Source organism: Haemorhous mexicanus, chromosome 30 (assembly GCF_027477595.1).
Source record: "Haemorhous mexicanus isolate bHaeMex1 chromosome 30, bHaeMex1.pri, whole genome shotgun sequence".
In the NCBI taxonomy this organism is placed as follows: Eukaryota; Metazoa; Chordata; class Aves; order Passeriformes; family Fringillidae; genus Haemorhous; species Haemorhous mexicanus.
In genome coordinates, this window is record NC_082370.1 from 1,057,650 (window position 1) to 1,128,541 (window position 70,892).

Sequence of the window (70,892 nt, forward strand, 5' to 3'; positions counted from 1 at the left end):
TGGGACATGGGTCAGGGGGAGAGGAGCCCAAGTCCTCCTTGCGGGCACTCCAAGGTGAATCCTGGGGAGCTGAGGCTGGGGTGGAGCTCCCAGGTTCCAGGTGAGTGACCTGAATGTGCTGGGGGGTGGGAAATGCTGGGTTCCTGTGCAGATCCAGCCCTCGCTGGCAGCTGCCAGGAATGGGAGCTCTGGAAGGTGAGAGTCAGCCCCTCCCCTGGAAAAGGGATTGTGGCCCTGGGATCTGGCTCCAGGAGCAATGTCCCTTGGGCAGGGGGGATTTCCTGCTGTTCCCAGGAGTATTCACTCATACCAAAAATACCTATCAACAAATGGCTTTTGGGGGGGCTTTTATGTGTGTTTGGGGAGGGAAGGTGTCCTGAAGGGCCTGAACCGTGTCCTGAAGGGCGCAAATTGTGCCCTGAAGGAAATGGGGTCCTGAAGGGAATGGTGTCCTGAAGGGAATGGTGTCATGAAGGGAATGGTGTCATGAAAGGAATGGTGTCCTGAAGGGAATCATGTCCTGAAAGGAATTGTGTCCTGAAGGGAATGGTGTCCTGAAGGGAATGGTGTCCTGAAGGGAATGGTGTCATGAAGGGAATGGTGTCATGAAGGGAATCATGTCCTGAAGGGAATCATGTCCTGAAGGGAATCGTGTCATGAAGGGAATCATGTTCTGAAGGGAATCATGTCCTGAAAGGAATTGTGTCCTGAAGGGAATGGTGTCATGAAGGGAATCATGTTCTGAAGGGAATCATGTCCTGAAGGGAATGGTGTCCTGGAGGAAATCATGTCCTGGAGGGAATGGTGTCCTGGAGGGAATGGTGTCATGAAGGGAATGGTGTCATGAAGGGAATCATGTCCTGAAGGGAATCATGTCCTGAAGGGAATCGTGTCATGAAGGGAATCATGTTCTGAAGGGAATCATGTCCTGAAAGGAATTGTGTCCTGAAGGGAATGGTGTCATGAAGGGAATCATGTTCTGAAGGGAATCATGTCCTGAAGGGAATGGTGTCCTGGAGGAAATCATGTCCTGGAGGGAATTGTGTCCTGGAGGGAATTGTGTCCTGGAGGGAATGGTGTCCTGAAGAGAATCATGTCCTGAAGAGAACCATGTCCTGGAGGGAATGGTGTCCTGAAGGGAATCATGTTCTGAAGGGAATTGTGTCCTACAGGGAATCGTGTCCTGAAGGGAATGGTGTCCCAGAGGGGATCGTGTCCTGTCCCAGTACTGCACTGGGAGACCCCACCCCGGAGTTTTTTAGTTCTCTGTCAAATCATCTCGTACTCTGAAGCCCCATCACGCTCTGGAGCTGGGCAGGAGGGATTTTTGGGGTGACCTAATTTAGGAGCACATTCAGGAATCCTCAGCAGCTCTTTGCCGTGCCTTTCCCACCACTGGGATCCTGGGATTTTCCTCTCCATGATGGCTGCAAAATGGAACATGGAAAACACATTACTGCAGTGCACTCCAGGACAGGCAAAAATAGAGCCTGGCTGTGGAGCAGCTCATCCCTGTCTCCGTGTAAGAACAGCTGTGAAAGGGATGTTTGGTGAGGCTGCAGCCCCAAGCAGACACACCTGAGCTCTGTCCTCACGTGTTCTGGCTGGAGAGCTCCTCCAGGCTTTCCCAGCACTTCTTTCCTGCTGGAGGAGCCGTTTTGTGCCTCCATTTCTAAATTCCTGCTGAAATTGTGTGGGGTTTGTAATTTCTCCTGTTACCTGGGGCTGGACACTCGGATGTGTTCTGTCAGGGTGTGACCCAGGGTGCTCCCTCCCCCCAGGGCTGCAGCTCAGCCCAGCCCCATGGAACCACTTTCCCTTCCCTAATGGCTCCTGCAGACACATCCATCAATATTTCAGCCTCTGCTGTTTTGCCCTGAGACCTTCCAAAGGCTGGGGCCACGCTTTTTGTGGCATTATTTATGGACCTCGTGTCAGGAGCAGCCTGTTAATCTCTGCCACTTTCCTGAGGGTGGCTTCAGAGGGATGCAGGGACCTGGAGGGACGCTGGGGCCTCCTGCTTGCTCAGCCCCAGAGCAGGGTTGGAAGCATCCAGCAACGCCATACTTGGGAAATTAGCATTAAAGGGGTGATTAATGGCACTTCTCAGCTGTTATTAAAGAAATTGAAGTGGCTGAGGTTCACATTTCAGCACAGGGTGGGTTCTTGGGGTGTCTGTGCTGGGCCAGGAGTTGGTTGATGATCCTGGTGGGTCCTTTCCAGCCCAGGATATTCCACGATTCTCTGGTTACTGACATTATTATTACTGATATTGTTATTTCTGATATCATTACTGATGTCACCAGCCAGTGGCACCGGCTGGCATGGCTAGAACCCTTTTTTGGCAGCACTGGGGACCACGAAGCCCAGTTTGGTGGCAGACAACCAGCAAGGTGTGAGCTCAGGGACCAGCAGCTGGGAAACCTTCCCTGTGAATTTTCCCCACGAGTTTTCACCTCAGTGGGCTCATCCTGCAGCCTTTATCTCCTCCTTTGTGCAGGAGGTGATGATTTATGCATTGCTACGAGGCTACAGAAAATCTGCTGGCACAGGGAAGCAAAATCCTGAATTTCACGTTTCCAGTGACATGAATTATTCACCTGGACAAGGGCTGCTAGGAAAAGGCGTTGGGTAAAACCTGACTCAGTCAGAACTGGCTCTTGCTGAGAGGAGCTCTGAGCCTGGCCTGGAGTGGAGTCACGTTTGGAGGAGGTTGGGATCAGTTTATTCCCTGTCTGGTGCCTCTGTGTCTGCAGCTCCGACGTTCCCTGGACACAGCCCAAGGTCAGGAGGTGCTGGCAGCGCAGAATTGATCCCTCAGCTTCTCCTTCCCCACATCCCATTGCCCTCTAACGGCCAGCACGGAATGTGCACAGCAGAAGGGGCCAAGCCCTCAGAAACCATCGAATGAGCAACAAAAGAGAGAGGAAACCCCACCAGAGTGGCTGGAAAGGCTGAGGGAAAACACGAGGCAATATTCAAGAAAGACTGAGGGAAAATGTGAGGCAATATTCAAGAAAGACTGAGGAAAAACACGAGGCAATATTCAAGAAAGATTGAGGAAAAATTTAAGGCAATATTCAAGAAAGATTGAGGAAAAACATGAGGCAATATTCAAGAAAGATTGAGGAAAAATTTGAGGCAATATTCAAGAAAGGCTGAGGGAAAACACAAGGCAATATTCAAGAAAGGCTGAGGGAAAACACAAGGCAATATTCAAGAAAGGCTGAGGAAAAACATGAGGCAATATTCAAGAAAGATTGAGGAAAAATTTGAGGCAATATTCAAGAAAGGATGAGGAAAAGCATGAGGCAATATTCAAGTATCAACCCTGAAACAGCAGCCGGACAAATCTCACTAAAAACAAATTTTGTCACCCAGGTGTGGCCAGATATACAGAGAAAATTGGAGAAATGAGACAAGTGGCAAGAAAGGGGATTGGAGGATTTCTTCAGAGAAGCACAGAAATTATACACCAGAGGGATGAAGAGAAAGCAAAGGAAAAGGCCAGAGTAATGTTAACTGCCATTAGAGAAGGACAAATTTGGGTTTTTTGTAAGAAAAATGGACACTGCAAGAGAAATTGCCCCCGAAGGGAAGGGGACCTGACAGGTTTTAAGAACAATCAAAGAGGGGAGGTAGGAGAGTAAAGATGTCAAGGGCTCTGCCTCCTGGGGACAGAATACCATCAAAAACCCTTTATAAAATAAGTGCCCAGGAAGGAGAATTTAAAAAGTGAGCAATTCTGAGGGAGGGAGAGGAATTCCAGAGGAATTCGCTCTGTTGGGATGCTCTGAATTTCCAGAACTCCCTAAAAACCTTCCCAGAGAAGCTTGGGATTGGGTGCAAGGAGAAAAGGTGCTGGCAGCACCATCCTCAGGGGCAGGTGGAGGGAAAAGTGGGGTGAAGGAGGGTGGGAAATTGGGATGGGTTATCCCAGAGAGGCTGGGGATTCCCCATCCTGGAAGTGCCCAAGGCCAGGCTGGACAGGACTTGGAGCACCCTGGGATAGTGGGAGGTCTTGGGCTTGGAACTGGATCCTTCAGGGCCCTTCCAACCCAAACCATTCCAGGATTCTGGGGTTCTGGGAATTCAGAGGTTGAAAAGAAACAGGAAAAAAGACATTTTTGATATTTTTGTTTTCCCGTGGAGTGAGGGAGGAGGAGGAGGAGTGGAATATTCACTCATACCAAAATACCTATCAAAAAATGGCTTTTTTGGGGCTGAGAGCAGGGAAAGGTGCAGCCCTCGGCTCCTGCCCAGCAAATTCCAGGTGATTTGGGGATTTTTCCTCCTGCAGTGGAGGCTTTTGAGCAGCAGATGTCACATTTGTACAACACATCGAGAGGTTGTGGCTACCCACGGAGCAACCACGGGTGTCCCGGGGCAGGAGGGGCTGCAAATCAGAACCTGCTCTTGGGGGGGGGGGGGGGAATAAATCAGATATAAAATGATAGAGAAATTACAGAGAAATAGAATATTTTTCTAAAGTTTCTACTCCTGGCCACTCTGAAGGAGGATTTTTGATCTCAGTCCAGGGCTCACCCTCTGCTCAGGGCTGGGAATGGAGGAGTTCAGGTATGAGCAGGTCAGGACTTGGTTTTCTGCAGGAAAAGGCAGCCCAGGCTCCCAGTTTGGAGCTGAATCTCAGAAGATAAACGAGAAAAAACAATTCTCTAGGTTTGCTTCAAATCTCACTATTCTTGGAAAACTCTGGCATGCTCCCAAAGGTTGGAAATCAGGAAGAAATAGATTTGAAAGTGGCAGAAAAGCTGTGATGGAATATCCTGTCAAGCCTCATTGTAAATGGAATTCAGCTTTCCTGGCTGACTTGGCAGGGCTGACAACACCTGGGAATGCTCTTTTTGCTGCAAATTGGGAGTTTTAGGGCTCTGGCAATGTCAGAAGTGACCCCACTTCACCCTGGATTTCCTGTGCTTCATGAAGGGCTCGAAAGAACACAACAATTACTTCCTGTTCAGACAGAACTTTAATACAGAAATCTCTGTAAATACATTAATTACAGCTCATAAAAAATAACTTCTGGATTTTTACACCCCAGTTAAACTCAGGTGGAGACTCCAATCTGTTCCTGGCTCAAATAAAGCAGCAGTTATCCAAAGAGGAAGGAAGCTCTGCTCTCCAGTAACATCCATCCTCATCCAGCACAACCTCAAAGGAAGGACTGAAATTCCATCACATCCATGTTTTGCAGGGAATGGCATCCTCAGCGGGGAATTTAGGGATTGTGGAGAGAATCCAGTGCCAAGGATCTTCCCAGAGCCATTCCCAGTGTGTCTCATTCCTTATTCCATGTCCAGCTCAGACCCTGAGGACACAACTTCTCTCCCCAGGGCACGAAGGGTTTGTTTTTCTCCATGTCTTGCACATGAAGGAGAAATCTTTGTATTGCTGAGGGCAGAGAGGGCTGGAAAAGATCCAGAAATGGAGCCAAAAAAAAAAAGTTTGCAATTCCCAAACCTGCAGCAGCCACAGTGTCCCTGCTGCCCTCAGCTCTGGTGCCAGAGGAGCAGAGGAGGAGCAGCCTCACCCCGCAGTGCTGGGGGTGATCAGCAGCTTGTGTAACTTACTCCCACCTTACACCTCAGTGCAAGTGGTGACTCTGCTCTGCTTCCCTTGGACAGCAGCTCCATGTCACCACCAGAGCTCCTCACTGCCTGGAATCCCAAATCCTTCCAGGCAGCTCTCAGTCAGCTCTTGAGGAGAAGAGGGAGATGGTCCAGAATGCCTTTGCCAAAAGGGGAGGAATCGAGGGATGAATTGTCCCTGGAAACTTCAGGTGGCCCACCCAGCTCTGCTTGGGAAGCCTCAGACTCTGGGATTCATGGGGGGCTTTAAAGCCTGCAGGGAAAAGGAGCAGTTACATCCCAGCAGTTTCAGGGAATTCCATCCCCAGAGAACTGAGGGGAATTCCATCCCCAGAGAATCGATGGGAATTCCATGCCCAGAGAACTGAGGGGAATTCCATCCCCAGAGAACTGATAGGAATTCCATGCCCAGAGAACTGATGGGAATTCCATGCCCAGAGAACTGATGGGAATTCCATCTCCAGAGAACTGAGGGAATTCCATCCCCAGAGAATCGATGGGAATTCCATGCCCAGAGAACTGATGGGAATTTCATGCCCAGAGAACTGATGGGAATTCCATCCCCAGAGAACTGAGGGGAATTCCATCTCCAAAGAACTGATGGGAATTCCATCCCCAGAGAACTGATAGGAATTCCATCCCCAGAGAACTGAGGGGAATTCCATCTCCAGAGAACTGATGGGAATTCCATCTCCAGAGAACTGAGGGGAATTCCATGCCCAGAGAACTGAGGGGAATTCCATCTCCAAAGAACTGATGGGAATTCCATCCCCAGAGAACTGATAGGAATTCCATCCCCAGAGAACTGAGGGGAATTCCATCTACAGAGAATCGATGGGAATTCCATCCCCAGAGAAGTGAGGGGAATTCCATCCCCAGAGAATCGATGGGAATTCCATGCCCAGAGAACTGAGGGGAATTCTATGCCCAGAGAATCGATGGGAATTCCATCTCCAGAGAACTGATGGGAATTCTATCTCCAGAGAATCGATGGGAATTCCATGCCCAGAGAACTGATGGGAATTCCATGCTCAGAGAATCAATGGGAATTCCATCTCCAGAGAACTGGGGGGAATCCCATGCCCAGAGAATTGTTATTCCCACCTGAATTACCTGGGGTGGAGGAGGGGGTTTGCCTTGGGGAACGGGAACAGGAAGGGCTTTTCTCTCTGGAGCCTGGAACAAAATGGGGTTTAAATGTCACTGGGGTTGTCTGAGCAGCTGCAGACCCTCCCCAGCCCCAGCCACCCCCATCCTGCAGCATTCTCCTGCTGCAAAATCCCAGGAATTCCCATCTGTCCATGTGCAAGGGGGCAACAAAATACTGATACAAGGGGGCCAGGTCTTAAATATTGGAATCCAAGATCACACAGTGGGATTTACATGTGGTTTATAATTGATACATGGGGATATTTTATATCTTATACTTTATATTTGACATTTTATATTGTCCTGACCCGGTGTTTGTGCAGGCAGCACCCCCCAGCTGTGCCACAGAGTGAAGATGGATTTTACACCCTCCTGCCAGGGGGGCAGCGGCCTCAAATGCTGAGATGGTGAACATTGGAGGCAGGTATTTCCTTGTAATTAGGATGGTTTGGGTTTATTAATGAGAAATAGAACCATTCCTCTGGGTTCTTACACATGTAAGGCCCAGCACGTCTCTGCCACACAGGCACCTGCAGGAGCAAAGTTACTCATCATTTACATTGTGTTTACACCTGAAATCCTCTTGGTTTAAACTCCAGCTACTGAGCTGTGCTTCTGATGCCTTGGAGGACTCCCTGGCTGAGGAGGGATATCTGTGCACTTTAGGATTACACAGCCAAAAAGGTGAATCCTACCCCAAAAAACTGTGCTTTGAATAGCTGTGATTTTAAATTGTTACTTTAAATCAGAAACTGCAAATATGAATAGGGATCTGATGGGGATGTGGGAAGGGGCAGGGTTGTACTCACAAACTTCTCCTCGGGGTGGGAAGAGCCAGGTTTGGGGGCAGGAACGGGGGGTGGGGGACCCTTGGGCCTCAGGGCAGGCTGGAAAAAACAGAACAAAAACCCCTGTAACCCTCTGTGTGCATCCACGTGTTCCTTGGGAATGTGCAGCCTGGAGCTGGATAGAAACATGCTTCAGGGGGCTGGGGGGGTGCAGGGATGCTGCCTGAGGAAACAGAGCCTGCTCTGGAGCTCAGGGATGTCCCTTTGGGACCACACTGTCCCCAGGGCTCTCCAGGGGTTTGTGACGCTCCCAAATCCCGCAGGAAAGCAGGGACACTCCCAGGAATACTCACACTCTGACGCTGGGGTTTGCTCTCCTGAGGTGGAGGCACGGGAAGAACTTTCTTATCAATCACCTGCCAACGGGAACGGTCACAAATGGGGTGGAGCCCTTATCTCACCTCCTGCCTTATCTCCTGCCTCATCTCCGGCTGTCGGCTGTCCCTGCCCTGCCCCGGCTCACTGGGGACCCAGAGCCCTCCCCGTGCCGGCATTCCCAGCGCTGTCCCTCCCCTCAGCATTTTGGGAATCTCATGCTGGGAGCCCCAGCCTTGTCCCCTCAGTATTTTGGGAATCTCGTGCTGGTGTTCCTCCCCTCTGCATTTTGGGAATCTCATGCTGGGATTCCCAGCACTGTTCCTCCCCTAAGCATTTTGGGAATCTTGTGCTGGGATTCCTCCCCTCTGCATTTTGGGAATCTCGTGCTGTCATTCCCAGCACTGTTCCTCCCCTAAGCATTTTGGGAATCTTGTGCTGGGATTCCTCCCCTCAGCATTTTGGGAATCTTGTGCTGTCATTCCCAGCACTGTCCCTCCCCTCAGCATTTTGGGAATTCGTGCTGGGATTCTCAGCACTGTCCCCTCATAATTTCGGGAATCTCATGCTGGGATCCCCAGCCTTGTCCCCTCAGTATTTTGGGAATCTCATGCTAGAGTTCCCAGTGCTGTACCTCCCCCTCATAATTTTGGGAATCTCATGCTGGGTTACCCAGCCTTGCCCCCTCAGCATTTTGGGAATCTCGTGCCAGAATTCCCAGCACTGTCCCCTCAGCATTTTGGGAACCCCATGAAGTGCAGTCCCTTGGGCTGATGGTTTGAGCCCTGGGGACAGTCCCCAGCTGTCCCTGCTCTCACCTTCTGGGCAGGTGGCACCAGCACAGGCTGTTCTCTGCAGCTCTGCTCCTGATCCACAAACACCTGGTTGGTGGCTCCAGGCCCCCTCCTGGTCTGGTGGCTGTCAAAGATTTCAAATCATGCTCAATTTTAGGTAACTGAAGAAAAAAACCCAGTTGAAGCCCTGCCTTACTCCTGCTGGTGTTTCGTACCCATGTCCTTGATTTCTTTCTTCCCTTTATTCATTTGGGATTGTTGAGGATTTATCAAGAGCTCCATTTCAACTCTTCCATCCCCTCCCAACCATGGGATTTCTGATGGACCATCTTCCTTCCCTCCCAGAGTCTAATTCCCCCCAGCCCCACTGCAACCTCTGCAGGGATTGCCTGGCTCTGGTTCGAGGGCTGTAGGTGGATGTGGGAAGGATTTACCTCTTGTGGAAGCCTCGGAAGCGGGTGAGCAGCACGGCTGCAACTGCAGTGACAGCCAGGACAGCCAGCACCCCAGCAGCCACAGCAATGCCTGGCAGGGACAGAAACAGTTCCTAAAACACCAGGGATCACAGAGGGCAGGGACAGGAACAGCCCTTAAACACCAGGGATCACAGAGGGCAGGGACAGGAACAGCCCTTAAACACCAGGGATCACTGAGGGCAGGGACAGAAACTGTTCCTAAACACCAGCAGGGACAGAAGCAGTTCTTAGAACATTCCAGAACCACTGGGGGTGGCAGACACCCAACAAGATCCACCATTATTAAGAAGTTTCCCATCACCACTGATGAAGGAATTTTATTATCTCTGTTCTCATTTTATGGCTTCTTCTCCTGCCACAAATGGTGATGGAAAGGGGTGAACTCGTGCTGGTTTTGCCATGTTTGAAGTCAGTTGTTGTTGCCTGAGCTGTCCTTGGGCTAAACAAACCCTGAACAAACCTTAAACCATCCCTGCCCTTTCCATGGACCCTCCAAGATCCTTCCCTGTCCTTCCTCTGTTACCCAGAGAGGGGTGCAGACCTTCAAAGTGCCCTCAAGTAAAGTTTCTTTCACAATTTTCAACAAAACTCCTCCAAAGCCTCAAGCAAGGCAGAGCTTCAGAGCCAACAGTGCTCTGGAGAGGGTGAAGAGAGGACAAAAATATTCCATATTAGAAATTAAATAAAGACTTTTTTTCCCCCTAACATGTGAAAATCTGGACATAAATGATTTTCCCTCAGAGGTGGATCAGTTAAGGACCATCAGATGATAAATGAACTTGTCCAGCTCCCTCACAGCAAAGCCTCTGGGATCCTGGCCCCACTCTGAAGGGACAGAGAACTCGTTATTCCAAGAATGAACAGGAGAAGCCCATTGCTCTCATCTCCAGGGGGAATCACTTGTCAGCTTAGAGAGAAAAACACCTTCTCTACTCCTCCCTGCAGGACTGAGGGGTGCTCAGAAATCAGCTCCCTGGGGATACAGTGCTGGGATTCAGGTTGGATAAGAAGAGAGATTTCTTCATGGAAGGGGTTGCCCAGCTCTGGGACAGGCTGGAGTTCCCAGCCCTGGAACTGTTCAAACCCGTGCCTGTGGCAGCTGAGGACAGGACTCAGTGCTGCTGGTCAGTGGCTGGGTTTGATGAGCTTAATGATTCCAATTAACAATTGTATGAGCCACTCTGGTGCTGGGCTGCTCCCCTGGAGCCCCCCAGCTCCTTCTGATGCCTTTTGGGGCAGATTCCCAGAATTCACAGAATCACTGGGTTGGAGAGACCTTAAAGATCATCGAGTCCAGCCCAGCCCCAGCACCTCAACTCAACCCTGGCACTGAGTGCCACATCCAGGCTTTGTTAAACCCTCCAGGGGCTGCACCCAAAATGGATGATGGGTCACGGGTTAACACTTTGGTAAGTTTGGCCCATTTGCATATTGGGGTTAATGTTCCAGTTACAGCTGCAGGTCATGAAGTCATTGACCCCAGATTTGCTGCCCCAAGTCCCTTTTGTTCCCATCTCTGGGCCCTGAGGCAGTGAGGTGTCCTTGGCTCCCAGGCCTGGAGAGGAATTGCTGTGTCTGCCCCAAAGGGGAGAGCAGCAGCTCACACTGGGTGTGGGGCTCAGAGTAATACCTAAAAAACTGCAGGGTTACAGAGGGGTGGGAAACAGAAAAGCTGAAATCCTGGAGAGGAATTGCTGTGTCTGCCCCAAAGGGGAGAGCAGCAGCTCACACTGGGTGTGGGGCTCAGTTATACCTAAAGAACTGCAGGGTTACAAATAGAGGGAAAAGAGAAAAGCTGAAATCCTGGAGAGGAATTGCTGTGTCTGCCCCAAAGGGGAGAGCAGCAGCTCACACTGGGTGTGGGGCTCAGAGTAATACCTAAAAAACTGCAGGGTTACAGAGGGGTGGGAAACAGAAAAGCTGAAATCCTGGAGAGGAATTGCTGTGTCTGCCCCAAATGGGAGAGCAGCAGCTCACACTGGGTGTGGGGCTCAGAGTTACACCTAAAGAACTGCAGGGTTACAAATAGAGGGAAAACAGAAAAGCTGAAATGCTCAGGGATCCCTTCCAGCCAGAAAAGGACCCATTCCAAGGTGTGGCACTTACTGGTGAGGGCTGAGGAGCTGTCACAGTTGGGGGGTGCCCACCCCTCCTCACACTGGCACTGCAGCTCGTGGTCACACACCTGGGGACACAAACAGGAACACCCTCAGCTGGGGACACCAGTGAGTTTGGGAGCTCAGTGAGGATGCTGAGGTTTTTTTTTAATCTCTCTGTTTATTTGAGCTAAAATTTAGCACAAAAAGGAGCAGTTTGGGGTGTTAAAGGACAGTCCTGATGTCATGCACCTTTTGCTTCTGCAGGGAAAGCTTCACTACAGAGTTAATCTATTTATCTGTAGGTCTCTGAATGGTCAAATGTGAGCAGAATTCTTCCCCCCAAACCAAAATAACCTAAAAGAACCATGGCTCAGGGGCAGGGTCAGACACTGGGGCTGTGCCCATCTCCTGGGCAAAAATATTGATGTTCCATCAGGTGAGATGTGTTTTCATAAAAACTTTTAAAGTTTCTGCCTTCTCAAATTTGACAGATTTCTATCAATGACAAACACTGTCAGCAAGGATGTCTGAGGCTGATCTGCATAATTTTCTTGGGGTTTTAAAGTGAATAACATCAAATGCTGGTGTCTTACAGCATGGCCAGAGCACTTGGCAGAGCAGTTGGTGGATCTGAAGACCTCCTCAGCATGGACACACTCCCCACGGCTGCACACCTGAAACGAGAGCAAACCACAGGGATTGGGAGCTTCCAGGACAGGCAAGGTTTGCACTTTATCCTGTGAGGGGATGGAGAACAGCTCTGGAAATCCCTCAGACCCCCTTTGGGAGTGGGAGATGAGGGGTTAATTTTCCATTTGGGGTTTTAGTAGAAAGGGGAATGACAGAGATGTGCAGACATCCCTGCTTCCCACTCAATCCCTCATCCCTCCCTTCCAGCAGAAATATTCAAGGAAGAGACTGGAAACAGCACCCAGTGATGAGGGACAGCCATTATGGAAATACTTAAATGCAATAATTAAATGCAATAACACATTAATGATCTCCTAACCTCTCAGACAAAGCTGTGTTTCTGCTGCCACATATCTCTGTGTCAGTGAAGGGAATGAGGCAGCAGCCAAGCCTAAGGAAATGGGAATGCTGCCAATTCCTGTTTGCTTTGCTGCTGGGTTGGGATAAAAGTTGGAAAAACAGACCAGCAGAAGTTTGGGGTCCACCCAGTGCTCCCTGCTAAAATCTTCCCTGTGCAGGACAGAATTACATCAACAAGACTGAGAGGGGGGGAAAATAAAGGAAGAAGTGATTCTCCACTCACCATCCCATTCCCACACTTGGTTCCATCCAGGACCATCCCTCTGTCCTGCTCTCCATTCCGGGGGAAGCTGCCTTTGCAGGTCCTGAAGGACAGCAGGCTCCCATCCCGAGGCATCTCCCTGCCTCCAGAGCAGAAGAGTTTCCCACACATTTTGTCTCTGCAAGGAGAACAGGAGCTGTTACCCCAGGACAAGGCCCAGCAAACCCCTCTGAGCTGGGCTCTCCTGCAGCCTGAATTCCAAGGAAATGGCTGCAGCAGGGAATGCTGGTGTGGCAGTTTGGTTTGAGCAGGGGACAGGTTCCTAAATCTGCTGAGCTTAGGAGGGAACACGAAGTCATTCACAGAAATGAGCGTTTAACTGATATCCCTTCACTTCTGAGGTCCAAATTCCCCATCCCAAAATCCCTGGAGCTCCCTGCACACCCTCACACTCGTCCTCCCCAGCAGCCCTGCACAGATCTCTGTGCACACCTTTGCTCTCTCACCTCCTGATTTAAATCCACTTTTCTCCAAAATGATTCCCCACAGTTTTCAGACAGAACAAGAAGGAACACAGGGCTGTGCCACTAAAAAAGGGTGCTCCTGGCTCCTGGCTCCTGATCAGAGTAGGAATGGCCTCTCTTCCCAAACCCCAGCACACCCCATGGCCCAGTGCTTACTTCTGCTTGCAGGGCAGGTAGGTGCCCTGCTCCTTCCGGCAGTACCCGAAGTACGTCCCCCTCTCGTTCACGGGGTAGCAGGAGGCTGGGCCCTCCGTGGCCTCTGCAGGGGGAAACAACAGGAGAGTGTGGGATCCCAAAGCAGAACTGGGAATATTCCAGCTCCTTCCTTTGCTCGGGAAATGGCCTTTTCCTGCCACCTGCCCATGGGCATAAATGACTTTCCTGGAGAGGAGAAGGATCCAGGGAGAGCTCAGAGCCCTTCCAGGGCCTGAAGGGGCTCCAGGAGAGCTGGAGAGGGACTGGGGACAAGGGATGTAGGGACAGGACACAGGGAATGGCTCCCACTGCCAGAAGGGATGGATGGAATATTGGGAAGGAATTCCTCCCTGAAGGTGGGTAGGGGCTGGGATGGAATTCCCAGAGGAGCTGTGGCTGCCCCTGGATCCCTGGCAGTACCCAAGACCAGGCTGGAGCCCCTGGGGCAGTGGGACCTGTCCCTGCCCTGGCAGGGGTGGCACAGGGTGGGATTTAAGTTCCCTTTCAGCCCAAGCCATTCCCCAGCTCTATGAAATGCTGTTTTCAGAAGCACCAGACGTGCCAAATTTGGCTGTTAATTTGAAGGACAGACATTTCCTCTTCCTATCTGGCCAAAACCACTTCCCCAGCTCCATTCCAACTACCTCAGACGTGTTCTGCAAAAGAGGAATGTGCTCCCCACTTCCCATTTCTCTGGAAGCACAGAGCACGCCATGCCCTGAGATCTGGCTCAGGAGCTACAACCACTGACAGTGGGAAATATAAAAATCATCATTAATTATGCTACAAACTGGAGGTTATTTTTATAGATACTGTATATTTTCTGAAAAATCCCTTTGCCAGGATTTCTTCTCCTGGCAAGCTGAGAAGCCTCAGAGAAAAAACAGTATTATCTCACTTGCTTCCCCCTGTGTTTGCTGCTTTGGAATGAGGCTGGAGATTGTTCACCAGCAGGTGCCTGTTGGATTGGTCTCATGGGAATTGTTTTTACTTAATGACCAATCACAGCCAGCTGTGTTGGACTCTGAGGAGTCAGGAGTTTTTCATTTTCATTCTTGTTAAGCTTTTGGTCTGTATCCTTTCTCTATTCTGTAGTATAGTTTTAGTGTAGCATAATGTAATGTAATGTAATATAATGTAATGTAATGTAATATAATATGGTATAATATGGTATGGTATAATGGGATGTAAGATAATATGATGTAATGTAATGTAATATATAATGTACTGTAATGTAATATATAATAATATGATATGAATATAATATATAATAATATGATATGAATATAATATAATATAATATAATATAATATAATATAATATAATATAATATAATATAATATAATATAATATAATATAATATAATATAATATAATATAATATAATATAATATAATATAATATAATATAATATAATATAATATAATATCAGCCTTCTAAGAACATGGAGTCAGATTCACTCACCTGTCCCTGGGGACCCCTGCACACACCACACATGGTGCCCTCCCTCAGACCTGCAGCCTGGCTGAAGAGCAGCCCTACAGATGGGCTGTTCCTGAGCCGCAGTGGATCTGAGGATGTGCTGCAGAATTCCCTCCCCTGTCTCTCCCGTGCCCAAGCCCAGCTGATTTTCTGCTGGCACGGGGTGCTCACCTGGCCCAAAGGCATCCTTGCACTGGCTGTCCCGGGTGGGACAGGTGCCCATGTAGCAGTAGCCCTGCCCAGAGCCGCAGGGGTGCCCGTTGACCCGGAACCGATCCTGGGGGCAGCTGGGGGAGTGCCCCGTGCACATCTCAGCCAGGTCACACTCGTCCTTCACCGCCCGGCACACCGAGCCCGACTTCTTGAACTGCGGAGGGAGCAGATGCCACACTCAGCACCCAGCTCCTCCACGCTGCTCAGAAGCACCCAGCTGAGGGCTGAGAGCAGGCAGGAACACCTCACTGCACAGGTGGGCATGCAACAGCCTGGTCAGAGAGCGAGAAAACGGCTTTGTGTGCTCCCAGGGGACTTGTGAGACTCTTTGGGGAGCTGGAGAAAAACAATGATAACTTGTTGGTATAAACAACCTGCAGTGTTCTCCTGCTCTGTTTTTCTATTCTTCTCAAGGACTGTTTGTGAGAAAGATGTTTTGGTTAATTAGCCAGTCAAGTAGAATGTGTCAAATTTATCTATAAAAGAAGAGAATTTTCATATTAAAGCTGCTCTTTGCAAACCAGCCTTGTAGTGAACCTGTGCCATTTCTTGCTCCATGGTGACACAGAGGCTGTGTGAGGAGCAGGATCCACATCTCCCTTCGTGTTGGACCTGTCAGTTCTCAGGGTTTGCCTCGTGTGCCACAGCTTTCATTGCCAGGAGAAGATGGCCAAGCAAAGGGCTCATTTCTCCAGGGGGGTGGGAGATTGAGGGAGTTGATGGGGGCTTTGGGGTGGGCTGGTGGGCACTGACAGCACCTGAGGAGATGGCTGGGGCTGTGCCAGGGAGGGAATGGCTGGGGATCAGGGAAAGGCTGGATTTTGGGAAAGGCTCTTCCCCAGAGGTGCTGGCACTGCCCAGGCTCCCCAGGGAATGGGCATGGCCCCGAGGCTGCCAGAGCTCCAGGAGAGTTTGGACAGCCAGGGATGGCCTGGGTGGGATTTTGGGGTGTCTGTGCAGGGACAGAGGCTGGATCAGTGATCCCACATGTCCCTTCCAGCCCAGGACATTCCATGACTCCATGACAGCACCCTTGGCAGTGCTGTTAAACACAGGGGAGCAGTTCTGGTGGAAGGTGAGTTCCTGCTTGATCCCAGCAGGGATGAGGAGCTGCACAGGGCAGGGTTCTCACCTGGCAATTCTTACAGGGGAGGGGTCTCACCTGGCAGTTCTCAGAGGGCAGGGGAGGGGTCTCACCTGGCAGTTCTCACAGGGGAGGGGAAGGGTCTCACCTGGCAGTTCTCAGAGGGCAGGGGAGGGGTCTCACCTGGCAGTTCTCAGAGGGCAGAGGAGGGGTCTCACCTGGCAGTTCTCACAGCAGTCCCCGTGGGCACAGGTAGCTCCTGAGATCAGCTTGCAGCTCTCGGGGTCACAGCACTCGTTGGTGCACTCCTGGGACAGAAGCAGAAGTCAGAGCTGGGGACAGGGACACCACACCACTGTCCCTGCTGGGATTGAAGTCTGGGACCTGCCCTTGGCTTTGCTGGGAAGCACCTTCCCTAAAGCACCTGGGTTTGGAGGTGGAAGCTGTGCAGGGAACTGAGGGTTGGTGCTGAGCTCTGGGGATGGCTTTGTCCCACTCTCAGTTCCTCTGTCATCCTCCTGACAGCTCTCTGCACGTCCCCAGCCACCCCAGCTCAGCATTTGATGATCACAATTTCTGCTCCAGCAAGAGCTTTCAGATTACAAGGAATTCATTTAGAATAATGAGAATTTGTGCAGAGTTTGAGCTTTTTAACTCCTTTGTCTGGCACTGTTTTTATAAACTCTAGAAGGGTCTTGCCAGCCATTCTGGATCTGCTGAGCAGTGGCTCGGTAGCAGGGTTAATTGAGTGGTTGTGAATCCTGCTCTGATGTCCATTTTAGCTGGCATTGACTGTGTGGCCATGGCATCGTGGTGGCATTGATGGCATCATTGAGATCTACACCCAATAGAGAGCAGTCATGAGCCTGCTGAGTTTAGAAAAGAGAAAGATGACTTAACATTGAACAGGAGCTTTCACTCAAAGTCTCTATTTTTTATTTGAAACATTGTGCTCAGCTCCAAATCACATGCAGTAACATGTGAAGCCAAAATTCAGCCTGTTTTAGTTTTAATGGGACACAAATTGTGCAGCAACAGTTTGAAGTCCTCATTCAAAAATCGGATGAGTAGAAGAGCTCACTGAAGCAATGTATTTTATATTTATCATTGTACCTACATTGCTGCAGGAACACAACAGGCTTGCTAAACAAGTGTCCACCCCAGGGGCTGACAGCAAGCAGCAGCTGTGCAGCCTGGCCAAAGACCTGTGCCCCTCCCAGGGTTCCCAGTGTGAAATACAAAGCTGTGTTTCGTGTCAGGTACAGACAGGCAATGTGTGTATTTGTGATTGGGATATGTGTGGAGGCCGACAATGGGACAGTTGTGAATTCTAATAATAACTGAGGAAAGTAAAGCATTGCAGAAGGCCTTTGAACCTATCCCTTGTTTGCAATTACCCTTGGCTGATTTAGGAGCATTTGAATTAAAGTGTTAGGGATGTTGCTTTTTGCTTGTAGTCAGGCCTTAAAGAGTGCTGCAATAATAACCCTTTTTTTGAAGTATAATTTTAGAATATTGCTTGAAACTATAGCTATGGAATATATCTAAAGGAAATATGCTTATCTCACGCCTTAACAAAACAGAGAAAAACAGCTTGAGAAAGGAAGATGAACATCATCTCAAGGATTTGTGGTTTCGACCAAGGACATCACTGCTATGAGATTTATGGTCATTGTAATTAAAAGGTGGACCCACATCTGGGGAGCTGGACTTCACCAGATGGGATTTGTCTTTATTCTTGCGGAAACCCGGACTAGTATCTCAGAAACTACCACCACCAACTGGGGGTTACTCCTTTTTGGGACACATCCTGAGAAAAACTAAATCACAATGGTGCATAGAATTGTGATGTAAAAATTGGAAAACAGAAACTGCTGATGAGTAAAAATTGGAGTAGAAACTGCTGAGAAAGCTTCTGAGTACCCCTATAAATACCTGTAAGCCCCAGCTATCGGTGTGCAGTGGGAGGGAAAGTGCCCCCACTGTCCCCAGCGCTGTGTTGCTCATACTTTACCACATTAATTAATAAATTGATTGCTGCTGGAATATCGGCCTAGTCAAGCTCCTCACGTAGAACACGGGTACCTCGGGGGTGCCGCAGTCGCACTCCTCGCCGCGCTCCAGGAAGCCGTTCCCGCAGGAGGCGGGGGCGATGATGCTGCCCGCCTCGGGCACGTCGCTCAGGCAGCGCGGCAGCTCGGCCAGCAGGAAGGACTGGAAGCTCTGCAGGCTGCAGGAGCTGAACTCCTTGGGGATCACCGAGCTGGGGGAAACACCGGGAGGGATGGTGGGACGGGCACAGGCAGGGAGGGAAACAGCCCTGGGAGAGAACTGAGCACGGGACTGGCCCCGCAGCTCGGGGGGAAACTTTTCTAAATACACATTTAACATTTCATGTTTTATATATATGTGTATATATATATATATATATATAAAAATTTTAAAATATCTATTTCATTATATATAGAAATATATATTTAACAGTATATTTATATATAGAAATATATATTATATATTATATATAAAACTATTTTAGATATATATCTATATATAAATATATATATTTACCTATGTAAAAATTTAAAAATATCTATTTAATAATATATAACTTTAATATTTAATAATACATTTATATATAGAAATATATATTATACATAAAGATTATTTATATATATATAGCTATATATAATATGTATATAGGTATGTTAAATTTTAAAATATATATTTAGTAATATATAATATTAATATTTGATAATATAAGAATATACACTATATATTTAAGAATATACACTATATATTATATATATTCAAATTATTTTTAGATATATATTTCTAAATATATTTAATATATTGATATATATAAATTTACTAATATATATTTAATTATATAAAAATTAGTACTTAATAATATATTATACATTATTTTTAGACATATATACAAATATATATAATATATATATGTAGAGAGCTATATATCTAAACAATAATTTAATATTTTAAATGTTAAATGTACATACATAAATGTAAATATATATCAAAGAAATAATATAAATATATTATATATATTTATAGATATATATCTAAATAATAATTAACATTTTAAATGTTAAATGTACATAAATAAAAGTAAATATATATCAAAGAAATAATATAAATATAAATTACATATATTTCGATCTATAAATCTAATAATAATTTAACATTTTAAATGTTAAATGTAAAGAAATAAATGTAAATAAATATACATGTAAACACTTTTCTGAATACACAGGGACTGAAGTAGTTTGGGGTTGGTTTTCTGTGGGGTTTCTGGGAATATCAGGCAATGGCCTGGGATTTCATCCGTTTTCCGAACTGCTGTTCCAACAGTTGAAGGAATCCCCTCCCTGGGCAGGAGCCCAGTCTCAGGCCGGGCTGGCGGCTGCGCCCCTGCAGCCCCCTGCTCCCCCAGCCCTGCAGCCCCCTGCTCCCCCAGCCCTGCAGCCCCCTGCTCCCCCAGCCCTGCAGCCCTTTCTCCCCCAGCCCCTGCTCCCCCAGCCCTGCAGCCCCCTGCTCCCCCAGCCCTGCAGCCCTGTGCTCCCCCAGCCCTGCAGCCCTGTGCTCCCCCAGCCCTGCAGCCCCCTGCTCCCCCAGCCCCTGCAGCCCCCTGCTCCCCCAGCCCCTGCAGCCCCCTGCTCCCCCAGCCCTGCAGCCCTGTGCTCCCCCAGCCCCTGCAGCCCCCTGCTCCCCCAGCCCTGCAGCCCCCTGCTTCCCCAGCCCTGCAACCCTGTGCTCCCCCAGCCCTGCAGCCCCCTGCTCCCCCAGCCCTGCAGCCCCCTGCTCCCCCAGCCCTGCAGCCCCCTGCTCCCCCAGTCCCCGCTCCCCCAGCCCCTGCAGCCCTGTGCTCCCCCAGCCCTGCAGCCGCCTGCTCCCCCAACCCTGCAGCCCTGTGCTCCCCCAGCCCTGCAGCCCCCTGCTCCCCCAGCCCCTGCAGCCCCCTGCTCCCCCAGCCCTGCAGCCCTGTGCTCCCCCAGTCCCTGCTCCCCCAGCCCCTGCAGCCCTGTGCTCCCCCAGCCCTGCAGCCCCCTGCTCCCCCAGCCCTGCAGCCCCCTGCTCCCCCAGCCCCTGCAGCCCTCTGCTCCCCCAACCCTGCAGCCCTGTGCTCCCCCAGTCCCTGCAGCCCCCTGCTCCCCCAGCCCTGCAGCCCCCTGCTCCCTCTGCCCCTGCTCCCCCAGCCCTGCAGCCCCCTGCTCCCCCAGCCCTGCAGCCCCCTGCTCCCCCAACCCTGCAGCCCTGTGCTCCCCCAGTCCCTGCTCCCCCAGCCCCTGCAGCCCTGTGCTCCCCCAGCCCTGCAGCCCCCTGCTCCCCCAACCCTGCAGCCCTGTGCTCCCCCAGTCCCTGCTCCCCCAGCCCCTGCAGCCCTGTGCTCCCCCAGCCCCTGCAGCCCCCTGCTCCCCCTGCCCCACCTGACGGTGTCGGTCATGATGCAGGTGTCGTCGCTGCACGAGCACGCCGCGGTGTCGTGGCTCATGCCCAGGTTGTGCCCCATCTCGTGCGCCATCGTGGCTGCCACTGCAACCTCGTTCCTGTTGTGGTCCTGGGGAGCAAGGAAAGCTGTTTGTTATTCCCAGGTGTGCTTTAGGGCAAGCAGCAACAACAGAAAACAAACAACAGAAAACAAACAACACAACAATTTTTCTTCAAGCATCCAGCCTCTCATAACTCCTGTAATTACCACATTCATGTCACTGTTCCCCAGTCACTCACAGTCAGTACATTGCAGTTGAAGCTAGAAGTTGTCTTTAAGTTTTCTTGCAGTGGAAAATTCTGAGACTTTTTTTCTACTTGCCACATTTGCTGCCTTGTTTGTCTGTGCTCTCTTCCTGCTTGGTACAAACATCTTCATGTTTGGGGAGGGTTTATCTTTGCTCTGAGCCATAAAACCCCTTCTCACTAACACACCCTTTGCCTCCTTGGTTAGCCAGTCAGACTGGCTCAGCCATTCTTTTCTTCTCTATCAAAACTTGCTTCCATCTCTATTCCTTCTTCAGATTCTACATTTAATCATCTTTCTGCCAAGCTCACACATCTGTGAGACTTCCCAGTCAAACTTTCATCCTTCCCAACACAGGTGGAATTATCCTCATGATGCACAAGGGGTCACGTGGTGCTCAACCCTCCTGTGCATCCATCTGGATTATATCTTATCATTTAATATTTAAATATATTTATAAATAGAAACATATTTATTAAAATATATATATTTATAAAATAGACACCATGGAGGTGTGCATATCAAATGTTTGCTTCCTTTACCCCCTGCACTTCATTTAAAACAAAATCCCAGAATCCCAGAATGGTTTGGGTTGGAGGGGACATTAAATCCCATCCAGTTCCAGGGCAGGGACACTTTCCCCTATCCCAGGTTGCTCCAAGCCCTGTCCAGCCCACCCTTGGACACTTCCAGGGCTCTGATTGTGAATTTTTACAGTCTAGTAGTGAACCAGAGAACTGAAAGTGCCCTGAACCCCACAGGATCCACAAAGGCTTTTCACTGGAGGAGTGAAAAACCATAGGAAAGGCTTTAAAAATGGAATACAAAGGAATCAGACCTGAATAACACCTGCAGAGTACGAGTCACTGCATATGGCTTTGAGGAAGGCCAGTCCAATGGTGGTGCCCTCAAAGTCCAGGCCTCTGGAAGGAAGCACAAAGACACAGAGAGATCGAGGAGTGCCCAGGGTGGGCTCTGAACTCAGGGGTCTTCTCCAAACCAGGCTGGAGGTTCCATCCCCAGCTCCGGATGGAATCTCTCGTCTAATCAAACATTTAATTTTAAGATCCCTGCAAATCAAAAACCCAAAACCCAATTGAAGCACTTTTCATTTGAATATTTACTTAAATTCCGTGGTGGTTCGTCAGATTTAAAGCATTTGTTGGAGTGTAAAGAGCTCCAAATGCAGCACAGGGCTGGGATGAGTCAGGGCCTCTGGACATGGGACAGAAAAGTGAGGTCAGTGCTGACTTAATTTGGCATTTCCCACATTTTTGGGGAAATTTAATTCATCATCTTCCTGGTAAACTTCATCTCATGACTCCTTAAGTTGTGAGACTTTGCTGCAGTCCCCAGGACACTCAACTTTAACGAGTGAGCAAAACCAGAAGAGTCTTAGACAAGGGAAAAGTTCCCATCCCCTGTTTTTGCAGGGATTCTGTTGGAAGGATTGGATGCTCTGTCCTGGCAGGAATTTATTTGTGCTCCATGACAGGAAAAAAAAAAAAACAGAGAGAGAGAGAAAGAGAGAACTTGGAATTTTTTATTTTTTTTTTCCTGGAATTGGTACAAACTGGTCTTGGAACGGGTGAAATCTGGGTCAGGATTGTGCTACTGATTGGTGACAAAGTAAAGAATAAAAAATGCTGTGATTGTGTTTGGTGGGTGATTTTTAAGGAATAAAATGTGCCTGGAATGAGTTTGGTGGGTGATTTTTAAGGAATAAAAAGTGTCTTGATTGTGTTTGAGTGATTTTTAAGGAATAAAATGTGCCTGGAATGCATTTGATGACCATTTTTTAGGAAATAGAAAGGGTCTTGAATGAGTTTGGTGAGTGATTTTTAAGGAATAAAAACGGCCTTGAATATGTTGTTGACCAATAGGGAAGGGAAGTTCTGGGAAGGGAAGGTTTCGGGAAGGGAAGGTTTTGGGAAGGGAAGGTTTCAGGAAGGGAAGGAAAGGGAAGGTTTTGGAAAGGGAAGGTTTGGGGAAGGGGAAGGGGAAGGGGAAGGGGAAGGGGAAGGGGAAGGGGAAGGGGAAGGGGAAGGGGAAGGGGAAGGGGAAGGGGAAGGGGAAGGGGAAGGGGAAGGGACCCACGTGATGAGCTGAGCGTTGTCGTTGCTCTTCCTCTTGAGCAGATCCGCCAGGCGCCACTTGGAGAAGGCCTCCAGGGTGAACCCCGCGTCCCTGCTCAGGGGAAACTTGTCCCCATCTGTCCACACCTCCAGGCCAACCAGAGCCACGTGGGTGTTGATGGCTTTATAAACCTGCAGCAGAGAATTAATTAAAAATTAATAAAAATTAAACAGAGCCTCATCCTGGTACTTGGGTCACTTTTCCACTGCAATATCCACTCTGGACCTAACAAAGCCTTTCCAAGCTCTGAATTCCAAAAAAGTCTCCACAAATAATCTGAAAATCTGATTTCCCATCACATTTCAAAGAACTTTAAAATGGGGTTAAAAGAAATTTGACTTGCCAAAAAAATGAAGAATCAATTTTTTCTTCTTCTTGCAACAACCTTTCACTTCACAAGTGATTAAAAAGCATCTTCAAGTATTGGTAGAAATAATTAAAGTAGGAGTAGAAATACTTAAAGTAGGAGTAGAAATAATTCTTATTAAAAATCTCATCTCTGAAGGCAAAGAACAGGAGAATAAATTGCCCTGAAGTTGGGCTTTCATTCATTCCTACATGTAATAATGGGAATTTATGATGTTTACAACAGAAGTAATTTATAACCATTTGGATTTCAATGGTTTCCAAAAGAAACATATTTTAAATAATTTGGATTTCAGTGTCTTTCCATAGAAAAAAAATCAGAAATCATTTGGATTTCAATCTTTTTCAATAGAAAAAAATTACAGAACACTTGGATTTCATTGCCACTTGTTTGCTCTCACCGTGTTGATGTAGTTGACTATTCCAAATATCCTTTGTCTTACATTTTTAAAATCTTCATCGTATTTCTTGTACTGAAAAGGGAAATACAGCATGTCAGGAAAAGGAGAGGGAAAAGGGGATTTAGCAGGACATAAATATCCCAGAGAAGATTGGTTTGCAAACCATGCCATGCATAAAAATTCATGCTTTGTTTAAGGTAGGATTTTATCAGATGTTGGGTTTCAGTATCAGCCCCTTCCAAAACGTGAATTTCTGTGTAGGGTGCAGAGAAGGAGTTGGGCTCAATGATCCTTGTGGGTCCCTTCAAGCTCACGATTATCCACTCCAAATCGGGATATTCCCTTCCAAATCAGGACATTCCCTTCCAAATAATGATATTCCCTTCAAATCAGGACATTCCCTTCCAAATCATGATATTCCCTCCAAATCTGGATATTCCCTCCAGCTCAGGATAATCCCTTCCAGCTCAGGACATTCCATTAAATTCAGGATATTCCCTTCCAATTCAGGATATTCCCTCCAGATCAGCATATTCCCTCCAAATCTGGATATTCCCTCCAGATCAGGATATTCCCTCCAGATCAGGATATTCCCTTCAATTCAGGATATTCCCTTCCAAATCTGGATATCCTCTTCCAGCTCAGGATATGCCCTTCAAACCAGGATATTCCCTTCCAATTCAGGATGTTCCCTTCAAATCAGGATATTCCAGCAGGACAAGCACTGCAAGGTCTTTTCTGAATTCCTGTCATCTCCAGGTGGGAATTCCAAATGAAATCCCCTTTAGAGATCCCATTTCCCAGCCAGGCTCAGAGCAACCTCGTAGCTCTTGTAGGAGCCCAGGAATATGATTGGGATGTCCTGGGAAGCTCCTGTGGGGCTGATCAAATATGAAATAATAAATCCAGAACTCACCAAAGCGTTGTCTGCAACGACATAGAGCTCCAGGTACTTCCTTGCTTTCAGGTAGGCTTTCATCTAAAGGAATCATGGATTCAAAATTACTTTTAAGAGCTTTTCCTATCCCAACCCCTGCAGTTTCAAAGCTGTTTGTTAATTATTGAGGGGATTTCTTTGGCCAGGTCATTCAGAAGATTTGGGTTTAAATGATAAGTAGGCTGGATATTTAAATTTTTATTCAGATAAGGAAGGTAAAAGAGACATTAATGGGTATTTATTTAGGTGTTAGAGGTGCACTGGGCACCTGTTAAAGGCAGGAAGGTTTAACTCAGCTGGTGACTCTGAAATCTCAGATCTGGAATATTTTGTTCAGGTTTTTAAGATCTGATCCCACTTCCCTGTGTTTAAACAGCTCCTTTGTGAAGATGCCACCAGACCAAGTGGGATTTGGGCTATTTAGAGTTTTCCAGTGGCCACAAATTCCCTTCTTGTGCTGGCACAGCCACGTCCTTACCTCTGGGCTGTTGCTGGACTTGAACATGCCATTGATGGGGTCACTGGAGTCCTGTTCCCAGGAGTTGTTGACCAGCCCACAGGTCTTGATGGGCTCTTGTTTCAGGGCCTCATACTTATAAACCACGTGTTCAGCCCTGTCCGAGGCTCCCAGGGGCTCGATGAGGAACTTCTGGCCACGGGTCTCAAAATAGCCACTAAAAAATGGGTTGGAATGTGAGGTTTTGGGTCAAAGGAGCATTTAGCCTGAGCATGGAGACCCTTGGAATATTCCAGCAGCCTGAGGCAGCATGCAACACTTTAGAAACAGAAATTAATTAATTAGTGAGTCAGCTGGAAGATTTGGGTGCTCTCAGTCAAAGAGAAGCTGGGTCCAGAATTAATTTGATTTAAATTTTGGGGGGGTTTGTGCTGACAGAAGTGGTTGAAAAGTGGATTTCATTCCAGTGGGAAATTCAAAGATGTTTTCATACTGATTTGAGGTGAAAAGCTGAAATATTGTAAGGAACTAAGAGTAATTATTTTTCTCCCTTCTCCCTCTGGTTTTTCTTTGGGAAACAAGTTTCCAAAGCCTGAATAAAAGATCACACAACTTCTTTCCACGCTGATTCTCTCCTATTTATGCCAGAAGCTGCACATTCTGCTCCTGGGACCCAGCCCTCTCACCTGAGCCCTGTGCAGGTGCTGATGCTCGCCACAGACTCAGCATCCCCCTCCACGTGGCCCCCATAGTAACAGTGATCCTGGTGGGAAAAAAAATCCAGGGTCAGCTTGGGGTGTCCGTTGGACCCAGGGATCTCAGAAAACAAAGTAACCTACTACCAATTACAATTAAGTGCACTACTTGAAGAAGTCTCCCATTAGGAGATGCTTAAAAGGAATTTTAAAAGTTCATGACCATTTCCCCGTCAGCTGTGGAGCCATTATTTTTATCCTTCAACACACAAATTGTGACAAAAACCAACAATTCTGGGCTCTGGTCAAAGCACAGCACAGATAAATAAGAATATTCCCATTCCCTACTCCAAATTAGGCACACACTGCTGGGCTCAGCTCAATTAAAGTCCATACCAAATGGTTTCCTTGAGCCCAAGTTTCAAGGAAAGGCTTTTTAATTACCCATCAATTAAAGGCATTAATTTCAGTGAGATTAAAATACAAGTATTATATTAAACTTGGGTAGGGGAAATGGTTTTGGGACTTAATTGGCTTAAGGATTTATGGTTTCTGTTTCTGTGTTCAAAGAGACATCAAAGTCACCGAGGGCTTGTGGGGAATTTTACCCACAGCGTTTTCCTGAATGGAATTCTTAAGGATCTGTATCCAAGCCTTCATTCCCTGTGCCTTTGGTTTTCTCGTGTGGATTTTGATCTAACTTTATCATTTATTTCTCTTCCACCACAAAATGTCAGCTTTGTTACAGAGAAAAAGACATCCACAAAGAGAAAGTTACTGAGAAAAGAGGAGGATTTATCTCCATCCTTTGGGAATACAAGAGGATAAACTCCTGCTTACAACCCAGTATCCCCAGGGTAGGAATTCCCTGTTCAGCACATGTAGGGCTCTTTGAGTTTGTCTTTATCCAGGTTTTTCACTGGATTCATTCAGGGAGTGGAAATAATTGGAGCAATCAGAAAAAAAACCAAAAAACCAAAATAATCAACCCAGAGTTATGTACATTTATTACATTCAGAATCCTCCTAATTGCACCTGAGAAAGAAAATTGGGCTTTGAATTCCAGATTGTGTTGTTAAAACACATCTCATGAGCTTGGAGGAGAACTCCAGGTGGGAGCTTTGGGGCAGATCAGTGTGCAGTGAATTAAAGAATCCCTTCTGCAGCAAGGGCTGTTGGTCTGCAGGGGCAGAATCGAATTGTCAGGGCTCAGAGGAGGCAGCTGGGCTCCCAGAGCGTGGCTGGAAACGTGATCCTGGAGGAAATGGGGCTTTATCGGGCTGGGCATCTCGCTGGGATCGGGGCGGAAATCGAGTCACGGGGCTGGGCAGGTGGAGCCAAGGGTGCGCGCCAGAGTCGGGAGCTTGAAAGCTTTGGGATGGCCCTGGCTCCGACAAAAGGCTGGAATTCGACCCAGGCATTGTTCGGCAGCCACGGAGGCGGTGCCCTCCTGGACGCCAAACCGTGGAGCTGATTCCCAACAGGCACCAGTGATCCATCCCAACTCCCCCATCCCCTCATCCTAAAATCTGGATTTCAAACCTTTCCTTTCTGTCTCATATCTCCCATTATTTCACAGCTCCGTGAATCCCATGTGGACCTCAAGACTGGAAGCAAAAGGGAAAAGCCCTTCCTGTAGTACCTTGATGCGAGGAGCTGTCGTTACTTGTCGGCCGTCAGCAGAATAAAGAGTTTCAGAGTAATCCCCAGCCAGGAGATCCCTGCAAGAGGCCAAGCAGTCATGATTCCAAGGAAATTGTTGTCATGTAGAAATGAGGTGATGACACAGCACAGCGAGTATGTGGGGAATTCAAACAATTACTCAGGTTATTCTTAGGATCGGAGAAACTGGGGAAGCAAAAGCTGCAGGGAGGGGAGTCCTGCTTGCTCATAATCCTTACTTAAACAAAAATACTTTCCTAAAAGAAGAAAGCAATTAAAGTGTGCTGATTGCATTGGGATGAACTCATCACCTGGCAGATCTGGATACAAATGTATAATTACATATTGGTGGGGTTTTTTTGGACCTTTTTACATCTTCCTGAATGACTCCTGTCTGGGCAACTCTTCCACTGCCACAATCCCATTTCTCTTCAAAGAGCAGAATTTACTACAACACATTTCCCTCCCCCCTCTCCAAATATTTGGATTAGATTAAAACAGGGGCAAGCAGTTAATTAGAGCCTATCTTTACCATGAATTGATTATGGCACTACTGTATTTGCACAGCCTCTGGAAAAGCATCCATTAACCCAGACTTGTTGGAGTGTGTGTGAATGTCCTGCTGGAGCCAGACTTTCAATTTCCAGGAAGATCTGGTCAATGCCAGGTTATATTTGGTTACTCCAGGTTCAAGAGAAGTAGAGCTAAGGTAAATATCTGTATCAGTTTATCTATTTATCTATCTATCTATCTATCTATCTATCTATCTCTCTCTCTCTCTCTCTCTCTATCTGTCTATCATTTATCTATCTCTATATCTGTCTGTAATATAGGGATATATAAATATAGAGCCACAGAATGATTAAGGTTGGAAAACACCTCCAAGATCATTGAGTCTGTCCTGGAATCATGGAATGGTTTGAGTGGGAAGGCACCTGGAAGCTCTTCCACTTCCATGGGCAGGGAACCTTCCACTGTCCCAGGCTGCTCCAGCCTGGCCTTGGACACTTCCAGGGATCTGAGGGCAGCCAAATTCCATCCCAGCCCCTCCCCACCCTCCCAGGGAGGAATTTCTTCCTAATCTCCAGTTTAAACCCTCTCTCACTCGGTTTAAAACCATCCTCCTTGCCCTATCACTCCAGGCCACAATTCTATAACCCACAGACTCTTCATGGTCACAGAAAACTCGTGAAATAATAGAAAAATCTCAATTATGCATTGGATTTAACAATTGAGGAAGGAAATGGGGGAGCAGAGGTAGCAGGAGGGGAAGCCTCTCCATCATGGCAATGTCTCATCCCAAGCACTTCTTCCACATTCCCAAAACAGTGGCAGGATTCTTTCTCTCCCCTTCTTTCCTTGAAAATGTTGCATTTAGCAAATCCCTTCTGTTTCACAGGGCTCTGACTCCTGGATTTTGGCAGGAACACCCTGCAGTGGCTCCCAGTGAGGAATGAGGGCAGAGCTGAACTGAACCTACCGATTTTTTTGGAGCTGCAGCACCACTTCCTCTCCGTTGGCTTTGATCCCATACTTCACTATGTCTTCATATTTGCTCTGCAAACAGATTTAAGTGTCAGAAAATGCTCTGCTGCAGCTCCTGGCCTCACCAGAGCTGTTATTGGAATACCAGCCGTGTTCTTTTCCTCCTCACCAAAAACAAAGATTCTGCCAGGAGCAGGATAAGCAGCAGGTCGCTCTCTTTGAGGGGTTTTAATTAGAGGAGCAAATTTGACTTTGCAAATTCATTTCTGCCTCCATAAGCACAAATCCTGTGTGCTTGGGAAAGGGCTGAGGGGATGTCTGAGTTCAGATCTTCCTTGACACCCTCTGGAATTGCACAGACCGTGGCTGCCTTTAATTATTGGTTTCATTTAACCCAAATGAAAGTGTCCACAGGTTATTGAAGTTTTGAGTAGTATCAAACCCCCCATCTTTGCAGAGACACAAGTTCAGAGATGGCCTTAGGGATTCTTGTCTCACTGAGCACACCTCAGCTCCTCCTCACTGAACACCACCTCGCTTCTCCACATTCTGTCTTTTGGAAGAGCAAATGTCCAAATTTGTCCAAATTTGTCCAAGTTTGTCCAAATTCTCTTTCCCTTGAAACCCAAGGGTGTTTTAGCTCCAGAAATCCTTCCCCATCTCCCAGAATCACCCAAGAAATGATCTCCTTTCCTACCTCTGAGCTTGTTCCTGCAGCTCTCCTGTGCACCACGTGCAGCTTCTGTGGGTAAACGATTTCATATTGCTCGGCTCCAGGGAACTTCTCTCTGCTGCTCCCTGGGGATCGATGAAAACACAATTTTAGTTTATTAAACACCCAATTTCATGGCTGGCCAGGTGATTTTTTGGGGTCTTGCAGCACCTCGTGCTCCCCTGCTTTGCCTCCATCGCCTGATCCAAAACCAGGGGTTTCACATCCTGCATTTTGGAGGAGTTGCCCTCCCTGGCAACTTCCAGGTGTCCAAACATTTCTTGCAATTTCCTTTGTGTTTCTTCCCCCAGCTCTGAGCAGTTCAGGTCCCAACAGGCCAGCCCAGCCGTGCCAGTGCAGCCTTTCCCTCTGCATTTCCCAGTGAGATGAACTAATGGATTTGGGTTTGTGGAATGAGCCATCTCCAAACCTCAGCACGTGACAGACAGGCCCAGACTGCCTCTGCACAGCAAACAAACTTACACAATGCCAGGTTTGCCACAAGGCTCCCGCTTTGGAAGGCTTTGGCACCTAAATAACTGGGGCAGAACTTTGAGAGAGGGTGGTAATAAATAATTACAACTTTTACATCTTGAATTGGGCTGAAGGAGGGACAGCAGAAAGTTGGGGGAGATATTTGGACATGGCCAGGTAAAATAATGGGAGATGAGGAGGAAATCAGGCAAATCGTGAAGGTGCAAGGAATCCAGGAGGTTCCTTGACACCATTTTGAGTGGTCTCATAAGGTCTGGGGGGGCTGTAAAGAGCTGGGTGAGAAAATGCAAGGCTGATCAAAAGAATTTCTTTTTGTTTTCTGCTCTGAAGCTCAGCAAATGCGGAGCAAAGTGAATTTGGGGCCTGCCCTGCAGGGGTGGGCACACCCTGGAGTCCATCCTGGCAGCTGGGGGCCAGGTTTTGGGAAAGCAGGGTCAGGCAAGGGGTGTGTTGGTTTGCACCAAGGCAACAGCAGCTTTTAGATACCCCTGAACTCTTTAATCTCCCACAAAAGGGAATTTCATCTGAATTGGTGAATTCTTGAGGGCCTGTATTTGAAAAATAAACCAACAACAACAAAACCCCTCCCAGCTGCACAGAAAGCCAATGAAATCCCACCAAAACAAAGGAGCAGAGCACCTCCCACGGTAATTCCTGCCCCAGGGCCAGGTTTTTCCAGGAGAGAGGCCTACAATTACTGTAATTTTCCCTCTGGAACAGGAGAGCACATCCTCGTGCAAATTGTGGCAGTAAAACAAATGGATCCAGTCTTTTATCACTGATTTATTGGATTCAACCCTTTCCAAACGTAATTGCAGAGCAAACCTGGTTGTATCTTGATAAAGCTGTTGATTTAATGGTGCACAGGGATCCTGTGTCAGCTGAGCTGTTGCACCGAGCACGTGCTGGGAGCAGCTACCAGGTGTAACTTTACTCCTGCCACTCACAACTGTGGTTTATGGGTTTTTTTTAAGCAACTAATTGTGTTTATTTTCCAAAAAAATTCTGCTGCTTTTCAGATTTCTCTGCACAGTCCTCAAGTGTGTCCCTGTGCAGCAATCCCAGGAATATTTCAGCCCCCTTGGAACAGAGATCCCCAGTTTTATCTCTCCACACCCTTTGTGCAGCTCCAGCCCAGAGAGTTCAAGTTAAGGCAAGGTTTAAAGGGAGGCTCAGGACTAAACTCATCCCTTCCCTGCAGTCTGATCCAGACAGAATTTCGAGGAAAACTGGTTGGTTTTGTTTGGAATGAATCCTTTCTTTGAGGGAGTTTCTTAATCAGTGCATTGTCTTTACCTTCAGGCTTTGTCTCGAGCTTGAATGAGGAAGGAAATTCCTTGGGCCTCTGACAACAACTTGCAATAAGGAACAAATAATTGTGTGCTTTTCCAAGGGCTTCAACCAGCAAAAAAAAAAAAATCATAAGGGAGGATTTTATTGACAATGAAATTGTGGTTCTGTCAAGGTAAAAAAGGGAACACTTTAATGGTGTGCACATTTTCAGATATTCTGTGCAAAAAACCAAATTATAGATTTGTGCCTGAATGCCAATTATATGTTTAATTATCGATATAAATCCTGACATGCTTGTGCAGGCCAAGCCCTGAAAAATTCCATTCCCTGTTGATAGGAATTAAAAGAAATTGTGGGGAAAAAAGTGGGATCTGCTCAGGTGGAGTCACTTGAATATAACCTGAAGTTTCATGCAGATCAATAAAGGGTGATCAATGCTTTAAATCAGGTAATGCTGTAATTGAATTCATACAGAAATCTGTTATTTTATGGCCAAAATGCTGATAAATTGGTGTGATTGGGTAAATTGGCCTCTCACTTGCAGGGTAAGTATTGCTTTAGTGGCTCACAAAACCAACCAGTTGCGTGTCTTTAGGCAATTTATGGCCACTTTTCAAACAAGTGAAATGCTGCTCTAACTAAAGAACTACAGAGAATTGCTTTGAACAGAAAATCCCAAATATCCCTAACTCCATTTCCCAAAGGCTTTAACTCTGTTCCTCCCTGTTATCTACCAGTTAATAATTAAAACTTCATATTGCATAATCCACAGCAAAACTGGTGAAGGATTAAAACCAAGAGTGCAGTACCTTGTTGGAGGAGATGCAGCAGAAGAGCAGAGATGAGGAGGATTTCCATGCTCTGGGCTTCCTGGGGTGGCGATGTGGCGATCCCAGCCCGGGAGCTGCTCTGGGCTGGGAGTGAGAGGCAGCGACGGGCTCAGCTTTATTCCTGCTCCTGCAGGAGGAAGTGTTTGCTCAAGGTGTTGCACAACACCCAGGGCACAGAGTGTTGGGCAAGGGGAGTTCCTGCTGCTGGGTCCCTGCCCCAAACATCGGGACAGGCATCGATGGCTGCTTTGGATTGGCTTCCCTAAAGATAATGATTAACACCAATAAACCAATAAATCAATAAAAATGGAGATTGGAGCTGTCATTGAATTATAGAATGGTTGGGCTGGTCCTAATTCCATCTATTCATGGTCTGGCTGGTAAAAGCTGAACTAAAACCAGTGGAATGCCAAGGAGTGGGGGAGTTCCCAGGATGTTTGGGGTAAAACAGGTCAGCAGGGCTGGGGGCAAAGCTGTGCTTTAATTCTGGGGATTTACCCCTGAATCTGCTCAGTGAATCACTGACAGAATAAACACTGAGCAGAGCCTTTGCTGCCCTGTCATCTCTGTTAGCAGTGTTTGCTCCGGGCTCAGGTGATTCAATGGTGGAGGCAGAGCAGTGAATGATCCAGGTGAGCTCTGTCCAATAATATTCCAAATATCTCTGCCAGAAAAGGACCCCACTGACTCAGTCAGCTGTAATAAAGGAGTGATAAAACTGCTCAGGCTACAAGTGTCAATACAGAACTGCTTTAGAGAAGGTGATCCTTTCCTGGGTTAAAATAGGGGTTACAGAGTACAGAGGACTGGAGTGGATCATCTGGATATAAATTTATGTTCACACATGGCAGTGTCAGCAACATGACAAAGTAATTTACATATTCATCAGTTATGTTGGTTTATAAATGAGTAAATATATCTGCATCAATCTGCAGGGGGATTATTTCCACAGGAGAATTTTACTGCCATTACTCTTCTCACACAAGCATTAGTAAATAACTATTTCTCTGTTGAAAAGTTCTGATTTCTTGAACATTTTTAAGCCAAACTTTCCCCTTAGATTTTTGCCGGATCTCCAGACATTCAGAGACAGATTGGGAGCTGCAAACAGATGGGTTTGGGCTTTTATTAAGTGTAGGATGCTGCTAATTGATAACAATTTTTGGCAGCTGCTCGTTTGCGACACTTCAGTCAAATATTTCAACTCATGCTGGCATCTCAGGTTAGGAAAGAGGCCTCCAGGGAAAGAATTCATGCAGGATTTGGACATCTCCCTGCCCAGGTGCTCATCTGAGTTGCTCAAAATCAGACAGGAGCTGTGTCATTAAATTTAGGTTGGTGCCTTTTCAATTCCATGGAGATGAAAGGCAGACAATTCAGTGTTTTAAATGTTCTATGAATAAAAATAAGCTGGGCATTCTTGGACTGCATCCCTGCCTCACAAAAAAATAAATAATTAAGAGAAATAACTGTGAACAACTGGTTTTAAAAACAAGTGGCTGCTGGCCAAGCATTGATCTCAGCTCATTCTCTCAGCATGACGCACGTGAAAATGATGTGTGACCCCCCCATCTCCAGAGTTAGTGCTCTTAATCAGCTGTGCTTTCCAGCAGGATGGAAGGGAGAGTTCCATCCCAACAAAGGGCTGGCAGGAAGAAGGGAATGTCAGGGGATGAAGGCCTTGGGGAGACTTGAAAGGGAATGGGATGTAATTTCCTTTAGTGACTGGAGAAGCTTTTGATGTTTCTGCCATCGCTTCAGCGATTCTGGAATAATCTGATCCTGGCTTCTTCCCCTGGAGGTGCTCACAGAGGTGTCCCTGAGGTCTCAGCTGGCTTGGGATTGTTTGAATCCACGAAACAACTGGGCAAAGAGCAGTTTTTATGTTCCTAGGGGGTAAAATTGGATGGCAAGTTTGTCTCAACATTTAGGAGCTGAATATTGGTGGGTGTAACCCAGGAGCTCCCAGGGCAATTAAAGAAAGAAGCAGCAAAGGGTGAATTTCACCCCTACACTGAGGGTCTGCAGAGTCCTGCCTGGATTGGAAGTAAAAGGAGAGTTGTGTGGGCAGCACTTGGCAGAGCTCAGGACAAATCCAGGCCTGAATCCCTGCTCTGCTCGGCCTTGTCCCAAAGTTCGTGGTGAACGAGATTTGGAAAGGCACTGAGGCAGCAAACAGGGATTTTCAGGAGTAACCAAAGCCTCCTCCAGCAGAACCATGTTCAGCCACCCCTGAGACAGAGCTGAGAGCTGAGGGCCAGGAGTGTGCCTGGTTCTGCTGCCCCCCTCCACCCCAGCACTGCTCAGCAGCTCTGCCCCAGCACCACATCCTGTTCCTCTGGGAGCGAGGGGAGGGATGTGGGCTTGCACAGGCAGCCACGGCTCTATTGCAGCACTGCTCAGTCACCTGCCTTCCTCCTGCCTCCACTCCCTCTCCCAAGCCCTCCTGCAGGTTATTTTTCTCCAGAATACAAATAAAAGCACACGGCTTCACCTCTGTGTTCCAGCCCTTCGCTCCCCTTGGCTTCCTCCATCTATTCCCAGCTGCATTCCAGTGTCCCCACAACCTCCCTCTCCCTGGAGCCCCATCCCTTCCTCTCCACTTCCAGAGTGATCCAAAACCCTTTGGAGTCAACAGAACACTTTCTGTGGCCTTCCAGGACCTTGGATCCGCTCTTGGATGAGCTCCTCTTTGCATAAAGCTTTCCCTTGTGCTTGCCTCTGTTGTCTCACACGTTCCCAAAGTGAATAATCCTCCTCTTCCTCAATGACCAGCCCTCGATGTTTTGCTTTCTGGTGTTTTGTTGAAGGAAATGATCCAATGGTTGCTTTTGACCTGAGCATTTGGAAAAGTTCTCTCCCTTCCAGCTGTTCTTTACCAACTCCTCAGCTTAAATGCAATGTTTGTACTACCAGGCTTTAATATAAAGTAAATATAATCTTTTCTCACTGAAATCACGATTGAAACTACCTTAGTAAGCACCAGCTGAGTTATTTTTGCTGTGTATTTAATCAGGTCACACTCTGTCATCTGAGCCTGACTAATGAAACCTCATCACAAATATTTTACATCTTGGCAGCACTTTTTGCTATAAGATCACAGACATATTTGGTGTTACAAGTGTGTGCCTTCCTTCCTTCCTTCCTTCCTTCCCTTTTCTTTGAAATGAAAGGCCAAAAATCAGTTACTCCATCTTCCCCCTTCGTTAGCTCAGTTTTGCTTAATTACCCTGCCCCAGGGTGATGGAGGCTGTGCAGCTCCAACCACTGCAGGCTGCGGGGAGTTAACTGAGGGCACGGGACCTTGCCGTGGATTTCTCAAGAGCCGTGAACTTCTTGTAAGTTCTTAACTGGATTAAAATGATTTTTTTGAAGGTTGAATTCTCCTCAGAACACACCTGCCGCCCATTTCTGGCCGTGGCCCCTGTTGTGTAATTGTGTGCACACGTCTGAGCTGTTTAATGTTCTCCACAGCACGAGTGACAAAGCAGATCGTGGTGAATTAAGGAGCCTTTTTTTTTTTGCAGGTGTTGCTTCTGGTATTGTTTATCCTGGTCCTACGTGAGGGCTGGCTCCCTTTTCCCAAGGGACAGGGAATTCTGCCTGCTCCTACGTGGGCTTGAGCACAATTCTCTGCTGGCTGGAATCCACCAGGGCCAGGCACGAGGGCTCCGTTCTCAGAGTTCAGAGGGGTGAGGGCAGACCCAGAATCATGGAATGGCCTGGACTGGAAGGGACTTTACCCATCATCCTTCCCCAAACCCCCTGCCATGGCAGGGACACCTCCCACTGTCCCAGGGGCTCCAGCCTGGCCTTGGACACTCCAGGGATCCAGGGGCAGCCACAGCTGCTCTGGGAATTCCATCCCAGCCCCCTCCCCACCCTCCCAGGGAGGAATTCCTTCCCAATATCCCATCTAAACCTACTTTCTATCAGCTGGAAGTCATTTCCCCTTCTCCTGCCCTCCAGGGCCTTGTCAATAGTCTCTCCTCACCCGTAGGCCCCTACAGTTAATCATGGGAGGCCACGGTGAGGCCACCCCAGAGCTGCTCCTCTCCCGGCTGGACAATCCCGGCTCTCCCAGCCTGTGCTCCCAGCAGGGCTGCTCCATCCCTCTGATCACCCTGGTGCCTCCTCTGGACCCTCTCCAATACCTCCAGGTCCCTCCTGTGCTGGGCTCAGGGCTGGAGCAGCTCTGCAGGTGAGGCCTCACCTGGGTGGATCCAACCCTTGGCCTCCATGAGGTGAATCTGGCCAGGCCGGACGGGGCTGGAGGTGTCCCTGCCCATGGCAGGGGTGGAATGGGATGGACTTGGAGGTCCCTTCCAACCCAAACCATCCCATAATTCTGTTTTCACAACTCTCAGCGGGGGCTGCAGGAACTGCCCTGAGCTCTGGGAAGCTGCTGGGCAGGAAGGCCTGGAGGGACAGGACACAGGGAATCACCTGAGGGGATCCAACCCTCGGCCTCCGTGAGCTGAATCTGGTCAGGCTGGACGGGCTTGGAGCACCCTGGGACAGTGGAGGTGTCCCTGCCCATGGCAGGGGGTGGCACTGGATGGGCTTTAATGTCACTCCAACCCACATTATTCCATGATTCTGCCCATCCTCTCCCTCTCTCACCCCCACATTGCCATGGAATGCTTTGCAGCTGCTTTTCCCCCTCACATGGCTCTGCCTCAGTCAGGCCCTGAGCTCCTCTGTGACCCCTCACAGCAGTCAGGGAGGGCAGCCCGGGGTGTTTTGTGTCCTGGCAAACAAGAGAGGGGAAGCAGAACCCTCTCACCTGGATAATCTCAGTCTCCAGCCCGATGGACTCGGCTCTTCCCACGCTGAGAGCAAACAGAGATCACTTCACTGAGTCATCCCTGCCCGTGCTGGAGGCCAGAGCAGAACAAAGGAGCGACTGTCCAGCCTGGGCTCCCTCTGCAGCCCAAGGCTCAGCCTGCCATGGCAGCCAGGGACCAAAACCTGAGGCTCTGTCTGCCGTGGCAGTCAGGGACCAAAACCTGAGGCTCTGCCTGCCATGGCAGCCAGGGACCAAAACCTGAGGCTCTGCCTGCCATGGCAGCCAGGGACCAAAACCTGAGGCTCTGCCTGCCATGGCAGCCAGGGACCAAAACCTGAGGCTCTCTCTGCCTGCCATGGCAGCCAGGGACCAAAACCTGAGGCTCTGCCTGCCATGGCAGCCAGGGACCAAAACCTGAGGCTCTGTCTGCCATGGCAGCCAGGGACCAAAACCTGAGGCTCTGCCTGCCATGGCAGTCAGGGACCAAAACCTGAGGCTCTGCCTGCCATGGCAGTCAGGGACCAAAACCTGAGGCTCTCTCTTCCTGCCATGGCAGCCAGGGACCAAAACCTGAGGCTCTGTCTGACATGGCAGCCAGGGACCAAAACCTGAGGCTCTGTCTGACATGGCAGCCAGGGACAAAAACCTGAGGCTCTGTCTGACATGGCAGCCAGGGACAAAAACCTGAGGCTCTCTCTGCCTATGGTGGCAGTCAGGGACCAAATCCCCATGTGCACATGGTGCCACCAGCCAGGCTCTGCTTGGAGCAGCAGAGAAGGTGCTTGAGGAAAACAACCCTTGAGGTCCAGGTGTCCATGGCGGGGTGGGACAGCCCCTGAGTGGCCCCAGGGATTCCTTGACACCCTCCTGTGAGACCTTGGGAACAGCTTGCCCAGAGGAGCCTCAGCTGCCCCTGGATCCCTGGAAGTGTCCAAGGCCAGGCTGGACAGGGCTTGGAGCACCCTGGGGTGGTGGAAGGTGTCCCTGCCCATGGCACAGGGTAGAAAAAGATGCTGTTAAGGTCCCTTCCAACCCAGACATTCCAAAATTTAAAGATCATTTGCACTGAGCAGGTGCAAATGCAGCTAGGCCTCCCTTGAACCTCCCATTAATAAAAACCAGACCCCAGAATAGCAGTGCCCACCTTTAGTGCAAAGCTTTATACGCTTAACAGCGACACTTAAACCACTTGGACAATGGGGTGAATTTGAATATTTTGGCCTGTTGGAATATTCCCACCTTAGGGGTGAAGGAACTGGATGTTCAGATGGGGTGGGGGTCTCTGCAGTGCCCACCCAGCCTGGTGGAAGCTCCTGAGCTTGGGGCTGTGTGGAACGGAGCCCAGGATGAGCTTCACCCCCTGACAGGGGACACAGACTCAGGGGGGCCTTTCCCAGCTGGGTTTGCTGGTTTGCCATTTTCCTGAGCTGCTGGTTTGGTGTTTCCATGAGAGCAAATCTAACAAAAGCAAAATAAATGTTGAAAAAAAAAATGAGAAATGTAAAACTGTGAAAGCAAAGAGAAAAACCCAATTTGCTTGTTTGTTTGTTTGCTTGTTTGAATCTCCTGGTCCCTGTTATTTTTGAGGCCTGGCTGATGGCTGTGAAGGCTGGGAGTTGGCAGTCCTGAGTCCTGAGCTGAACATTCCTTTTCCCAAAGAGGCTGCAAGCTGTCTGAAGACAAGAGGGGAATTAAGGCAGGTTTACTGAGTGAGTGAGTTTATCCTGGTTTACTGGAACAGATCAAAGCCTCCCAGGAAGTTTGTAGAGGCATAAGGGATTGTTCTCAGGCCCAAAGTCTTCTCTTCAATAAGGCAGCCTAAGGCCTCCACTGATGTTGTGCTGCTTCCGAAAACCTGGTAGAAAACTGGTTATAAAGGGAAAGAGAAAAATGAAAGGAAAAAACGAAAGAGAGGAAGAAAGTGAGAGAAAGAGAGAGAAAGAGAGAGAAAGAGAGAGAAAGAGAAAAAGAGAGAGAGAGAAAGGAAAGAAAGGAAAGAAAGGAAAGAAAGGTAAGACAGGAAAGGAAGGAAAGGATAGGAAGGAAGGAAGTGGCGGAAGGAAGTGGCGGAAGGAAGTGGCGGAAGGAAGTGGCGGAAGGAAGGAAGGAAGGAAGGAAGGAAGGAAGGAAGGAAGGAAGGAAGGAAGGAAGGAAGGAAGGAAGGAAGGAAGGAAGGAAGGAAGGAAGGAAGGAAGGAAGGGAGAAAAAGAGAGAGAAAGAAAGAGAGAGAAAAAGAAAGAGAGAAAGAGAGAGAAAGAGAGAAAGAAAGAAAAAGAAAGAAATAAAGAAAAAGAAAGGAAAGAAAGGAAAGAAAGGAAAGAAAGGAAGAAAGAAAGAGAAAGAAAGAAAGAAAGAAAGAAAGAAAGAAAGAAAGAAAGAAAGAAAGAAAGAAAGAAAGAAAGAAAGAAAGAAAGAAAGAAAGAAAGAAAGAAAGAAAGAAAGAAAGAAAGAAAGAAAGAAAGGAAGAAAGAAAGGAAGAAAGGAAGAAAGAAAGAAAGAAAAAGAAAGAAAGTAATCCTTTAGTGGAATAGATAAGGAATGCAGGTCAGTGGGCAGAGCCCAGTGATTTAGCCATGGAGAAGCTGTGCAGGGACAGCTCCTGGCCTCCAAACACCACAGAAGGTGATCCCTCACCTTGTGATCAGAGCTGGTTTGGTGTGGCTCACGTTCCTGGGCCACCTCCCGTGCCCTGGGAGCAGGACAGGCCCCGGGCACCAGAGGAGGAACAAAGGCCAAGCTCAGCCCTGTTTGCTCACTCCACGGACTGTTGTCTTCCATCAGATAAGCCCCTGGCCAGAGGATGGAATATTTCCAGCTCCAAATCAGCCAGAAAAGAAGTGAGACTGCCAGACAAACAGCAGAGCTCTCGAGTTTCATCTGTCTGAGGAATGTTCCTGTCATATGATGGGGCCAGGCTGCCATTCCCAGGCACTGGGAGCCTTCTGGTTCCATCCTGCTCCAGGCTGTGCCTCTTGCTGCAGGTAGATTTTCCTGCAGCAGGGTTTTACCCATGAAACAGCACAAGCAAGGGAAACAGCAAGGGAAATTTAGGTTGGATGTTAGGAAAAAAGTTTTTTACTGAAAAAGTGATAAAGTTCTGGAATGGCCTGCCCAGGGTGGTGGTGGAGTCTCCATCCCTGGGTGTGTTCAACAAAGCCTGGATGTGGCACTGGGTGCCAGGGGTGAGTTGAGGTGCTGGGGCTGGGTTGGTCTCTGTGATCTTAAAGGTCTCTTCCAGCCCAGTGATTCTGTGATTCTGATTCTGTGATTCTGTGAAACTGGCAAAGGGGGATGAAGGAATCAGGTGCTGGGAGGAAAAGCTACCCCTGCCCTGTCGTGGCTGGGTTGTGGCTCTGGAACTGCCATGACAGGAGAAGTGGGAGGACTACAGATGACAGGAGCCAGCCCTGGGGGGACACTCTGGGGGCTGGAAACTGGCAGGTGACAAAATCCTATGGTGGCTCTTCACAGCCACACGTCCTGAGAGGAGCAGGAGGTTATTCCATTGACCTGTCCAGTCAGAGAAACGAAAACTTTGCAGCTTTTGCCTTTATTTTGCTTTCTAAGCTGGAACAAAGCCAGGATTTAATGGGTGTCATTCAGCCTTTCCCTGTGACTTTTGGCCACTTGGAGTATTTTAATTGGAGGCAAAGCAAAGACTGCTTTAAAGTGCTGTGAGTACAGGAGCAGTTTTAAACCAGCCTGTCCAGAGTGCCTATGCTGAGAGCCAGCCCACGTGTGCACAGGGACATTGCAAAGAAAATCTCCTCCCTGGTTATTACCTGCAAAAGGCAAAATTCTGAAAATTAAATTGAGTAAACCAAACTTTTAAAAGGATTTAATTGAATTTGGCCAGTTTTGCAGAATACCACATTCATTATCTGGCTGCTTTTGAGCTGCAAATCCATTTTTTCCTGTTTTTTTTGCTGTTTCACTGGAGAAAACAATGAGCACCATTTTTATAGGGCAGAGTTAATGAAGGATTTCAAAGAGAAGGCAGTGCACAGCAGGAATTTCACTCCAGCTTCACACACCTCACCAGCACTGCAGGAGATATTCCATGTGCTCCCTGGCAGGAATCCCAAGGTCAGTGGCTCGTGCTGTCACTGTCTGTCCTTGTTCCATCCCAGCTCATGGCTGTGGCTTTGTAAAGCCACCACTCTCCCTCAGCTCGTTTGTTTGAGGTTCTGACAGCAGCAGGAAAGATTCCCAAATCCCTGCTCTGGATGAAGGTGCTGTCAGCAATCACTGGGCTTGGCCAAAGTGGCAAAGTTCTCGGGGTGTTTGCTAATCCCAGTGTAACCCAGCCATAAGAGCATTCAGGAAAAGCAGAGAGAAAACCTCAGGAATTCCTTTGCCGCTGCTTCCAGTCCAAAGCAGGGATGGCTTTGAATTTGCACTGCTCTGAAGGAGGAACAACAGAGACTCTGCTGGATTTGTATCTTTGAATCAAATCAAAAAGCTTGGAAAAGACCTCCAAGATCATCAAATCCAACCTTCAACCAAATCCCACCATTCCTGAGAACTTTGCTTGAGTTTTGGACACTTGTTGGACACTTGTTCCCTTGGTGCCACCACTGTCCCTACACTGAGCTTTTTAAGGGTTTCCTGCTGCCAAGGACGATTTTCTCACATCCACAAAGCACATTTTTCACATCCAGCCTATGAACTGGGTCTGTTGGCATTGCCACCTCAGGGGAAGGATTATGGAGAACATTCCAGGAGAAGGCTGGGGCCAGGCTCTTTCCCAGGAAACAGTGTCAGGATAGGAGGAAATGGCCTCAAGTTGCCCCAGGAGAGGCTTAGATTGGATATTGGGGAAAATTTCTTCATGGAAAGGGTTGGAAAGCCCTGGAATGGGTGGTAGAGTCCCCATCCCTGGAAAAGTTCCAGAAATGTGTGGATGTGGCACTGGGGGATGTGGTGCTGGACTTCATGATCTTAATGGTCTTTTCCAGCCACAACAATTCCATGATTCAATGGGCTTTGACTTGTAGAGAAAGACAGAATGAAATATCAAAAGAAACAAAAGAAATATCAAAACCAACCAAAGAAATATTAAAACCAACCAAAGAAATATTTAAACAATCCCCAAGAAAACCCTGAAATTCTGCTGTGAACTTGAACCTGTGGCTCCTCACCTGAGTCTTGGTTTCGTTGGATCCAGAGCCAACATTTGGAGCCTTCCTGGTGTGTCTGTGTTGATAAGAGAGGAGGAGAATGGCTCAGAGAGGATTAAACTCCTGAGCAAATACCCTGGGCAATCTCTGCCTTTGTGCCTCTGGCCATTCTGGGTTAAACATTTCCGAGCCCCTTTCTTAAAATAAATCAGGAAGAGATTTCTGAGCTTGGGTCTGATTCCCACCAAAATTAATGTGTTTTTTTTTCCTCTTGTTTTCAATCATAAAAATGTGAGAAGGGCACAGTAACCTTGGAAGCTTTTTAAGTTATAAATCTGAAGCCAGATTTTTTATTTTTTTAAATTTCATAAAGCTTCAGGCAAATATTTTTTTAAAAAACTATTTTGGTTTTCTTCTGAGCGTCTTGGCCTTGGGCAGTCCTGGGCTAAAAAGTGTCAGAATGCTCCAAGAAAAGCTGATTTTGTTGTATTTCCACATTTACTGGTGCCATGAAGTGGTAAAACAGAGTTAATGAGAGAGAAATATTAAGGAATAAGATGTTTGGAGATGCAATTGCCCAAGTACTTACTAAACCAACTCTGTATCTTTTAAGGACTCCTGTCAGCTATGGAACATGAAAAAAAATGAATAAAAATTTTATATTGTTTATTCATGTCACAGGCACCCAATTTCATTAAAGATTCCAGGGTGAGTCCAATAAGGATGTGAATAAAAGTAGAAAAATATCAGAGGAAATTCTGTTTTCTTGAATTGCAATATATACATAAATAACTCGTAGGACTTTATTACTCAGTATAGGCTTTGATTTATTTTGCACTTTATATTTATATTGCATTTAACTTTTTATACTTTTATTGCAATTTAAAAGCAAAAAAAACCCACTTTTTAAATTTCCTGGGTATGAAATTCTACTGCATGTGATGAAACAGCATCAGCAAAAGTTCCTCTGGGTGTTTAACCATCGTGGCTGCCAACATTCAGGTGAGTTTGCAAGCAAGGGTCAGGATTTGTTATGGCAATTCCTCAGAAACTGGGATGTGGCACTGGGATCCTTTGAGGGAATTGCTGGGGCTGAGCTCAGAGGGGACCCAGGCACCAAGAACTGGACTTTGGTCATGTTGGAAAAGGGGCTGGGGCTGGGTCAGCCCCTGAGGAGGGGCCAGGATGGAACTGAAGTGGGAAAAGCCAAGGGGTGGTGGAAAAGATGGATCTTCTGGGTAATTTATATCCATATTTGGGAAAATGGAGGTGATTTTTCATCCCCAACTCCCACTCCTCTCTGCAACAGCCAGATGTGTCACTCCCAACCCCAGAGTTCTCTAAAATCTCTGGTTTCTGCTCTTTGAGGTGTTTTAGTCACTGCTGGAGGAGCAGTTTGGGGTCACAGAGTCACCAAGGCTGGAAATGACCTCCAGGGTCACATCCCATCCAACTTTGCCAATTCCCTGTTCCAAAGCTCCACATCCTCCTGTTGGTAACTCCAGCACCACCCTGGACCAGGCTTAACCCCTCCTCAGTGGAGAGATTTTTCCTAATACCCAGCCTGAACTCCTCTGGCACAACTGGAGGCTGCTTCTTGTTGGACTGAGCCCTTTTCTGACCCAGAGACGGGGCAACTGAGAGGCATTTTAAAACTTTTATTCCATTTTCAGTCTCATGAGAAGGATGGGACAATGCAGGTGTTATAATTCAACTATTTCCTAATTACAATACACTACAAGTGTAAGTATCCCACACCTCTCCATGTCCCATCATCTCCTAGAGGTGTCTGACCCCCCCTCAGCTCAAAAGAGCCTGGATCAATCCAGAGCTCCCAGGACATTTCCTGCTTCCAGGGAATGGGGAATGAACCTGAATTAAGAATTGATTTCTATTGTATTTGCAGGGAATGCCCCGACAAAGGCAGGAATGATGAATCTGACTCCAGGCTCTCAGAAGGCTAATTTATTATTTTATGATCTATATTATATTAAAGAATGCTGTACTAAACTGTACTAAAGAACACAGAAAGGATACAGACAGAAGGCTAAAAAGATAACAATGAAAACTCCTGACTCTCTCCAGAGCCTGACCCAGCTCGGCCCTGATTGGCCAAAGAGTGAAAACAACTCCCAGCAGAATGCAGTGGAACAATCACCTGTGGGTGAACAAGCCCCAAACACATTCCACATGGGCACAGCACAGGAGAAGCAAATGAGAGAAGAATTGTTTTCATTTTTCTCAGAGGCTTCTCAGCTTCCCAAGAGAAAAATCCTGGGTGAAGGGATTTTTCCAGAGAATGTGAATGGCACAGGTTTCTCTGTCATTATTCCAGGGAATGGGGAATGAACCTGAATTAAGAGTTGATTTCTCTCTTGTTATTCCAGGGAATGAACCTGAATTAAGAGTTGGTTTCACTGTTGTTATTCCAGGGAATTAAGCTGAATTAAGAGTTGATTTCTCTCTTGTTATTCCCTGACCAGCAGGGACACAGAGGGGAAAGAGCCCAGGGTTAAACATTTCCCTTTAACCTCACATAATGAGCTTTTTGTTGGTGTTACTGTCATGTTCTGAGCAACCTCCTGCCCTGGCACCTCACCTTTATCCTGAGGGAAGGAAAAGCCTCTCCTTGGAAGAACAGGAGCTCAAGTGAACAATGCCAAGTGCTGTCTGTGCTCAGCATCTCTGTAAGAGCTGGAAAATTTTAACAAAAGCTTTTGTGTGAGGGGTGTGAGGAAGCTCTGTGCTCATGGTGATGTCTGGAGAGTGAACCCCTGGCAGTTTATTCCCTAAACAAAGCAGGAACATCCCATCAGTGACCAGGCTGCACCTGGTCCTTTTTTACACCTATTAGGGCAGAAACGTCAGGGAATCCTGTGTGGTGCTTGCTGGGGTCCCCAGCAAAGGAGGAATTGAGAATCTGACTCCATGTTCTCAGAAGGCTAATTTAATATTTTATGTATTATATTACATTCTATTTTATACTATAATATAATATACTATATATAGTATAATATACTATATTATATACTATATTATACTCTACTACATTACAGAATTCTATACTAAACTACACTAAAGAATAGAGAGAGGATGCAGACAGAAGGCCTAACAAGAAACTAACTAAAAACTCCTGACTGACTCTCCAGAGTCCCGACACAGCTGGATGGAGATTGGTCATTAAGTAAGAACAATTCACATGAAACCAATCAAACAACCACCTGGTGGATAAACAATCTCCGCACATTTCAAAGCAGCAAAACACAGGAGAGAAAAATGAGATATTATTGTTTATCTTTTTTTTCAGCTTCCCAGGAGAAGCAATCCTGGCGAAGGGATTTTTCCAGAAAATATGACAGTGACAATCCTGGAATGGTTTGGGCTGGAAGGGACCTCAAAGCCCATCCAGTGCCACTCTGCCATGGGCAGGGACACCTCCCACTGGCCCAGGGTGCTCCAAGCTCCAGCCTGACCTGAACATCTCCTCAGGTTGGGCACTAATGATCATTTCCCCCCATTTTTGGCCTTGTGCAGCAGGATCTGGTGTGGGAAATCCAGAACTCCTGAACAACTGACCAAGAGGATCATGCAGAAGCCATTTCTTGTTTCCATTACACACACTTTAATAGGTTCTACAAACTGCTAAGGTCACACTTGTGCCATTCACACTCTCTGAAAAATCCCCTCACCCAGGATTTTTCTCCTGGGAAGCTGAGAAGCCTCTGAGAAAAATGAAAACAATTCTTCTCTCATTTGCTTCTCCTGTGCTGTGCCCATGTGGAATGTGTTTGGGGATTGTTCATCCACAGGTGATTGTGCCACTGCATTCTGCTGGGAGTTGTTTTCACTCTTTGGCCAATCAGGGCCGAGCTGGGTCAGGCTCTGGAGAGAGTCAGGAGTTTTCATTGTTATCTTTTTAGCATTCTGTCTGTATCCTTTCTGTATTCTTTAGTACAGTTTAGTATTCTTGAATATAATATAGTATCATACAGTAATAAATTAGCCTTCTGAGAAGATGGGAGTCAGAGTCATCATTCCTCTTGCCACAGGGATCCCTGCAAATACAGCCCACACTTCCTGATCCATGCCTGTGCCTCGTTCTCTGCCTCCATTTCTCAGCATCTGTGATTGGTCACACTCCAGGTGTGTCACAGGCCTCTGTTTTCCAGTTTTTGCAATCCTGGTATTTGGTTTCTCAGCTTCTTCATTCTCATTTTAGCACAGATTCTGTGTTAGTAACCTTGATGAACTCCACAGAGCCCTGAGAAGATTCTGATTAAGAACAGTCACAGACGGAATTATTGAATTTGCAGGCAACCCCCAACAAGGGGAGAGAGAATGATGCATCTGACTTCACCTTATTAGAAGGTTAATTAATTACTTTATTATGCTATAATATTCTATACTATATTACATTACATTTAATCTGAATCTGCCAAGCACTTAACTGCACACACTGCCCAGAATCTCGTGATGGTCTGCCAACAGTCCTGACACACACACACACCTGGCCCTGACAGGCCAAGGAACCAAACTCCATCCCTGTGGGTAAACAATCTCCACATTGCATTCTGCTTTGGCACAAGCACAGGCACAGCCAATGATAGAATTGATTTTCCTTTCTCTGAGGTTCAGAGAATGTGAAACCCAGAAATCCTTGGGAAGAACTGTGCCTTGCTTTTCCCTGAGAAGAGGAATGTGGCGACACGGAATGGCTGGTGCACACTGAGTTGTTTAGATGCATTGCTGCACTCTGGCATTCCAGGGAATGCTGCAGCCCTCAGTGGCTTTTCTTGGAGCATCCTGGCACTTTTTAGTGCTATCCCTGCCCACCAGCAAGCCCTGCCCCAGCAGGCACCAGTTACACCAGTGTCTGTCCTGGGCTGTGGACAGGCAGTGGAGCTCACCAGGCCTGGAGTTATCCTGGAAACCTCATTTCCACTGCCAGCTTTCCCTGAGAAACCCCCTTGGAATGGCAGCCAGCCTGTGATGGGACAGAAATCAGCCAGGTCACCCAGAGAGCTGCCAAGATAAGGACTTCTCCCAACAGCTCTGTTTGTCCTGCAGTTTATCAGTAAATTGCCCTGTCTGGATGGATGTGATGGGATACGGATCACAGCTTGCAGCGCGTCCCCAGCTGCCACGTGTGCCCCTGTTTGAACCAGAGCAAACCTGAGCCTCAGGAGTGGTATCTGAAATATCTGAAATTTATTCAGCACAGCTCAGAAAATCAGTGCTGAGAGCAAGCTGCCATGTCAGCGGCATTGGCCAAAAACCTGGGCCACGACTTCGCTGCCACCTCGGTGTTATTTGCACTTGTTAGAATTTCTTTGGACTCATAATTCCCTGGAGAAGTTTTGTCAAGAAATAGTGAGGTCATGGAGGTCAGTATCTGTCATTCTTTTTGTTAAAATCTTAAACTTTAACCCCTACTTCTGTGCCCTGAACCTCGGGATTTTATCCTTCCAAAACTTTAGGAATGAGTGGAGTTATTGTGGGGGATGAAGCATTAAAGGACTTTTTGTTCCAGTCTGGTGTGCTGTGCTCCTGCCTTGTCCTCACAACCACTGCCCATGGGCACACCCACCCAGATGGCAACAACAGGACCCTAAAAATCCATTTTTGGGGGCTGGGATGCATTTCCTGACTGTTTCCTTCCCAGTCCTTACTCCCATACACAGCAGGGACACATAAAGGCACCTTCCCTCCCTTCCTCACTCCCACTCTGCTCTGTTTCTCACATAAACTGAGCTTTTTGCATCACTCTGTGAAAAGAAACTCTGAATTACATCAATTTTTTTCCATCTCTGTGCATTGGTGCCACCCTGGCACAGAGCTGAGGTGGCAGGGAGCCTTGGGGACACACAGGGGACACACACACCTGTGCTTAGAGGTGCCCAGGGACGAGAAAGGTGCACACAGAAGGGATTCATCATTTTCAACCTGAAAGCTCTCATTTCTAGGGCAAAAATAGAATAAATAGCATTTTTCTTCGGATCAGGAATGTGTGTTTAATCTTTTCTGTGAGCATTTCTGAATCTCTCCCTCATCCATCCATGTTTTTCATCCAAGAACAACCAGCTGAGCATCAAACTCCATGTTTTACCCAGGAGACTCCAAATGTGAGGCTTTGGTACCAGGCTGCAGCTTCTAAAGACATTTAGAGCAGTTTTGGAGGCATTGACATTTTCCCTGTGACACCAGAGCGCTCAGGCTGAGCTGCCTCAATTAGCACTTTAGTAAATGATTAATTGCATGAGGCTGGCCAAGCCGTTTTAAAAGCTGCATAAATATTAATAAATCTGTTTTACAAGGTGGGAAACAGAAGAGTCAAGCACTGCCAGAGCCATGGGAATGGCCTGGGGTGGGGATAACGTGGGATTGGGGCTGAATTCCAGGGGCAGGTCCCAGGGGGGATCTGGGAGTGAGGATTTCCCTGGGAATACAGAACCTAAAAGGAGGACAAGCCAAATTTTACCGAGTTGGGGGAGGAATTAGGAGAATTAGGAGTGATTCAGAGGCCACATCATCCTTCTCGTGCCCCGAAGTGGAAGTGGCATTTCAGGCTTCTCAGCACATCATGCTGTTAAAAATTTAGAAATTGATGTAATTTGAGGGTTTCAGTGTGGCTGAAGCACTTCAGAGAAGTTTTGCAGAACTGAAATTTACCCTTGAAGATGTTTTGAACATCACTCTGGACTCCAACCTCTCTTTGTTCACCATGGACCAGGACAAGGTGAGACAGAGGAAAAGCCCAGAGGGAGAAGCTGAAGGGATGGCAGAGAGTGAACGAAGCCAGGGCCCAGCTCTCCACAGCTCCAAACATTTTTATCAAGTCCTTAGGATAAGGATTGATTGCAGCCCGGGCTGTGGGCTGAGCTGTGCCAGCTCTCACGTTGCTGACTAATTCCCCTCGCTGGTTCCCAGCCACCGACTCCAGATTTGCGTCATCAAAGGCGCTGAGTCCGAGCGAGCGCGGGGGAATCGCGGCTGCAACGTTCCCTGTGTCAGGAGAAGGCTTTGCTGCTCCCAGCTCTGTTTATCTGCCCCCATTCCCACACCCACAGGCTCAGAGCCACCTCCAGCCCCTGGCCCTGGGCAGGATTAGCCCTGCTGAGAGGAGAACAAGGGACACCTGTGTGCCCCTGGCATCGCCGTGTTCCCCTTGAGCGGAGACGAGGAACTGGCCCTGAATAGCTCCTTTAATACCCTTTGAAGTCAGCACTTATTATGGCAAGAGGAATCTTGTTTACTTTACCCTCCCTGCATCTTGGGCAATTGTCTCTGGTTTCCTCATTTTGGGTGTCTGACAGTGCTGCCCGTTTTCCTGGGGGGGCAGGAAAGAGGTACAGGACATTTCATTCTCTTCTTTGTCATCCTGCTGTCCTGCAATGAGAATTCTGCTGTTGACAACTCAGCTGTGCTGCTCATGATGCAGGAGATCCCATTGCTGCTGTTTGCCAGCATAACTGTGCTCCATTTCATCTGTCATTTTCAACAGATGCCAGGTTTTAACCCTTGATCCATGTTTTTCCTTTCAGAAAAGCAGATTTCATTCACATCTCGCTCTTAAACATTCCTGGAGTTTCTGATAGCAAACTCTAGGAGTGTCAGTTATTGCAAGGATGAGAGAACAAAATTGTAATTATACCTGTATCAGTTACCAAGTAATTGTGCTCCACTGTACCCATAGTTCTCAACAGATGCCAGGTTTTTAACCCTTGATTCAGATTTTTTGTGACACTTTCAGAAAAGCAGATTTCATGCACATCTCCCTCTTAAATATTGCAGATTTTCTGGTAGCAAACTCCAGGAGTGTCAGTTATTGCAAGGATGAGAGAGCAAAAGTAACTGTGCTCCACTCTACCCATAATTCTCAATGGATGCCAGGTTTTAACCCTTGATTCAGGTAAACATTGGAAATTTTCTGCCAGCAAACCTTAAAACTGTCACCTATTTCAAGGATAAGAGAACAAAATTGTGCTCAATTATATCCATAATTCTCAATGGATGCCAGGGTTTTGACCCTTGATTCATGTTTTTCCTTTCAGAAAAGCAGATTTCATGCACATCTCCCTCTTAAACATTCCTAGAGTTTCTGGTAGCAAACTCTAGGAGTGTCAGTTATTGCAAGGATGAGGGAACAAAATTGTAATTGTGCTATACTCTATCCATAACTCTCAATGGATGCCAGGTTTTAACCCTTGATCCATGTTTTTCCTAGTGCTTCCAGAAAAGCAGATCTCAAGCACATCTCACCCTTAAATATGCAAATTTTCTGACACCAAAGCCATTGCAAGGCTGAGAGAACAGAACAGGAACACTGAGAAATGACTGCTAAAAATAGAACAGTCGGGAGGGAGGAAGGATGTGGGAGGAAAGGAGATGAAGGAGAGATTATTTCAAAGCTTTTAGCGAGGAGCTGAAAAAGCCCTGCACAACAGAAGGTGAGGGCACTTCCTGGGATGAGTCAATCCAAGGGAGATTTGTGCCCTCAGGTTTGGAGAGAGGTGAATCAGTTCAGTTAGAAAAAGCCACTGAGCCACCAAATGATGCCTTAGGACTTCAGCTTTTGTGTTTTCCCTCAGATCCTGTCACTGCCCACCAAACCACCACCATCAACTGCCTCAGTCTCCCACCACCCTGGAGAAATGAGCCCTTTGGTTGGCCATTTTCTCCTGGCAATAAAATGGTTTTCCCATTTGGGGCAGACACAGCAATTCCTCTCCAGGATTTCAGCTTTTCTATCTCCCACCCCTCTGTAACCCTGCAGTTCTTTAGGTATGACTCTGAGCCCCACACCCAGTGTGAGCTGCTGCTCTCCCCTGTGGGGCAGACACAGCAATTCCTCTCCAGGCCTGGGAGCCAAGGACACCTCACTGCCTCAGGGCCCAGAGATGGGAACAAAAGGGACTTGGGGCAGCAAATCTGGGGTCAATGACTTCATGACCTGCAGCTGTAATTGGAAGATGAACCCCAATATGCAAATGGGCCAAACTTACCAAAGTGTGAAACCCGTGACCCATCATCCATTTTGGGTGCAGCCCCTGGGTGGCTTTGACTGCCCTGAATGTCCCTGAAGGCCCTTCAATAAATAGAAATGCTTTTATTCCCCTAATTTAGTCTGGCCTCAGTTTTTAGGTAGCCCCAAAAGGCATCACCAATCTCCCATGCCCTGGCTGTGACAGTGCTCAGAGCTGAGCAGGGACAGCTGATGGCACAGAAGTCACTTCCCAACTTCCCAGGTGCTCCCAGTTTCTTGTCACCCAGGGGGATCTAAAGCCCCTGGAAAGGTCTCTCCTCCCTGGGATATTTCAGGCATGGAGGGAGGGATTCGTGGGCTGAGGGCAAACTTTGGATCATTTCAGAACAGCTTAAAACTTGAGCAGAGAAAGCTGAATTTCCAAACTTCAGTGGTTTTGTGGAGAGTGGATTTACCTTAAAGCACAAAATCTTGGATTCCTGGAATGGTTTGGGTTGGAAGGTGTTGGAACCCTGGAGAATTTGAGACTTTCTTGCTGACAGGCACTGATCCCCAGGAGAACCCTGCATTGACCTGAGGCCCTGGAGAGGCTTCCAAAATGGAATGACAGAACTGGGATTGTGGGTGTGGAGTTTGGATAGAAGTGTGTGACTTCACAGGGTGGAAAATATAGAGTTTAAAGTTTTAGAATACAGTAATATATATAAACAAGATGGAGGTTTTGGGGCGGAGTCTGGTCCTTCTTCTTCTCCTCCTTCTTCTTATCCTTCTCCTCTTTCTTCTTCTCCTTGTTCTTCTTCTCCTCCTTCTTCTCCTCCTTCTCCTCATTCTTCTCCTCCTTCTTCTTCATCTTTGTCTTCTCCTCCTCCTTCTCCTTCTCCTTCTCCTTCTCCTTCTCCTTCTCCTTCTCCTTCTCCTTCTCCTTCTCCTTCTCCTTCTCCTTCTCCTTCTCCTTCTCCTTCTCCTTCTCCTTCTCCTTCTCCTTCTCCTTCTCCTTCTCCTTCTCCTTCTCCTTCTCCTTCTCCTTCTCCTTCTCCTTCTCCTTCTCCTTCTCCTTCTCCTTCTCCTTCTCCTTCTCCTTCTCCTCCTCCTTCTCCTTCTCCTTCTCCTTCTCCTTCTCCTTCTCCTTCTCCTTCTCCTTCTCCTCCTCCTCCTCCTCCTCCTTCTCCTCCTCCTCCTCCTCCTCCTCCTTCCCCCTCTCCTCCCTGGCTTTGGGTGGTTTTGTGTAATTGGATAAAAAGTCCCCATTGCAGCCATGGGTGGTTGGTTATTGGGGTAAAAGTAAAAATAATTTTGGTGTCATTTCTTAACTGGACATTTTATCCTTAAAAGGCCTTGGAGAGAGAGAGACAGGGCTCCATTTTTACCTTGTTGGAGACAAGTGCTGCAGAACTCAGGGTTTGTGAGACTGTAATTTAGATAAGAACTGATAAACGTCTGAATCCCAACAAGAAAAACCGTCCTGATTAAATCCCGACCTTGGCAGAGAAAAGAAGCAAAAGAATCAACAGGAAGGGACCATAAATCTCATCCCATCCCCCCTCCATGGGCAGAGACACCTCCCGCTGTGCCAGGGCACTCCAAGCCTTGGGCACATGCAGGGATCCAGGGGCAGCTCCTGTGGGAAAGCTGTGCCAGGGCCTGTCGTTTGGATTTTTTAAGTTTTTTAAAGCTTTTTGATGTTTACATTCTTGTAACAAACTTTTTTCCACACTTTATGTAAATAACTCACTGTTTTGTATTTTTTTATGGAGGAGGAGAAATTTGATAGACTGTTAGTTTGTTTAGTGTCATTGGAGAGGTGGCACTGTCACAACCTTACTTTTAGAAATTTATAAATATTAGAATCAAAAATGAGAAATACTCTTTTTACCTTGAAAGATAAAAAGGTGTTATTTGTGTTGTAGGACACAAAATAACACAATACCTGTGTTATTTTGTGTCCTATAACAACAAGGACCCATAACTCAGAGATAAAGGAGAGCACAGGGCAGAGATCAGGATCCAGCCCTCGGAGTGTCCCGTGTGGGAGTGTCCCTTGTCACTGTCACTGCAGCTCCAACTGCATCTTTATTGCCTGCTAATTAGGGCTAGGCAGGAACTGCTGGTTCCTGATAGTCCCATGTTCCACAAACCCTCCCTGCAACAGCCGTTGGACTACGTTTGGGAAACATGTGAAAATCACATTTCAAATTAAATGAATAATAAAATAATAAATCATTTCTTTTTCCTGTTTGGTTCAGCTGCCTCGAGGAGCAGGGGATACTGGAGCAGAGAAAATCCCCTTTGAGCAATTGGTGTGTGATTCCTGCACAAACCCCTTCAAGGTCTTTTTCAGCCAAAATAATTCCATTTTTCCATGTTGGTTTCAGGAGGCTGGGACAGGTGAGGTGCTTGGGAGGGCAGCACTGGAGCTCCCACTTACACAGGCGCCTTGAAAATCCCTTTTTTGTCTGTCCGTGGCTCTGGGAGGGAATCTGGAGGGGTGCAGGCTGCCCTCACTGTAAGGCCTGGTTTGATGGATTAATTAATGAATGTGTGGATTAATTGTTGAGGGTATAGATTAATTATTGAGGGTATTAATTAATTAATCCACCTGCTGCTGGTGTCTTCCCGCAGGTCTTGAAGAACAGGAAAAATAACCAAGTGAAACCTCCTGTCTCCGTTGGCCCTTCAGTGTCAAAGGTGGCCCAGGGTGTGCACAGGCACAGCTGGGTCCCCGGGGTGTCCCTGTGCCAGGGACCTGTCCTGCCATTGTCCCCTCGGTGTCCCTGTGCTGGGCACCTGTCCTGGCATTTTCCCCAGGCTGCCCCTGTGCCGGGGACATGTCCTGCTGTTGTCCCCAGACTATCCCCATGCTGGGGACCTGCCCCAGCATTGTCCCCTTGGTGTCCCCAAGTCAGATTCCTGTCCCAGCATTGTCCCCATGTTGTCCCCAAGTCAGGTACCTGTCCCAGCCTAGTCCCCAGCATTGTCCTAATGCCACGTACCTGTCCTAGCATTGTCCCCCCGTTGTCCTCGTGCTGGGTACCTGTCCCAGCCTTGTACACCCGTTGTGTCTGTACTGGGTACCTGTCCTGCCATTGTCCCCAGGCTGTCCCCGTGCCAGGTCTCTGTCCCAGCATTGTCCTCTCGTTGCCCCCGTGCCAGGTCCCTGTCCTGCCGCTGTCCCCATCATTGTCCCTGTGTTGGGTCCCTGTCCCAGCCTTGTCCCCATCATTGTCCCCGTGCCGGCTCCCTGTCCCAGCATTGTCCTCTCGTTGTCCCCGTGCCAGGTCCCTGTCCCAGCCTTGTCCCCAGGCTGTCCCCGTGCCGGGTCCCTGTCCCAGCCTTGTCCCCAGCATTGTCCCCGTGCCAGGTCCCAGTCCTGCCGCTGTCCCCAGCATTGTCCCCGTGCCGGGTCCCTGTCCCAGCCTTGTCCCCAGGCTGTCCCCGTGCCGGGTCCCTGTCCCAGCCTTGTCCCCATCACTGTCCCCCTTCCGGGTCCCTGTCCCAGCCTTGTCCCCAGGCTGTCCCCGTGCCGGGTCCCTGTCCCAGCCTTGTCCCCAGGCTGTCCCCGTGCCGGGTCCCTGTCCCAGCCTTGTCCCCAGGCTGTCCCCGTGCCGGGTCCCTGTCCCAGCCTTGTCCCCAGGCTGTCCCCGTGCCGGGTCCCTGTCCCTGTGCCACGGGCAGGATGGAAGGACGGGATTCCCCCGAGCCGTGCGCTGGGCGCTGCTGCCATCCAGAGCCGGCCGGGCTCAGCTGCACTCGGGGCTCCGCCGCACCTGCCGGGTGAGGGCGGGAAGGAGAGGAGCCCTAACTGGGGGTGAGGCCCCAGAACAGCTGCAGTTCCCAGCCACAGCTGGAGCAGGAACGGGTTCATTTGGTACTTGCTGTCCTCTCCTCCCCCAGTCTGCCTTCAGGGAGGGGAACGTGATCTCACCAAGGAGAGCTGCAGGAGAGCCCTGCTCACAGAGTTGCATTTCTATCACCTTTTTATTAAATATCTCATTACATTTATTATTAAATGTAAATTAAATTTCTCTTCTTATGAAATGTATTATTATTAAATGTATGAAAAGCAGGAATAATTGTGGGGGAAGGGAAGGGAAGGGAAGGGAAGGGAAGGGAAGGGAAGGGAAGGGAAGGGAAGGGAAGGGAAGGGAAGGGAAGGGAAGGGAAGGGAAGGGAAGGGAAGGGAAGGGAAGGGAAGGGAAGGGAAGGGAAGGGAAGGGAAGGGAAGGGAAGGGAAGGGAAGGGAAGGGAAGGGAAGGGAAGGGAAGGGAAGGGAAGGGAAGGGAAGGGAAGGGAAGGGAAGGGAAGGGAAGGGAAGGGAAGGGAAGGGAAGGGAAGGGAAGGGAAGGGAAGGGAAGGGAAGGGAAGGGAAGGGAAGGGAAGGGAAGGGAAGGGAAGGGAAGGGAAGGGAAGGGAAGGGAAGGGAAGGGAAGGGAAGCCCAGATTTTCTGCCGGTGTTAATCCATGACACTTCTGTGCTCTGGTCCATCCCTGCCGTGCCCCTGTCCCCTCGGTGCCCTGTGCATTCCTGTGGCATTCCTGGTCATCCCGGAACTCAGAAAATCCCTGCGGGCCCAGCGAGCCCCGGGTCTGCCAGGGAGGGGGATCCAGCAGGAGCTGCTCTTCCTGCCGTGCTAATCGATGTTGGGAATTCACAACGCCAGAGCCCACAGGAGGGAGCCAAATACTTTGTTCTCAAGGAAGAAGAAAATCACCTTTGTGTTCCGTGACTTCATCGGATGTTCGGAGGTGAAAAGGAGAAAAAAACGATGGCAGCATTTAAGAACATCAGTGGAGCTTCATGTAGAGGGAGTTCAGATTTCTCCCGGGGATTGCCTGGAAGAATTCAGGGACAAATCATCCTGAGATATTTTATACAATCACATCACGGAACCGTGGAATTCCAGAATGGTTTGGGTGGGAAGGGACCTTAAACCTGCCGCGTGCCACCACTGCCATGGGCAGGGACACCTCCCACTGTGCCAGGGGCAGGGAAAGCAGCCTGGGATCTGGGAACCTCCTCCTGTGCCTTGTTTTTATTTTTTCCCTCTAAACAAAGCTTCAGTTTGGTTTGTGGCTGTCACTGGATGAGGAAAATACAAAGCAAGGAAAGCTTTCAACCGGCTAAAAATAAACTCTGTTATTGTCTTTTTTTATGAATATTTCACAGAAGGATGGGATTTCTTCAGCTTCACTGGAAACACTGGGCACAACTTTTCCACATTAAAAGAAATCCACAATTTTTTTTGTTGTTTATTTTATATTTGCTGAATGCCATGAGTTTTTGAGCTGTTTGCTGATATCTGACATTGCTTTGGGATCTTCAGCAAGAGCTTGGGCACACATTTGCTGTTGCTTTGGGATGGAGGGGCCTTCCCAGATGAAAAGCTGATCCCTGTTATCTGCATCCCAAAGTGATAACACCAAGGGCCAACCCATCCCTCCCTCAGCCCCCAGCTGGGATCACCACGAGGAATGAGCTGCTCTTGTTTGCTCTCACCATTAAAGAGGTGGCTGGAGCTGAAGTTGGCAAATCTCACCCTTCCCTCCCATCTCCCTGAGTAATGCCAGTGGGATTGAATTCCAAATCCATATTTCCATGGAAAATGGGATTGTGCCTCTCACAGATTATGCTGGAGAACAGCAAAAAGCATCCCAGCTCCTCCAGGAACACAGCACATCCACGGGATGCTGGGGAGACAAAACAAAGGGTGTTTCATCCATTTGATCAGTGAAAATGAACTCATTTGGGACAGCCAAAGTACCCCCCACACAAAAATGCACCAGAACAAACAACCAGGGAATATTCTGTACATAATTCAGAACAGCCACGGGATGGAAAAGAAAATAGACACGTCCTGGGCAATGTTTTTTCATATGCACAAGGAATACATTCCTTTCCCCTGTGCTGGAGTTATGAATTTGTCAGGGTTCACGTTTTTCCTTTTATTATTTCTCGTCCTTAAAGGTCATCAGGCTCTAAAAGCCCAGCCTGGCTGTGTCTGTGCTCTGATCCAGCAAACCCCACGTGGCCAAGGACTCAATCCTCTGGAAGGGACCAGGGGGATCCTCCTGTGTGCCCTCAGGATCTGGGGTGAGGATTCAGTCCCCTAAAAGGGACCAGGGGGATCCTCCTGCTGTGCCCTCAGGACCTGGGGTGAGTGGCAGGATGGATTCTGGGAACAGCAGGGCTGGGATTTCATGGAATACATGGCATCGTTCATGGCAGAATCGTGGGATAGCCTGGGCTGGAAGGGACTCCTGGGATCATTGATCCTGCACAGACACCCCAAATCCCACCCAGGCCATCCCTGGCTGTTCAAACTCTCCTGGAGCTCTGGCAGCCTCGGGGCCATGCCCATTCCCTGAGGAGCCTGGGCAGTGCCAGCACCTCTGGGGGAAGAGCCTTTCCCAAAATCCCACCTTTCCCTGATCCCCAGCCATTCCCTCCCTGGCACAGCCCCAGCCATCTCCTCAGGTGCTGTCAGTGCCCACCAGCCCACCCCAAAGCCCCCATCAACTCCCTCAATCTCCCACCCCCCTGGAGAAATGAGCCCTTTGCTTGGCCATCTTCTCCTGGCAATGAAAGCTGTGGCACACGAGGCAAACCCTGAGAACTGACAGGTCCAACACGAAGGGAGATGTGGATCCTGCTCCTCACACAGCCTCTGTGTCACCATGGAGCAAGAAATGGCACAGGTTCACTACAAGGCTGGTTTGCAAAGAGCAGCTTTAATATGAAAATTCTCTTCTTTTATAGATAAATTTGACACATTCTACTTGACTGGCTAATTAACCAAAACATCTTTCTCACAAACAGTCCTTGAGAAGAATAGAAAAACAGAGCAGGAGAACACTGCAGGTTGTTTATACCAACAAGTTATCATTGTTTTTCTCCAGCTCCCCAAAGAGTCTCACAAGTCCCCTGGGAGCACACAAAGCCGTTTTCTCGCTCTCTGACCAGGCTGTTGCATGCCCACCTGTGCAGTGAGGTGTTCCTGCCTGCTCTCAGCCCTCAGCTGGGTGCTTCTGAGCAGCGTGGAGGAGCTGGGTGCTGAGTGTGGCATCTGCTCCCTCCGCAGTTCAAGAAGTCGGGCTCGGTGTGCCGGGCGGTGAAGGACGAGTGTGACCTGGCTGAGATGTGCACGGGGCACTCCCCCAGCTGCCCCAGGACCCATCCCAGGGGAAAAGGGAGCTGAGGAAAACCAGGCCTTGCTGCTGCTCCAGGAAAAGCCCTGGATTACCCAGATTTTACCAATCCAGTGCTGGCCAAGGGTGATTTGCTGTAGATGAGGTTCCTTTGCTGAGACTAAAAAAGGTTCCAGGCTGCCCCATCCTTCCCCAAGATCCAGATACAGCCAGGGGAGGTCACACAAGTGGTGGCTTTGCCTTGGAGCTCCATCTCCACTCTTTATGTTCCACTCTGACACCAGCCCTTGTCCACTGATTTATTTTTTTTAACATTCCCTGTGGACATTAGGACAATTTTTAGGAAAACGTGGCTGCTCTGGGCAGCTCCACACAGGCCAGACCTCCCAGCTTGCTCAGCTCCCCTGTGCTGCTCCTGCTTGTAGCTTTGTCCTGGAGGGCACCCTCTTTACTAAATCTTGTGTGAGCCCCAAAGTCCCCCCCTCTGACTGGGAGGCAGGAAAAGGCTTTTTAACCCCCTTGCATGGTTTGGTGCTTTTTTCCTTACTAAAACTCATTGATTTTGCTTTCATCTCCCTGCTGGGAGCTGTTCTGTGCTGAGGGAGGCACCAGGTGGGGCTGATCTGCAGGTGCTTCCAGCCATCCCCAGCAGGGCAGGATCCATCCCTGTGCCACTGGAGCTTGCTCTGTGGTGCTGGAGGGGGAATCCACATTTCCCAGCCAGGTCTGGGTGCACCCCTGGCACAGCCTGGCCTTGCTAAAATCCCTTCTGGAGGGAAATCTGTGCTGTGCTGCCCCTCACTTGTTATTAATCATCTGCCTGAGTCAGAGCTGTAACCCTGAGCCTCTGCCCTGACAGCAGACAGAGCGAGCAGCCTTACAAGAAAGAGCTTGTGCAAGAGGAGGAGGGATTTGGGAACCTTCTGGCCGGGATGATTTGTCCAAACAACACTTTGGAGCAGAGAGGTTCAGGGAAATGGCACCTTCTGGCCCAAAGAAGCTCAAATCCCTCAGCTGGGAACCACAGCTGGCTCTGAGATCCCATCCCCAAGTCTGGCATGGCTGAGCTCAGGTTTAACAGTAAATCCCAGCTCCAGGAGGCTCCGTCTTGTTCTGATTTCCAGGGAGACACAAACTGGAGGGGAATCGTGTTCCCGTGAGCAGGGTCATGTTTGTTGTTTGAAGCCAGCTAGAATGTGCTGTAATTCATTTGCTTCATTGTTCTGGGCTTTGTTTGCCCTCCTTTTTTATTTTATTCTCTTCCCCAAAGTAAAAGCAAACACTTGCACTGCTGAGTGAGGCACTGGGAACGTCCTGTCCCCTGGAGGCACCAGTAAGACCAAGATTAATTTTTATCCTGACTCTTCAGAGCCAGAATCCCAAAAGACATCAGCTGGGGAGCCACACTGGGCTTTTTTCCCAGTTTAAGGAATAACAAGGTGTGTCCAGGCCTAAAATAACTCTTTTATTGCAGTTCTAGAGCACAAAACCAGGCTCAGCCCTTCTTGCTTTGGTTTTGAGGCTCTCCCAGCGAAGCCATGGCTGGCCCAGTTTGGGTTTTGGACGGTGCAGTGTCCAATTTTTTATGGAACATCCCCATGGAAGAACTGGGGATGATAAAGGACATTAAAGCCAACTTTTGGTCGATGGCAAAATGCCCCAAGAGCTCAAGCATTGGCCCTAAATTGGTCACAGCTGAAGAAGAGATCTGAGCTGGAGCTGCAGAGGGAAGGGAATTGGCTGGAAATGGGGTTTGTGCTTCCAGAGGGGGGGATCCATCCATGTGCTGAAAGGCTCTGTGCTCCTGGGAATCTCAGATATTTCAGGGGTGAGGGGGAGGCAGGGAAGCTTCTGGTCCCCCCCATCATCTGTTGGGAATAAAACACAGCCAAAGTCACTCAGAAAACTGGTGACAGCAACTAAATTTGGGTTGATTTTCTCCCTTTTTGGTTTAAAACCGGTGGAGCTCTTCAGAAGTTTCTCCTCTGCTTTAGAATCTGGGGTTGGGAGGAGGTGGAAAACGGGAAGTCAGCAAGGAGAGGAAGGAGTTCTGCCTAAATCCCCCAGATCAATTGCTGGGCTCATCTGAGGGGTTTAAGTCCGTAGTTACAACTAAAAGCTTTTCTAGTGGAGACCAAGATGTGAGATAGAAAGATGATCCAAAGCATCAAAAGAGAGGATGGATTAAATGGAGAATAAAAAGGGAAAGAAATGAGGAACTGTTGTGGTTGCGTGCTAGGAGCTCTGGAAAATCGTGCTCAAATTGGAAGCATGTGCTCTAGAAAGTTACAACATAGGTATTGCAAAAAATGCATTTTTCCCAGAGGAAGGGGAGGAATTGGGATTCAGAATTATGAAATGATCTGGGGCACAGCTCTGGCCTTGTGCACAGGAGAGCAACGTGGGGATGGAGATGGAGATGGAGGAGGGGATGGTCCAGCACAGAGGTCACCTGGGCAGCTCCAGTGGGGAGGTGGCATCACTTCCATGGGATAGGAGAGAGCTGGGATGGAGAAGGACTCGAGTTCAGGGCTCAAGAGGGCAATTCCTGGTGTGATTCAGAGTTTAGAGACATCCCCAGGGTCTGTTTGAGTCCCTGCTGAGGCTGGGAGTGGCTCCCACACAGATGAGGTTCAAGTGGTCGTGGTTATTGCTTTGGTTCCTCGTTTGCTCGAAACTTCTGCCTGTGCTCAGGGGATGTGTCAGTGAGGAGAGAGGGAGCTGGGGCCTTGTGGATGCAGAAATCCATGGCTGGGAAGGGCCCTCCCCTCCCCCTTGCCAAAGAAAGGACCAAACTCAGCATTTCCAGCTCCAGAACCAATCCTGGGCTAAAATTTGGAGTAGCAAGTTCTGAGCAGGAGGATTGAGGAAGGAGGAGAGACTCCAGAGCTGAATCTGGAGATTGAAACCATGAATTGGAAACATCTGGAAGGGGCTCTCCCATCCCGTTCCCATGAGCAGAGCTGGAGCAGGAGCTCCTGTCCGTGTCTCTGTCCAGCACTTCCCTGCCAGCACAGACATTCCTGCTGCGCCTTAGGGCCAGGATTCCCAGGTAATTTTTGGTGTTAAAAACACCACAGAAGGTTGTGTCCGTGCTATTCCCAACCTGGAAGAGGCAGCTGACTTGGGAGGAATGAGGAATGGAAAGTGGAAAGCGAAATGGAGAGATTTCCTGGAGAAATGCCCATTTCAGGGTGTCCAGCGAGCTCGTGGAACCCCAGGTTTGGGTGGGAAGGGACCTTAAATCCATCCAGTTCCACCCAGGGACACCTCCCACTGTCCCAGGCTGCTCCAAACCCTGTCCAGCCTGGCCTTGGGCACTGCCAGGGATCCAGGGGCAGCCACAGCTGCTCTGGGAATTCCATCCCAGCCCCTCCCCACCCTCACAGGGAGGATTTGTTTTCCCATATCCCATCAGCAGCATTTCTCCAGTGGAACCCCCAAACCCAAAGGCCTCAGCTCAATCCCAGGCCACAGGGGCTCTTCCAAGTGAAAAGCCTTAAAAATGGAGCTGTCTCATAATCTGAAGGTGGTGAGCTCAGTCCTCACACAGGCACCAGACTGCTGACACCTCCCTCCTGGGTCCCCCTGATGGGGAGACCCCTAAAAAGTTCTGTGCCAGGAATGAGAGATGGACTCTTGGATTTTTTGCTCTTCAGGTTGTTATTTATTTTTCTCTTATCAGAGATTCTGCATGCCATCTACATCTCAGCTCAGTGTGCACAGAGGAGGCACCAAAAGTCCCCATTTTAAAGAGGTTTTTGAGCTGTTTTGCCCAATGAACTCTTGGGATGGATTTGATTTCCACCTCCCTCCCAGTAACTCCCCGTTTGTCTGTCCCCCCTTGCCCTGGGGCTCTTTCTGATGAGCCCCCTGTGCCCCAGCACTGCAGGAAATGGAGCAGGGGGGGACAGGAGGAGATCAGACAGGGCACCAAGTCCTCCTGCTTGTCTCCTGCCCACCCCACACCAGCAACCCCAAACTCTTCCACACTCAGCTTCTTCCACACCAACAACCCCAAACTCTTCCACACTCAGCTTCTTCCACACCAAAAACCCCAAACTCTTCCACACTCAGCTTCTTCCACACCAAAAACCCCAAACTCTTCCACACTCAGCTTCTTCCACACCAACAACCCCAAACTCTTCCACACTCAGCTTCTTCCACACCAACAACCCCAAACTCTTCCACACTCAACTTCTTCCACACCAACAACCCCAAACTCTTCCACACTCAGCTTCTTCCACACCAACAACCCCAAACTCTTCCACACTCAGCTTCTTCCACACCAACAACCCCAAACTCTTCCACACTCAGCTTCTTCCACACCAAAAACCCCAAACTCTTCCACACTCAGCTTCTTCCACACCAAAAACCCCAAACTCTTTCACACTCAACTTCTTCCACACCAACAACCCCAAACTCTTCCACACTCAGCTTCTTCCACACCAAAAACCCCAAACTCTTCCACACTCAACTTCTTCCACACCAAAAACCCCAAACTTTTCCACACTCAACCTTTCCTTCCATACAAGACTTTTTTCCCACCCTGACCCCAGTTTCTCACCCTGTGCTGAGCTCCCCCCCAGCCCATCTCACACTCACAGTTCCCGTTCATCCCAAACCCTTGGCAGCTTTCCCCAGGGATGGGGGCTAAAAGCAGCGATCTCCTGGGGGTCAGGACATCTCAGGGCAGGCAGAGCAGTCTGCCCTGGGCTGCAGCATGTGGAGGTTTTTGGGGGGAAGTGACAGAGAGGAAAATGGGGAGGGAAATCCAGTCCTGGGCAGGCAGTGAGAGGGGGAAAGAACCAAGGGAACAGGCAGAGACCAAAGGGAAAGGATGGGAAAAGTGGGAGATGCTCAGAACTCAGGTACAGCAGCAGGAGAAGAGCTTTGCCACACGTTCAGTGGAGCTGATGCCATGAAAAAGTTTAATTAGGAATCAAAATTAGAGCCATTAATAAGCAGGGAGTTCATTTGATTGGAATGTTCAAAGTTCTTTGGGTGAATTATGGTCACAGACTCGTCAGCATCCTGGCTGCTGGCTCAGGTATTGCTATAAAATCATTTCAATCCTCCCACTCCATCCCTGGCAGCAAATCTACCTTGGGAGACCTTGGAATCCTGGAGGAATCCAGGAATTTGCTGTGATTCCCATCCCCCACTGGCTGTTCCCAACACTGGCTTCAGGATTTTCCCCCGAGCCCAAGTCCAAGGTTGGGTCCAGGTCTTTCTAATTTTAGCCCTGTGGAATTCCTAGAAGCCAGAGAGAACTGACTTTCACACAAGAATCTCCTTTGTTTACACACCCGGCTTCTCTGCTCAGTCAACAAAACCTGGTTTTTATTAAGTTCCCCTGGAAAAATTAAAAGGAAAAAAGAGAGAGACATTTAAAATTAAAGGAAAAAATGCTGGGTTTGAGTGTTTGGGTGAAATCTGGGGGTGGGATGTTGGTGAGCTCAGAATGTTAATGAGAGATCAAAGCTCTTTTTTTATCATTTAAAGATTATCAAATTCCATAGAGTTTTCCAGGCTGAGACTACCAGAGGAATCCAGGTGGGATGGGACATGTGCAGGGTTCTAATCTCACACAAAAAGGATAAACTGAAGAGTTGCTCAGGTGGAATTCCAAGTTCAAGTTCAAATTTGGTTTTTCCTTGTTTGCTGTGACCCACGTGCCTTTTGCTCTAGCTTTAACCTACAGTGGAGTCAATATATTCCCATTAATGGGATTTCCCTGCCTCAATCCCTCTTAAACAGTGGGGTTTTCATGTGGCTCCTTCCAGCTGGATCAAAAGGAAGGACAGAGGAGAATTCCCAAGCATCTGCCTGGCTGGATAAACCAGGAATTTAAATCCTGTTACACTGGGTAAATGAGCACAGATGGCAGAAATCAATGGGGAGGGATCATTATGGGATTAAAGATCATCCCATTCCCCCCCTGCCATGGCAGGGACACCTCCCACTGTCCAGGTGCTCCAGTCCAGCCTTGGACACTGCCAGGGATGGGGCACCTCTTCCATTAATCCATAGGAAGAAAGAAATGGGGAAAAAAAAGCCCAAATCAAAATGGAATTATCATTCCCAAATATCCAGGGTGCCCCTGGGCTCAGCCTCTCTGGCCACACCATGCCAGGGCATGGGTTTGCTGTTTCCACTTTCCCTTGTGGAAGTGAAATGAGCTGGGGCAGAGCGCTGCTTGGGAGGTCTGGGAGGGAGGGAATAAAGAAAATAAAGCACTGGAGGAGGAGCAGATTTCAAACCCAAACAGAGCAAATGGATTTTGGTTTAAACCTGGTGATTCCCATCTGGGCTGCTGGAGCATGACCTGAGTTCAAGTTTCACTCTGGGACAGCCACAATGTCCCTTTTGTGACATCAGCAACTGCAGATCAATCACCTGTGTGTGCCTGATTGCAGGGCTCACCCTCAGTGCTGGCTCTCATTTTCCACCCAGCTGTTACTTCTGTCTCCTTCATTTCCCCTTTCTCCTTCAGCAATGGCATTTGCATTCCTTGTAGCCAAATACCAAGGTTAAACTAAGAATAATCCTGCCCACCCGTGTTAGATTAGGTCTAGGGCAGGCTCAGCTTTACAGAGAACGTGTGGGTCAGGCTTGCTGCTGCTCTGCCAGGAGCTCCCCAGCTTCAGGAATGACATGAAAGAGCTTTTCAGCACCAGCTGAAGGCATTTCTGGTTGCCCCGTGGTGGCTGCTGTTCATCACTGCAGAATCCACCTTCTTTCAGGACAATGAGGGTGTTCAGGGGTGGTTTCCTTTCCTGAGGCTGAGCAGGGTTTGAGACTGGTGCCATTCTCAGCACATCCCCAGCTTCCCTCCTTTGAAAGCAGTGGGATAATGCCTGTTATAGGGCTGGGGGTGCCCCAGCTTGGACAGGGCTTGGGGCAGCCTGGGACAGGGGAAAATGTCCCTGACCATGGCAGGGGAGGGATGGGAAGGTCCTGAAGGCGCCTTCCAGCCCAAAGCTTTCGGGGATTCTGGGATTCTCAAATTCTGGGGTTCTGTGATTGTGAGAGTCTCTAAATCTCTGATTCTGGGATTCTCTGATTCTGGGATTCTCTGATTCTCTAAATCTCTGATTCTGAGATTCTCGGATTCTGGGACTCTGGGATTCTCTGATTCTGGGATTCTCTGGTTCTCTGATTATTTAAATCTCTGATTTTGGGATTCTCTGATTCTGTCTGGAATTTTCTGATTCTGGGATTCTCTGCTTCTCTGATTCTCTGATTCTGGGATTCTCTGATTCTCTAATCTCAGATTCTTTCACCTCTGTGTTCCCAAGGCTGGACTCTCTCTCTCCAATCGCTGTCACTCCGAGTCCCCTCCTGCAGGTCCATGAACACTCCTGTGCTCTCTCCCAGTGCCAGCCCAGCTCTGGTGCTTTGGGAGCTCAGCCTGCAGGGCTGGATGGGGAATTTTAAACTTTCTCTGCCAACAAACTCAAACTCCCAAGAGAACACCACCTTTGACCTAAAACCTAGAGAAAGCTTCCAAAATTAATTGATAACTCATATTACAAGTGTTAATTAAAAATACATAATATCACAGAGTGAAAAACTTTGGGTTGAAAGTTTTAGAATATAGCAACATATGGAAAGCAAAATAAAAATTTTAAAGCAAACATTAGTCTTTCTTCTTAACCTTCTTCTTCCTTCTTCTCCTTGGGTTTGGGTGGTGTTTTATAATTAAATAAAAAAGTCCACACTGCAGACTTCAAGTAATTAGTTGTTGAGTTAAAAGTGAAAATAATTTACATGTCATTTCTTAACTAAATAGTTTAACCTTTAAAAACCTTATAAAAAATAAAAATAGTTATACCTGCTATTACTATATACTGGATTTACTATAACCATGTATATGGTTAAATATAAAAATAGTTCATCATTTTATACCTTGTTAATAAATAGTAGAAAACTCACTTCTGTGAGACTATAACATGAATTTAAATAAATAATCATCTGACTATAAAAATAATTAACCATTTTATACTTTGTTAATAAAAGGTAGAAAATTCACTATGGTGAGACTATAACATAAATTTAAAAATAAACATCTAAAAAAATAAACATCTAAAAATAAATATTTAGCTATAAAAATAGTTCGCCATTTTATACCTTGTTAATAAATAGTAGAAAATTCACTACTGTGAGACTATAACATAAATTTAAATAAATAATCATCTGACTATAAAAACAATGAACCATTTTATACTTTGTTAATAAATAGTAGAAAACTCACTACCGTGAGACTATAACATGAATTAAAATATAAACAAAAAATAAACATCTAAAAATAAATATTTAGCTATAAAAATAGTTCACCATTTTATACCTTGTTAATAAATAGTAGAAAACTCACTATGGTGAGACTATAACATAAATTTTAAAGAATAAATATCTAAACCTAAATACAAAATCCTGTCTCAGGAACTTCAATCCCAACCTCAACAAAAATTAAAAATATAAAATAAAATATAAATAATTAAAAAATAAAAATTAAAGAAATAGAAATAAATGTATATTTTTTTTAAATTAAATAGATATAAAAATTAAACTTAAAAATAAAATATAAATATATAAGAAATAAAAATTAAATATCAAATATAAAAATAGAAGATAAAAGTAAACCATAAAAATATATAAAAATTAAAATATAAAAATAAAAATAAAATATAGAAAATAAAATTTAAAACTATAAAAAATAAAATTAAAAAATAAAATAAATTATAAATTTAAATAAAACAATTTAAAAGCCAAAACACAGCAGCTGGAGCCAGGAGATTCCTGAGGAAGCGCAAATCCTCCCTCCTGCAGGTGCAGGGTTCAGAGGAAGGTGTCACCAGGTGGAGCCCCACGAGGGATTAAACCCAGCTCCAGTTCTGAAACCAAACTCCCCTTCAAAGGCCCGGCCCGGAAGGCCAAACCCAGGGGAAGGAGTGGCTTTCACCGGGACTCTTCCAGAAGGTCTGGGGATCCAAAGGATGAGATAATCCCTGATCCTGGGGGGAGAGAAAAGCTGAAACCTGGTTTGGTTCAAAGGGGCTCTGTCTGTGAGGCTGGGCCAGACCTGGCCTCGCCCCTCGGCTTCTGCAGCGGCACCAAACCAACCCACCCTGGTGCCCTGGCACCCGGGGAGCCACAGAGTCAGAGTCACAGAATTCACAGAATTCACAGAATCACAGAATTCACAGAGTTACAGAATCACAGAGTCACAGAATCACAGAGTCAGAGTCACAGAATTCACAGAGTCACAGAATTCACAGAGTCACAGAATCACAGAGTCAGAGTCACAGAATTTACAGAATTTACAGAATCACAGAATTCACAGAATCACAGAATTCACAGAGTTACAGAATCACCGAGTCAGAGTCACAGAATTTACAGAATTCACAGAGTCACAGAATTCACAGAGTCACAGAATCACAGAGTCAGAGTCACAGAATTTACAGAATTTACAGAATCACAGAATTCACAGAATCACAGAATTCACAGAGTTACAGAATCACCGAGTCAGAGTCACAGAATTTACAGAATTTACAGAATTCACAGAATCACAGAATTCACAGAATCACAGAATTCACAGAATCACCGAGTCAGAGTCACAGAATTCAGAGTCACAGAGTCAGAGTCAGAGAGTCAGAGTCACAGAATTCACAAAGTCAGAGTCAGAGAGTCAGAGTCACAGAATTCACAGAATCACAGAATTCACAGAGTCACAGAATCACAGAGTCAGAGTCACAGAATTTACAGAATTTACAGAATCACAGAATTCACAGAATCACAGAATCAGAATATCAGAATCATAGAATCACAGAATTCACAGAATCAGAATCACAGAATCACAGAATTTACAGTATCACAGAATTTACAGAATTTACAGTATCACAGAATCACAGAATTCACAGAATCCCAGAATCAGAATCACAGAATCTCTGGGTTGGAAGAGACCTCCAAGATCATTGAGTCCAACCCAGCCCCAGCACCTCAGTGCCACATCCAGGCTTTGTTAAACACAACCCTGGCCCCCAGTGCCACATCCAGGCTTTGTTAAACACCCCCAGGGATGGGGACTCCACCACCTCCTCGGGGAGAACATTCCAGAACTTTCTCACCCTTTCCATAAAAATCTCTTCCCTGCTGTCCAGCCTGTGTTTCCCTTCACACAGTTGAGGCTGTGTGCTCTGGTTGTGTCAGTGCTGCCTGGAGACAGAGCCCAGCCCCAGCTGAGCACAGCCCAGGGAGCTGCAGGGTGACGAGGGCACCTCTGAGTCTCCTTTTCTCCAGGCTGAGCACCCCTGTCAGAACCCAGGACATCCCTCTGTCTGTCCTGGAGGGCTCCAGCCCCTGCCTGGGGGCGCAGAGACCCTGGCACAGAGCCCAGGACCCCTGTGCCTTTGATTCTGACCCACGGAGCAAATCACCACCTTATATGAGGAATTACAAGCCAAGAGAGTTAAAGTAGAATAATAGTTTGTCACGGGGTGAAAAGGAGATTTTTGGGGTTTTTAGAATGGAGGTTTGGGGTCCCAGGATGGAGGAATCAGGGTGTACCCTGTCCCTCTTCTTTCTTCTTCCAAGCCTCCATGTTCTGGATGATGCTGGCACTTTTGGGTTGGTTTAGGGTAGAAGCTCACTGTCTAACACAGGTGATAGGCTTTGGGAAGTTATTGTAAATAAAGTACATGCATTTAGTATAAAAAGACAACACCACCCTGAGGGTGTCAGAGTGCCTCTGTCTGACCTGCTGGACAGACCTCAGCAGGCCAGAGAAAAAATGTTCTAGATAAGAAATGATAAACAACCTTGAGAACGAGAACAGAGGAATCCTGACTCCTTCTTCGACTGCCGGGCTGGGAAAAGAGACCTGTGTGTACCTCAGAGTCACTGTGAGCAGCAGAAATTCTGAGACACCCCCAGCTCCCCCAGTGCTTCCTCACAGGGTTTGTGCTCCCAGCCCCTCTCCAGCCTCGTTGCCTCCTCTGGACGTGCTCAAGCACCTCAACGTCCTTCCCAAACTGAGGGGCCAGAGCTGGACACAGCCCGCGAGGTGTGCCCTCGCCTGTTGGAATATTTACCAATATTGCAGATGGGATGTGCCTTGGCTTGTCTGGCCTTGGTGCTGAACCAAACAGCAGCACTGTGGTGTTTCACCCCACAGACACTTTTGGCCATGGCTGTGTGGTGTTTCACCCCAGGGACACTTTTGGCCATGGCTGGGTGGTGTTTCACCCCACAGACACTTTTGGCCATGGCTGTGTGGTGTTTCACCCCAAGGACACTTTTGGCCATGGCTGTGTGGTGTTTCACCCCACAGACACTTTTGGCCATGGCTGTGTGGTGTTTCACCCCACAGACACTTTTGGCCATGGCTGTGTGGTGTTTCACCCCACAGACACTTTTGGCCATGGCTGGGTGGTGTTTCACCCCACAGACACTTTTGGCCATGGCTGTGTGGTGTTTCACCCCAGGGACACTTTTGGCCATGGCTGGGTGGTGTTTCACCCACAGACACTTTGAGCTGGCTGGGGGCTGCAGCTGGGCACGTGGGGACAAGTCCAGGCGTGCAGGAGCTCTGGTGGGGCTGGGATGGAGCTTCCTCCCGTGCAGGGGCCGCTCCTCAGGTTTCCCTCTGTGGAGAAGCTTTAGGGCCATGGGGAAGGAGAGGAGTCGGTTCTGATGGAGGGTTTGGATCCAGAGCTTTGTTCTGGCCCACAGCCTCTGAACCCAGCCCCAGCTCCACCAGAACTCCTGACCCCGTGGGTGCTGCTCCTTTTAACCCCGGGGAGAGGGCAGGGAAGGGGCAGGGAGCCACCAGCCAGGTACAGGAGGGGAGGTCTCAAGGGACAAGGGACACCTGGATGGCCCAGTGCCCCCGGGGGTAGAGGGCATCCTTTGAATCTGCCTTGAATCTGTCTACTCCACGCCCTTCTGGAATGCCAGGACTGACAGACAGTGCTGGGAGGGGTTAGGGAGGGGGAAGGAGAGGTGACTGACACACCTAGGGGGGAATTTTCAGGGAGGAACCCAGGGTATCTGAGGCAAACCCTGACATCACAGCACAACCCCCACCAGCACTGAGCAGAGGGGGAGAGTGACCTTCGTGCTCCTGCTGGCCACACCATTCCTGGAAGCACCACTGGGAGACCCTCCTGCTCCACTGGGATGGGCTTAGGCCCAGCACTGTGTTAACCCCATAAAACAGCACCCCAAGGCATCAGCTGGGATTAAACAACATTCCCTCAACACCCTGTGCATGCTCTGCTCTCCACACAGCCAAAATATTCATCCCCTAAAACCAGGGCAGTTCTGAGTCTTTAGAAAGGGCTGAAACCAGGGATAAACCATCCCCAGGGCAGTTCTGAGTCTCTAGAAAGGGCTGAAACCAGGGATAAACCATCCCCAGGGCAGTTCTGAGTCTCTAGAAAGGGCTGAAACATCCCTGATACAGAATTTTGGCTGAATATTTTAAATTAAAGGAGCTCCAGGCAGCCCAGGCTGGGCTCTGCTCTCTGTGCTTTCTCACAGATCCTAAAGAGGGACAGGAAAATGTGCCCAACATTTCTTGGTGTGCCTGGAAA

At 48.0% G+C, this 70,892-nt stretch overlaps 1 protein-coding gene across 1 annotated transcript; it reads right to left on the bottom strand.

The window, feature by feature from the left end:
* Positions 1-4,971: 4,971 nt before the first annotated feature.
* ADAM28 (ADAM metallopeptidase domain 28) lies at positions 4,972-32,396 on the bottom strand. The gene is made up of 24 exons (XM_059870559.1): positions 32,241-32,396; positions 29,629-29,729; positions 28,927-29,003; positions 27,427-27,505; positions 25,776-25,852; positions 25,111-25,306; positions 24,612-24,674; positions 23,696-23,767; positions 22,890-23,059; positions 21,631-21,715; positions 20,485-20,615; positions 18,125-18,302; positions 16,258-16,347; positions 14,914-15,109; positions 13,223-13,325; positions 12,564-12,720; positions 11,884-11,964; positions 11,298-11,376; positions 9,150-9,240; positions 8,740-8,839; positions 7,900-7,962; positions 7,568-7,645; positions 6,723-6,785; positions 4,972-5,862 (listed from the first exon to the last, which is right to left on the bottom strand). The coding sequence occupies exons 1-24, from the start codon at positions 32,287-32,289 to the stop codon at positions 5,830-5,832; spliced, it is 2,412 nt and encodes an 803-aa protein (XP_059726542.1). The 5' UTR covers positions 32,290-32,396; the 3' UTR covers positions 4,972-5,829.
* Positions 32,397-70,892: the final 38,496 nt, after the last annotated feature.

Bases quoted from the DNA above. Each gene is read 5' to 3' on its own strand.
- ADAM28 (XM_059870559.1), bottom strand. From the start codon at position 32,289: ATGGAAATCCTCCTCATCTCTGCTCTTCTGCTGCATCTCCTCCAACAA. The intron at 9,241-11,297 runs GTAAGTGCCACA...TGTCCCTGCCAG, and splicing joins CAGCTCCTCAGCCCTCACCA to GCATTGCTGTGGCTGCTGGG. The intron at 8,840-9,149 runs GTAAATCCTTCC...AATCTTTGACAG, and splicing joins TTCCGAGGCTTCCACAAGAG to CCACCAGACCAGGAGGGGGC.